Raw genomic sequence first — 70,552 nt, forward strand, 5'->3', positions numbered from 1 at the left:
CGGTTTAAAAAGCTCCTGCCCACCTGCAGCTCCTTCCAGCAGGATGCCAGGGAGACATTCCCGGGGGGGGGGCAGAGGAGCAGGAACCATCTGCCTTCAGCTCCTGAGCTCTGACACGACCCCCAGCTCCCAGCACAGAGCTTGGAGGAGCTGGGAGAGGAGCAGCAGACTGGGAACCCCCAGAGCAAAAGAGGCACGAAGGGAAGGGCAGCAGGGACAGGGAGAGCACTGAACAGATGGCTGGGGGAGAGATGGGGAAGAGGAGAGAAGCAGACAGATGGAGGACAGACAGGAGTGGGGTGAGTGACATAAGCAATTCTCTGCGCTTGTTCATATTTAATCAAGAATTTGCTGCTGCCGCTATTTGCATTTTGGCATTATTTGCTTTAGAGAGCAGCTAATCTCTGCCAGGGGCCGGGCCCTGGAGCTGGGCTGGTGCTCAGGGAGCTGGTCCTGCCCCCATGAGCCGTGCCCAGAGCCTGGAGCCTCTCACTGCTGGAGCTGGGCAAGGGGCAGAGGTGCTCTGGGTCCAGCATCTCACATCAGGCATGGGGGCGAGGAGAGGGAGCTCTGGTGGCCCCGACCCTGCTGGGGGCTGTGCTGGGGTGGGATGGGGCAGCTGGGAGGGATGGTCACCTCCTCCAGCCTTTCCAAGCCCTGGATCCACTTCTGAGAGTCTCCCTGGGCAGCTTTGTCCTCAGATGGGGAGGGAGCAGTAAAAACTGATTAAAGTCCCTGCGAGGTGTCCCTGCTCACACCAGGGTGTCACAAACCCATCTGAGAAGGGATCCCAGGAGCTGGGGTCGCTGCTCCTGCTGTTCAGGGAATGAGGCTAAAGCAGCAACACTCTCAGCAGAAAATGTGTGGTTTTCTGCCCAGCAAAGGACTCTGATTCTTAGACAGAAATTCCAGCTTTTTCAGAGTTCCACATAAGCCATGGTGTCTTGCCACTTTGACACATCCCCAGCTGATGATGCCTTAGACCAGTTCTAGGAGGAATAATAAGAGTAATCATTATTATTTGTCACATCTAATCCACCCTTATATCCTGTGGGATCTCAGAGCTTGTTAGCAGAGCACAGGGCTAATTCTGCTCATCTCTGCCACCTGCTCCCTGCTCCAAAGGCAGCTTTTCAGTGCTTGGGATGAGCCTGGAGCATTGTGGATAGAAATCCAAAAACAGCCTGAGCTCCTGGAGTGTGCTCCACTGCAAACGGGAAACTGAGGCACAATGATTTGCCTCTAGGGGAAATGGTGCTAGAATTAATTACTGCTCTAGTTTTGTATCTTGGAGCTAATGTTGCCTGGTACTTTATCAAAAGGAAGAAAAAAAAAAAATGGAAGGAGGAGGTGGTCTAAGGAAATAAAAAGGGAGGATGGATTTTCCAAAATGAAGCTTGGGCACAATGCTTTTTGCATAACTGAGATTGAATCCGCCCTCTCCTCTTGTTTTTAAAATATGTTTTAAAGCAATCCTTTAATTTCTGGGTGACAAAGACAAAAGCATCTGAAAACCTCTCCAGCTTTCTCTGGCTCAAATATTATTTTAATTGTAATTATGAAACTGTCCCATTATCATATTGTGATGTGGAGCCTTTCAAGTAATGAGAAATTCAAGTGAAGTCTTGATTACCTCCCTTGAGAACCAAATGTGATGGGGAGGACAGAGAAAGGGGGAAGGGAAGACAAGTTTTATAATAATAAAATAAAGAAAAAAAAATTAATCACGGATCCATTAGTGTTAATACAAATGCTTTATGACTCACCTCAATCATTTCACATTATTTAATAACAGAAAGTCATTATTTCCCAGGAGAATTGGGATAAAAAATTTGGGGGGGGGGGGGGAGGGGTGTGTGGTTTGGGGATTTTTTTATTTTTTTTTTAACAATAACTAAAAATTGAGCTTTAGGTGTAGCTAGAACAAGGCAAGGTGTGTGGCAGGGAGATGTTTTAACCCCTCACAGCCATCACCCTTGTTGAGCTTGTACCAGGGGTGGACTGTGAAGGTGATCCAGGAAAAAGGAGTGGAGGGCACGGGAGAACATCCCAAAGCCCTCCCTGGGCAGCTTTTTATATCATGAGCATCTTCCTGCTCCTGTGGGGTCCTGGGTGCTGTAAGTGCTCACATCAAAATTCAGCGTCTGCCTTGAAATGCTCACAGACAATAAAAAAAGGAGGAATTATTCCTTTCACCTCATTGTGAGGAGCAGAAGGACAGAGGGAAATTTTCTGGGGAGCTCAGCTTCTGCACCAGGGCCAGGGAAGGTGCTGACTCCTGTGTGTATTTGAAAGGAGGAAAAATCCCATCCTTTCTATCCAAGGAGACACCAGCTGCTTAATCCAGCCGTGGGGAACATGGCATGAGAGTGTTCAGAGAGGGCTGGGGAAGGATCCTGCAGGCTGAGGGCATCCTGAGGACACCCTGCCAGTGCCTGTTTGCCTGAGCACTGTAATTGCTCGAGCTGTTTGCTGCTCGAGGAGTTGAGAAAGTGTCAGAGGCAAACAGGACACCCAATTTCCAGTGGAAAGTTAACTTTTCCGATTGCCATTGAAAGCTTGGTTCTTTTGACCTAATTTCACACTCCAAGGGTTAACTGCTCTCTGTGGTACAGCAGCCCTCCAGTGAGTGCAGCCAGACAATGCCATTTAAGTGAATATTCCTAGCCTACAGAAGTCCTGGAGATAGCTCCATCTTGCTCACAGTAGGTGTTACATTAGCTGCTCAAACCATATTCCAGTAAATTAGAGCTGGGCTGATTTAGACAATCACTGGGTCATTCTTTGCTGCAATTCCCCATCTCACACAGAGATAACAGCAGCTGGGGGAGAGCAGGGCGGGTGGACGAGTGGCAGTTTGCCTGTTTATTAGGGGTTGGATGCAGGCTGGAGTCTGTGATTTGCAGTACACGACTGATACCAGCAACAAAAGCCTCCAAGTTAAATGATGTGGTATTTGTTTCAGGTCTCATCAAGACAGTTAAACAAGTGCCAGGCACTTTCTTCCTGGCAGTCAATGCATTAAAGTGCCTTTGTGAGGCAGGATGAATGGTGGTGAGCAGGAGTTTAGGGGTGAGGGTTGGCCAGTCCCCAGGGGGAAACGTGGCCAGAGCCCCAAACTGGAGGTCAGACCCTCCAAGTCCACGGTGTTTGTTGGGTGGCTCCAGATGTTTGCCTTCCCCTTCACGGCCTCCAGCTGTCAGAAAGCTTTTTGCTGTGGTTTTGTGCCTCACCCAGTGCCAGAGGAGCCTGATTTTTCACTTGGCCTCTGAATACAACAATAAACTGCTGCTATTGCAGTGATCTGACCTGCTTGTGTCAGGCAGTGAGTAAGCAAGAGAGCTTACAACCCTTCTGCAGCCCTTTTATGTGGTTTGCTTTTTTCTTCTTCAGTCAGAAGTGTCTACTATGTACTTTAGGAACTGGGTGAAGTGATATCAGAGAAGTGTTGTACCAAGGAGTTCTGTAGGTGTTCAGAGGCCTTTTTTTTGGCCCGGTTTCAACCTCCAGTCCAAGAAAATATTAAGCAAGTGCTTAAAGAGAGCTCTCCCTGAGTGGCTGTGATGGAATGGATTTCTTGGAGCTGGGCTGCCCTGGTGCCATAGAGAGGGGCTGATGCTGCTCCCCAAGCCAAGCCATGACCTCTTTTCTCACTTTGTAACGTCCCTGGCAATGTAAAAATGCAACACAAATGCTCTGAAAAGCAGTGACTGCAGGTGTGCAACAGCTTCAAGGGATTAAGAAGTGGGAGGAAGCAGCAGAAGACAGGAGCCAAGGTGAAGTACAAGTGCCTGTAATTTAAAGGGGAAAAGGATGGTTTTTTTAGCTCTGGAGGATTGGTTGCTGCTTACCTTGATTTTTTTTTTCAGCTGTGGTGTGGAATGCTGTATTTCAGAGGGTGTGTCCAAGGCAGGGAACTGCTCTAAGCTTCAGCATACAAATAGAAAGGGCACTACAGAGAGAATTATTTATCTCTCCTATTCCCATTGCTCTCTTTAAAACTCACTGTAATGATGTTGCTGTGACCCAGGCCTCTGTAATATGTGCCTCAGGTAACACAGATTGATATATAAATACCTGAGTTTATTACACTTGAAAGACCTTTTGAGAACTCGGGGGGAGAGAGAAATTGTGGGATCTAATCTACTGTCCCTGAGGGAGAAAATTAGTCCATGGGTAGTGCCAAACGATGGAGCAGCCTTTGGATGCTGCTTTGTGAACTGGGTCAGCTCTGTCCTGCAGAGAGCTCTGAGGCAAATGGGATTCAGCTCTGGAGCCCCATGCCAGCCTTGCCACCCTCCTGCAATGGCACAGACTCTCCTGAAGCCCTGGCTGTGTTTGGGTGGTCCAGGGATGAACATGGACATCTCCTCTGGGACCAGGTAATCAAAGAGCAGTGGGGACTGTGCATCAGCAGGTGCAGGATCAGATTTATTTAACTGGCAAAAATGTCAAAAAGCCTCCCCTCCCTACCTGCCTGTGCCCTGGGCATTTTCCAGTGCTGTCTTACAGGGTCCTGCAGCAAACACTGAGTGCAGGGAATGTGACAGTTCTCTGTTGCTGCCTGTTCTGCCTGGCTCTGCTGACCTCAGCTGGCCTGATCAATTTTTCTCACATTTTAAATCACGTTGCACCCGTGATTACAAAGCTTCCTGCTACTACCGAGTAAAGTTCTGAAGGCTGCATTATTATTTTTTTTTTTTTTGGAGCAATGTTTAAAAGTGACAAACACGATCCTGAGCTGCCCCAGGGGCTGGCTGGACTCTGAAATCTCCTGCTCTGTTACTCATCAGATCTCTTAGCACAAGTTGGAAGCACAGATGTAGCCAGAGCTGCATTAACTGATTTTAAAAGTGCTCTTTAACATGGGACACAATTGCCATGAAACTCATTGCCACAGGAAGCCACTGGGGCCAGGCACTTAACAAGAGTCACCAAAGGCACGAGCACTGCTACAAAATGGAAAAATAGATAAAAACACGATGATAAATTTTGCTGCAGGTTTATTAAACTACACATTTAGGCCAGCCTCTTCCTGGTAGGGTAAAGGATGGTGCTTAATGTGAGGAGGAGAAGGAGCAGACAGACGTTGGATCTGATGCAGTTTGGCAGCCCCTCCAAGGGGAATGTGTTTGACACAGACCTGATCTCCTTGTGCCCGTGGCTGGCTCGGTGTCACTGCCCCTCCACGCTGTGGCAAAGAAATTTTCATAGTTTGTGAACAATAAAAGCGGGAGCACAAAGTTGAAGCCAGTTTTCTTCCCCCTAAAGAGGAATACATTTCCCAGATCATTACATTTTTGGTTCATGCGCTGAGGCTTTCTCTCCCTGGGAAGTTTTTACAGTAGATTGAATCTGATCATTGAAAAACTCATCTGGAAAACAGGTTAGATGCAAGAATAAAATGCCTCCCTCCCTTCTTGCTTCTCTCTTCTTTCTTCTTTGTACACCCAGAGAGAAAAAAAAAATGATGGTAGATTTAGCAGGTTTTAATTATCATTTACTGCCTGGGTGAAATCTCAAGCCTCTCTTCCTGGGTTCCTCTCTAAAGAATGAGTCTTAACTTCTCATTACCTGCTTGAGGTGAGTGGGTGATTGAGGCACATATTTTCCCACAGCAGTTGTGAGTTCCTCTCATTCCTCCTGAGTTTCTACTTCAGTGTTGGAGGGTTGATGGACCTCCTTTTAACAGCTGGATTTTTTCTCTGGTTATGGATTGAGAACCTGAATTTATTCTTCCTTCTTCTGCGCTTATCTTTCAAGAGAGTAAAATATCCAAGAGTGGAATGATGTTCTGCAGCAGGAGTGCTGCTGGTGGGCTGGGAAGAGGAGCTCTCAGCCTTCAGCTCAGTGTTTGCAGCTGCACAAAATATCTCCTCGTGTGCAGGTGCTGCCAGCTCCAACAGGGACCCATTTCAGCCCCTGACCTGCCCTGGTTTATGGCACAGCAGGAGCCAAGTCCAGTGCCAGTGCTGCCAGGTTGGTTGCCCCCAGAGCAGGAGAAATGGGTGCTGCAGCTCGGTGGAGATATTGCTCATGCAAGGTGAATCTCAAGAATCCCATAGCGCTGCTCACTTTAAACCAGCAAAAGCGAATGTTACAGGTTAAAATGATTAAATGTGCACTTGCAGATACAAAGCAGGAGATTTCAGACACCTTCTCAGGGGCAGAGTGGCAGGCTGAGAGCCTGCAGTGGGGTGCAGGTGCCAGCTGCTCAAGCAGTGAAGCTTTGGCCATCAGCTCTGAGGACAGGTGAGTCCTGGGGGGAGGAAAAACCTCCTCACCTGGCTGAGCCCTCTGGGCCAGGTTCCTCAAGTGAAAATCAGTGGTGAAGCCCTGCAGGGGTCTGTGCAGGTGGGAGCTGGTCCCTGCCCTAAGGGAGCACAGGTGAGGCTTCAGTGGCCAGGGAGGAAGGTGAGCCAGGGCTTGCAGGCAGCTGCTGAAAATGCCTGGAACACAAAGGCAGGCCCAGCCTGCTCCAAAATGCTCGGAAAGAGTCCTGGAGGATGGGCAGAGCTGATGGGAAAGCTGCCCTGTCACTGCCTGCTTTTATTCCCTGCGCTGCACACACTTGTTCTGGTTATAAATGGGTCCATGAAGAATTTATTTCTTTTGCTGTTTCTGGGTTCTGTATTCCTCTGCTTACGTTTTTGAGCACAAGGGATATCACTCTTGCTTTGTGCTGTGCTGTCCATCTCCTTCCTGGGCACTTTTTCTTTCTCTCCTACAGCAGAGCCATTTAGGCATCCATAAAACTCCCATAAAATTTTCTCTCCCACAACTTTTGCAAGAGCAGAAAAATGTCCCCTTCACATCACAGACATTTTGATGTGGGGGGAACAGACTTTATGTTAAAAAAAAAAAAAAAATGAACAGTGAGTAAAATAACAAGCCCAGAGAAAAAGGGCAGCTTTGGCAGAGCTGACACACTCCCACCAGCTCACCCTCAGAGCCATTACCCCATGTAAATCTCCCTTTTTTTTAAAAAAAAAAGAGCCAAGGAGAGGGAGAGCCACCAGCAGTGACTTCAGTCAGGGGAAAATAGCCCTGTGTTAATAGGTATGGACACAGCCTGGCTGTGAGCCAGATGCCTGTGCATGGAAACATATTTAAACCATTGAACAAGCAGGGGATAAACAAGAATTTTCAAAGTTTGGTGGGTTTTGGTTTTTTTTTTTTTGCAACTCCAGGCAACACGAATTAGAGTCTACAGTTATTAAGTTCCCATCTGGTGGCTTCTTTATGAAGGGATGATATTTGCATGTTTCCAGCAGAGAAAAGCTGTTTTTAGTTCAGATAAAATGGAACATTTTGCGACAGTATGGGAAATAACAGACGATGCTGATTTTAGCAACTGGGGTTGTAGGTTTCACCAGCTGCCCTTTAAAAAAAAAAAGTATTTATCTTTAAGTAATGTTTTTCCAAGTGCTCTTAACAGCCATTGATTTGGAAGACTTTGGTCAGAGGAAATGTTGGCATCTTGCTGAGAAAGAAGACGTTCCCTTGGGTCATCTGCTGTAAGTGCTGCACCTCAGTGCACATTTTCCCCCTCTAATTTGGGCAATTTTTGGGGGTTGGTGTAGCCACAGGTTATCAAAACGCAAGAAGATCTGGTTATTTTCTTTCTTGCATGAGAGTGATGAGCAGGAAAGACTCGCAGCTGCTGCACTGCATTGCAGCTGTGGGGACTGTGAATATTCCCCAAAACACGAGGCAGGAACTGCATGGATTAACCCAGAAGGAAACCCCTGCATGGCTTGTTTTAAAATATCTCCTGTTCCACCACTGCAAACTGAGTGTGGTTCTGGAAGCAGACAGTTTCTAAAGCAGCCTGTTCAGGCAGACAGTGCCAGCTTCCAGCCTTGAAAACCATAAATACAGCTTGGCCAGCACCTGAGCCACACCAGTGCTCACACACGAGTGCTTTCCCACCCAAACAGCTGCTCCACTGTCACAGCCAAGAGCAAAAGGAAGAGAAAAGCCCCAGCAGAGCTCCAGCCCTGGAGCAGGAGGCTGTGCCAGGCTCAGAGCAGTGCCAGCATCACCCTGAGCTCAGGTAAGGAAACACAGAGGGGTTTGGGGGGAGAAGGGAAGGGGTTTTGTGTTTTGCACACGGGCAGAGGAGAATGGAATCTGCACGTGATGCAGCAGTGGAAGCACAGACTCGTTTGGTTGGAAAAGGTTTCCAAAATCCTCACAGCCACCTGCCTCCCCTGAGCCCCCTTTGCTCCAGGCTGAGCCCCCCGAGATTCCTCAGCTGCTCCTGGGGCTCCAGCCCCTTCCCAGCCCTGTTTCTGTTCCTGAGCACTCTCCAGCCCCTTCCCAGCCCTGTTCCTGTTCCTGAGCACTCTCCAGCCCCTTCCCAGCCCTGTTCCTGTTCCTGAGCACTCTCCAGCCCCTTCCCAGCCCTGTTCCTGTTCCTGAGCACTCTCCAGCCCCTTCCCAGCCCTGTTTCTGTTCCTGGGCACTCTCCAGCCCCTTCCCAGCCCTGTTTTTTTTCCTGGGCACTCTCCAGCCCCTTCCCAGCCCTGTTTTTTTTCCTGGGCACTCTCCAGCCCCTTCCCAGCCCTGTTTTTTTTCCTGGGCACTCTCCAGCCCCTTCCCATCCCTGTTCCTGTTCCTGGGCACTCTCCAGCCCCTCCACGTCTGGCTTGGTGTGAGGGGCCCAAAGTGAGCCCAGGTTTGGAGGTGCAGCCCCAGCACAGGGATCCTCCCCCAGGTCCTGCTGGCCCTGGCATTGCTGACACAATCAGCACAGGGCTCTGGATGTGTGTTTGCACCCCCTTTGGAAGCCTGTCAGCCTTGGTGTAACAGCACCAGCACTGCACTCCAGAACTCTGCAAGGGTGGAAATTTTTATAGCAATTTCAGCTATTTGCAGCCTTCTGATAGTGAAGTGTTTTAGAAGGCAGCAAGTCTGTCATTCCCAGAGCAATCTCTGGCCTGCCTCCAAGTCTTATAAGATCTTTGGGGTTTGCTAGGTTTGAACAGTGGCCTTTGGGGGAAGATTTGTCTTTGCCATGCTCCTGCTCTCCTCTTCTGGAGAAAGCTCGTGGTGTATTCAAGACTTTTGCCAGGGGTGGTAGCAGTGTCCAAGAGAGCCCTTGCTTGGGAATTCCCTCTGCTCTTTTCTCTTGCTCCTGTTCTAAAAATAATTTGTAATTCCTCCAGAACTGAAGAGGCTGGGGCTGGCTCTGTGTGCAGTGCTGTAGCCTCCACCTTTCTGGGCACAGGGTGGAGATTCACCCAGCTCCTGGGGCCAGGTCCTGGAATAAGAGTGGTGCTGCACTTCAGGGCTGCCAGTACACCTGAAAAAGTGCCTGCAGTGAACTGTTGAGGGCTGTTCAGGGGTAAACTTTGCTCCTTCTTGCCTCCTTCAAGGTTTTCTGCTCATGGAGAAACACAGGAAGCAGCAAGTCTGCAGTTGTGGGTGGCCAGGGATCTCTCCACAGGTATGAACCACCAGGCAGTGCCCAAAAGCTCAGCCAGGTGTGTGTGACCCTGGACCCTGCAGGTTGCCTCCTTCCAGGTCCTGGCAATGGAGAGTCCCGAGCCACTGAGCTTATTTCACTTTTAAGCACAGCCCAGCAGATCCCACACTTTGCTGGAGGCTGCCTGGGCTGCTCTGCAGATGATCCTGTGATGTTATGACAGTCCAGAGAGCCATTATCCCAAACTCTTGCCAATCACCAGACTGCTGCCAGTCTGTGTCAAATGAAGCATCCCGGGCCCTGTCACATTAAATCCAGCAGCTCTTTCATTCAGAGCAGAGCAGTTTGTTTATTTGTGTTCCCTCCCCTCCTTTTGGGATGCCACGCTCAATCATCTCTGCCTGTGCAAAGCCTGGGAAGCTCCTGAAGGGCCCCTCGTTCTCGGGCTGTGGTGGAATTTTGGGAAATGTGAGGGTGCAAAGGAGGGGGAAGCACAGAGTGGCTGAGAGCCTGGTTCCAGAGCAGTCCCTCAGGGGTTCAGGGTGTCTCAGCCTGGTGGATCATCCTCATCCTCAGATGCATCCATGGCTGCTGGGCTCTGCTGGCCCCAGCCCAGGCTGTGCAGCACCTCTGTGCCTCCCTTGCCTGTCCTGAGAACAGGAAGGGTGAGGGAGAGGGGCAGCCCGTTCTCTGGGAAAGGGAGGACCGAGAGCTGTGACCATCTGGAGGATTGGAAAGGGAATGCTGAGATTTCAGCTCCCTTTCCCCACCAGCATTGGGGTACAGAGCTGGATTTTTCCCGGGCAGGAGGGTCAGTGGGGCAGTGCCCCCGATGTTGATCCCGAGCAGCTCCTGCCCTCTGCAGCCTCTCCCTGCCACACCACCAAGCCGTGGGAAGGGGTTTTAACCCTTTAAGTGAGGCAGAAATAAGATGCACAGCTCCATGGGCGTCTGTCATGACAGGAAGAAAGAGCCAAGTTTATTCACAAACACACTTGGTTTTATAGCAGGACTGCAACTCCCAGAGCAGAGAAAAGGTGATTGGTTCAGAGAGAAGACACCCCATTGCCAGGGCCTGGGCACACACCACAACAGGGGTTTGATTTTGTTATTAATTCCTTTTTATTCTGACCAAATCATCACCCTGGGAGAAATTCTCCCTTAGCCTTGAGCTGGACCAGTTTATCAGTTGGGAACAGAGCTGAGAAGCTCCAGCCTGGAATATTTTTCAGGCTGTAATTTTCTTACTTTCTCAGTGTCCCACACCGAGCAGGACAGTGCTGCAGGACAGGGTGGAAGGGCTGGGAGGGCTCTTGGAGCAGGGATTTCTCTCAGGCAGAGATGATTCCCAGAGGAGAATTTCCCAGTTCATGCAGGGACTGCGAGTGGACTACAGAGAAAGGTCTGTACAAAATGGAAAGAAAAAGGGAAAATGATTGTGCACTGGCTGGAATTGTGATTATGGGGAGGAACCAGGGTCCTGCACCTTCATCAGCACAAATTCTCCTGTTCTTACAGGAAGCCTCTTGACTGAAGCTTCTCTGTGCAAAGGCTGTGAAGTCTGATCAGCTTCTCTTGACTTCTTAGCTTGGGAGAACAGGGAAAAAAAGAGATTATTTGGGTTTTTTTATTTATAACGCATCTGCAATAAGAGGTGGTTAATTTCTTATCATTGCTTGCTTTGGTGTCTAATTTGCCTCCTGTAGGATTTGAACTCAAATATTATGATGGGAGTTTTTTTCCCTTTACAAGAACTGAAAGCAAATGCACAGTTAAAAGACAGAATTCCAGGGCTTCCAATCGTTTGACAGAATGAAGTCTGTGAGCCAAATTAACTGAGCTTCCTCATTACTGGTGTCACTTTTTGTGCTGGCTGAATGCTCTTGAATTCAGCCCTGATCCATTACAAGAAATACTCTCCTTACCTTTCTTGCAAGGGGCCCTCAAGCTGATTAAAAGCAAAAGGGATTTCAACTGTAGTCTTTTTCCCTTGAAGAGTGGCTTTTATCTGTTGCTGCTTGTTTCACAAGAGAGTTTCTGGTTATTTCATGGTCATTGTGCAAATTCATGGGGAGAGCTTCCCTATGGATTGAATGGAGATCTTTTCAAGGAAGAAGGATGTCGACTGCTTTGAAGGAGTGTGATGCAACAAAACCTCACACAAATCCCCATTTGAGGTGTCACATCCACACCAGTGTCCCTTTAAGAAGGAGCAATGATAAATCCAGCTTCATTATCCAAGCATCAGCTGGGTGACATCCTTCCCTTTCAGGACACAGTGACTGACTCACCGGGTGACTCTGCTGCAGCTGAAGCCACATTCAGTCACTGGAAACCCAGGGAGACTCTGCAGTCTCCATGGAGACAGCACACTTACAACTTAATGTGATCAACAGATGCTGCAATAATCTTGAAAGATGGAGAAAACGTTTCAAACCGAGTGTTGTTTATGGTGGTTCAGTGGATGTTCAAATTTGCTCTGTTGTGACTGAGCTCCATGTAAACACACTCTCAGGAAAACACACAGACGTGTGTGTGTGTGGAGGGAGAAATCTCTCATGTGGGCAAAGCAAGAGGAAGGGGGCACCACTTTTGTGCTCTCAGCTGTGCCCTTGGGGAGGTCACCTTGCCGTTCTCTCCTGTCCCAGCTGCTCTGTGAAGCGGGGCAGTGCTGTCACCAGGTGATGGCCACGGCATCCTTTGTGCTCTGGGGTGGGTGGCTGTAATGAGATGAGCCTGGAATCTCAGTGAATTGAACAGGGATCTCCCTCTGTGCTGCATGACCTAATGCTGGAGCTGACGTCAAGATCTGCAGAGCAGATTTGCACTTCTGCTTGATTTTCCTGTGAAATCTCTAATGAGTGATCGTTTCCCACTGAATCTCACAAGCTGTAGGAAAGAAATGACCCTGTTTTCTGTCTTCCCCTGCTCTGATATTGCTGCAGCCCCCATTACTGTCACATCTGGGCCCTTGCACCAGCCCCAGAGGGAAGGAGATGCACTCCTCCAACAGGAGGAAGGGCATGCAGTTCCACATCAGAAAAATTCCTGGAGCATTTCTGCTAGAAAAGGATGTTCCAGACGCAGGAGTGGCTCAGCCTTCATTTCACTGACTTGCTGGTAGGTAAAAATTCATGCTGTACTCGTTTCTTATTCTTTCCCCAAGCATCCTCTGCTGGCCACTCCTGGAGATGGGCTGCCAGAACCACATCACCAGGCAAACTTTATTTATGAGCGTGCAAACCCTTGAATTAGTGGGCTGAAACATCAGGACCGAGGCCCCAAGGGCAATCCACGGGGACCACTTTGGCAAACATTTCACTGGCTCTGAAGGGAAAAGAGCTGAGCATGAGCTCCCTGTGGCAGAGCTCAGCAGGATGTGGGACAGCAGGGGACAAGTTGCTGCTGCTCTGGAGCTTTGCTGGGGATGGAGCAGATGTGCAGTGGTTGGGGGCTTCATCCACACATCTGCATGAAGGAGGAGGCATTTCTCAGTCCAAGCATCCAGGAGGATGCAGGGTTCAGGATTCAGTTCCTCCCCCAGCTGCTGCTTTTCCTCTCAGCCAGGGCTTTGCTCTCAAGGCTCTCTCCCAGCACTGGCTGTGCTCTTGTCCTTGATGAAAGGTGCTCAGCACTGGGGGCTCTCCTCTCCTCTCCTCTCCTCTCCTCTCCTCTCCTCTCCTCTCCTCTCCTCTCCTCTCCTCTCCTCTCCTCTCCTCTCCTCTCCTCTCCTCTCCTCTCCTCTCCTCTCCTCTCCTCTCCTCTCCTCTCCTCTCTCCTCTCCTCTCCTCTCCTCTCCTCTCCTCTCCTCTCCTCTCCTCTCCTCTCCTCTCCTCTCCTCTCCTCTCCTCTCCTCTCCTCTCCTCTCCTCTCCTCTCCTCTCCTCTCCTCTCCTCTCCTCTCCCCATGCACCCAGGGGTTCAGGATTGCCAGGGAGGGACCTCTGCTCACACCTTGGGGCCCCAGCCCTGCATCCCCATCCATGACTGCACAGGTACACACAGGAACTGTAGCCACAGAGCAGCCATAAATATCAGTGAGAATTATTGACCAGGGTCTGTCTCCAAATAACGACAGAAATGCATCTCCCCTCCAAACAGACAGGATACCTAATTCAGTGAAAGGAATTCCTTGTTGAAATCCCAGATAGGCCCATAAGATCAGCCTGATTATTTTTTGAAACCTTGGTTCCTCCAAATAAGACTGAAAATTGAATTAGCTCAGAGAGAGACAACCCTGGCCAATCACTCAGGGAAGCTGAAGGACAGCTTATTGATTTTCATGTTTCAGAAAAATTAAATGATATCCCTTTTTGTTATTTAAAATGCTGCTTAAGCAATTTAGTAATGTGATGTTGGAGGCTCAGTTCCAGGCTTTGAATCAGCTGAAGGAGGGGGAGGAATTTCCCTTGACAAGAGAGCTAGGTGGAGGAAAGATTTAGTATAATTGCCTTCCCTTCCAAATAATTGATGGCACCAAAAGAATGGCTATATTTTGCCTGCTTCCTTTCCTGCATACCATTTATTAAAATATAGTAATTAATTATGTAAATAGTTGATTTATAATCAGCATCACTGGTGGTTAATTGATTTTTGTGCCTGTGAATTTATATGACAGGGAAATACTGCTAAGGTGATTACACTGTCCTGCCAGGCCACGGCGTGTTTGGGGAGGAGCTGGCTCTGCTGAGCCTCACCAGATGGAATTTGGGTCCTTTCCTTGGGAATTTGGCTTCTCCAGGTGTTTGGGACCCTCTCTGTCCAGAACAGACCCCTCACTCCAAGGGTGTGTGGAAAGGGAGAGTTTTCCAGGAGCTGCTGAGGATGAGCTGTGCCAGCTCTTCTCGGGGGGCTGTGTGGGGAGTGCTGCCCCTTCCCAGCCCTCTGCACTGCTGCTGTGGTTAAACTGGGCTGCTGTGGTTAAACTGGGCTGCTGAGGTTAAACTGGTCTGCTGTGGTTAAACTGGGCTGCTGTGGTTAAACTGGGCTGCTGAGGTTAAACTGGGCTGCTGTGGTTAAACTGGGCTGCTGTGGTTAAACTGGGCTGCTGAGGTTAAACTGGGCTGCTGTGGTTAAACTGGGCTGAAAAGAGAGAGAAAGGACAGCAACACACACGGAGCTCTTTTGGGGAAAAAAGGCCAATTTATTGTACAGCCAGCCCGGATTTAAAGTGTGTCAGTGCAGCCAGGACAGGACAGGAGCTCATTGGACAATTGGGAAAAACATCCTTGGGACAGCACCTCAGGATGTGTCCCACGGGAAAGACACCAGGGGTTAATGTTGGTGATGAATTCCACTCTGTTTGTCACCGTGTTGTCACCCTGGGAGACTCCTCCCTAACTGAAGCTGCAGTCAGCTTGTCAGCCTGGGAATGGAGCTGAGAGTCAGGAGAAATCCAGGCCTGGAGAGAATTCCCAAGCTGTGATTCCCCAGCTCTGTCAATGTGTGTGTCCACATGATTTCTTTTCCCTGCTGCCCCACCCCTTCCCTTCATATTGTTTCAGGCCAATCTTCCAGAAATAGCTCTTAATCAAACGAATGTGTGGTTATAAATAAAAATATCTTCTCCTCCCCCTTCTCCCCTCCAACCTCAAATCGTGAACCTTTGCCTGAGCAGGAGAATGGGAATTAGCTCCAAATGCAAAGGTGGCTGTAAGATGATGCTGGTGCTGTTTCCAAGGCACTGAGCTGGCTGCTCGTGGTCCTTTGGCATGGAGGGAGGGAAGGTGGAGTCTCCTCAGGATTATCTGAATGCTCCTGCACCTGTTTTCCCCCAGTCCAGGTGGGTTTTGTGCCTTTGCTCTCTGTGTCTTTCTCCCTCTCCCCCTTTCCTACAATGCTGCTGGGTTTAGGATCAGCACCTTGAGCCCGTCCTAAAAGCTCCATCCACCTGGGCAGAGGCTGCTGCTTTGGGGCTGGCCCCTCCCTGTGTGCTGCAGGTGATTTGGAACCTGGGTGCTGTGTAAATCCATCCGGTGCTGCCTCGAGTTCCTTGACCTTCAACCAAGACCTGAGCTCCCTCTTTTCTGTGATGAGTCGACGCTATTAATTGGAAATCCAATTTTGGAGGCCAGCCAGGCTAATGCTGAGCCAGCATCACTTGGCTCTGCAGGCAGGATCCAGGACATGCCTTGCTCTATCTATAGCCAGGGAAAGTCAGCTTGTTCTGCCTTTTTGCAGGGGAAAGTGGGGTAAATAGGTCCCAGTGCCTCCCTCACCAGTCTGGCACCTCACATGGTTTTACTTTCTCCTATTTCCAGCTTGAAGCAATGGAAACTGTACAACAGAACTGCCAGGCGAAGATTTTTTTTTTTTTACTCAGACAGAAATCAGGATAAAATGACATCAGTCCTTTGAGTGGACAGATCCCACTGAGGTCCAGCATGGGTGAAGAGCAGCTGCTGAAGGTCCTTCCACCCCAAACCTGAGCTTGGGGCAAGTCCATTCCCCCTCAGAGGGGCTGGTCCTGCCCCCCTGGTGCTCCAGAGCTGCTGTGAACTGCTTGGAGTGATGGAAAATGAGCTGCACCCTGGAGTGCTGCTGCTCACACACGTGGCACACGAGATCACACTCCTGTGTCCCACGTGGGGGCTCTTCAGGGTCTCCTCAAAACACAGAGCAGTTTGGAGCTGCCTCTCAGAGGAGCCAGGGGTGAACAAGGCACGCAGACCCTGCTGAGCAGCTCCTCCAATCCCAAAGGCCACCCTTGGCAGAGACCTCAGAGCCAGAAATGTGGCTTTTCCTGACAGCCAAGTTATCCCAGAGCTCCAGGATTGGGTTGGGTTGGAAGGGACACCTGTGCTGGCCCAGGATGTCCCCTGGCCATCCCATGGTGTGGGTGGGTGTGGAGATGTGGACACACATTGACAGAGCTGGGGAATTCCAGCTTGGGAATTCTCTCCAGGCCTGGATTTCTCCTGACTCTCAGCTCCATTCCCAGGCTGACAAGCTGACTGCAGCTTCAGTTAGGGAGGAGTCTCCCAGGGTGACAACACGGTGACAAACAGAGTGGAATTCATCACCAACATTAACCCCTGGTGTCTTTCCCGTGGGACACATCCTGAGGTGCTGTCCCAAGGATGTTTTTCCCAATTGTCCAATGAGCTCCTGTCCTGTCCTGGCTGCACTGACACACTTTAAATCCGGGCTGGCTGTACAATAAATTGGCCTTTTTCCCCAAAAGAGTGTGTGCTGCTGTCCTTTCTCTCTCTTTTCAGCCACATGGAGATGCTGCAGTGGTCCAAGGGGCAGGGGGGTCACAGCTGCACTGCTCAGTCCTGGGCTCACACACAGCTCTGCCTGGTAGCCCAGAGCTGGCAATGAGCACTGAGGTGTGACAGTGGCTGTGCTGAGCCAGAGCTGATCAAACTCAATCTGATTAATACTAACTGCTTATAAAGTGTGTCAGGCCCAAACATGTATCCAATTTTAATTAATCCACTGAACTGCCCTGGGAAGTGGGGAGGAAGTGAAATTCGTGTCTATTTTTAAAGAAGGAAACAGGAGTTTTTAATTAGGTGGTGCTTGGAACTTTTGGGTTATTTCTGCTTCTCCATTTGTCTGGAGGAGGTTTGGTGGGCAGGGCCCACCTTTAAAAGCAGCACAGGGGAGAGAAGTGGCTGCACATCTGGAACCAGGTGGTTCCTGAGCTGTGGTTTCCCTGGCCCAGTGCTTGCTTGGTTCTTTCTAGCACGGATGGGCCAGAGTTGCCCTGCTCATTTCTCCTGGGGATGGGGCAGAGCTGGGCAGGGTCAGGGACATCTCAGTGCCTGGGGACCAGAACTCTGTGGCAGGTCCCAAACCGGCCCCAGCTGATTCCTGACATCCCCTCCAGACCCTGGCAGCCTCTTGGCATCTGCCAGGCAAAGCTTGTGGGGTTTTTTCCTCTTCTCCTGTCATTCTGCCTTCCATGTATGCACAGATGGCTGATACAGAGCTGTTGTAAAGGGTTATTAAAGATTGAGGGGTTTTTTTTTTTTGCTCTCCCTTTGATTGATGCATGAACAGACCTATACAGATGTGATAAGGTCAAATGTAAATTTAATCAGTTTTTGGTTGTTTTTTTTTTTAATTCCTGTGTGATGCATAAACAGATCAGAGTGTGGGGAAGAAGCTGGCAGTGGGGGAGCCTTTGATAACTTTCAGCTTCTGTCCAAATAATTTTAATGACAGACTGCTGAACTGTGGGGTTCCAGAGCTTTGCAGGAAATCCTGGGCACGAGAGCTTTTAGACCCAGGAATTCCTAGAAAGCACCAGAAAATTCTTACAAATTTTCCACAGCACAACATCAGATCCAGCCCTAAAATAGGTCTGAAAAGGACACATTGTCAAAGGTTTGTGCATCCTGCCCTCAGCTCTGCCTTGTGCTCCCAAATTTCTCTTTTGGGAGGTGAAGGTGGGGTGATTCAAAAAGGGGCTTTGCAGAAATGCAGGTGCCTGATGTTGGCAACCACTCCCAGAAGAATTAGCCCCGATTTCTCTGTTCTCCTGCTCAGCAAAGCCAGGCTGCAGCGTGCGAGGCTGATGGGATTTTTTGGCCGCTGAGTCATTTGGTCCCAGGGACACCTTTGGGGTTCAGGAGCAGTGGGGTGGGCAGGACTTGCAGGCACCCTGGAGGTGAAATGGAGATGTCCTGGGCACGGAGCTGCTGCCTCACCTGGCTCTCACCTGCACAGAGCCTGGTGATGGCAGGAGCAGCTCTAGGGTCGAGACCAGCCTTGGCTCCCGTGTGAGTCAGAGCAGAAACCTCCTGGGGGAAGGAGAGCAGACCCTCAGCTGTGCTTCCCTCACACCTGTGCAGGTCCAGCTGCCCCTGCTCTCAGCAGATGGGCCCGAGCAGAGGAGCCTCAGGTGAGTGAGGCTGGGAGGCAGAGACTCAGGTGTGAGGAGTTACATCCTTGCACTGTCAAAACACTGGCGTGTCTGCTTGAGGCTGAGCAGGAGGGAAGAGTTCCTGTGGGACAGCAGCTGGCTCCGTGTGAGCTGGGCACACACACAGGTGAGTGAGAGCTGGGCACACACAGGGATGGGTGAGTGAGAGCTGGGCACACACACAGGTGAGTGAGAGCTGGGCACACACACAGGTGAGTGAGAGCTGGGCACACACACAGGTGAGAGTGAGCTGGGTACACACACAGGTGAGTGTGAGCTGGGTACACACACAGGTGAGTGTGAGCTGGGCACACACAGGGATGGGTGAATGAGTGAGATCTTGGCACACAGGGATGGGTGAGTGAGAGCTGGGCACACACACAGGTGAGTGTGAGCTGGGCACACACACAGGTGAGTGAGAGCTGGGCACACACACAGGTGAGTGAGTGAGAGCTGGGCACACACACAGGTGAGTGAGTGAGAGCTGGGCACACACACAGGTGAGTGAGAGCTGGGCACACACACAGGTGGGTGAGTGAGAGCTGGGTACACACACAGGTGAGTGAGAGTGAGCTGGGTACACACACAGGTGAGTGTGAGCTGGGTACACACAGGTGAGTGAGAGCTGGGCACACACAGGGATGGGTGAATGAGTGAGATCTTGGCACACACAGGTGAGTGAGAGCTGGGCACACACAGGGATGGGTGAATGAGTGAGATCTTGGCACACACAGGTGGGTGAGTGAGTGTGAGCTGCAGGTGCCCCGGGGGCCCTGCAAACAACAACAGGAACATTTAAATGCCATAAAGCTCCTTTTATCAGCGAGATGGTTTGTGCTGAAAGAGGTTGTTGTGCAGGGTTCCTTTGATGGGTCTCGACAGATAGCACCAATTATAAAATTATTAACAAACGAATGTGCTCCTTTGCTCCAATTAAATGATAAGAGCCAAAGCAAAGGGGCAGATTTTTATCATTATCAGATTACAGGCCCATATTGTGCTGATAATAAAGCAGGCACTTTCTAATGTGTTGCCTCCAATATGGCTCCTTGGATCATTGTTTGGCTGTAGAAGAAATGAAAAGAACTTTGCAAAAGCAATAATAATGTGGAAGTGTCTTTATCACAGGCCATTCCAGGCAGTGTAACAAAAAAGGGCCCACGATGACTCAGGCCAGTGACAATGAGGATAATAAGAACATCAGGAGTGGGGAGGGTGCCCACACAGCAGAGCACTGGGCCAGAACAGCTCCAGTCTGTTAGGAGATAAAGCCTTAAGAGGGAGTTCACTTCAATTGGGGAGGCAGCTCGCTGCAGCCTCTGGAAAAGTGAAAAGAGCCACAGGAGGAGGAAGAAAGGAATATTAAAAGCTTTTCAGGGGGTGGAAGGAGTGTTTCTCTCCTAGTCTTTTTCCCATGTAAAGTCGGGTAGGATTCTGGATGCAGCTACAAATAAAGGGCCCCTCTTTCACTGCCTGCAATCTGATGTTCCAGAGGTGATAAAATGTAATTAGGCAGTGTAGTACTAATTCACTTGCCATGTGATATGTTGAAGGAGGAGAATACCAACTGCATGGGAGGAGAGACAAAATGAGTTTCCCCTTCCTGACCCTGAAGCAATCATACCTAGAAGCCTGAAAGCTGATTTTATTTTCCTCTCTGCAGGTGAGAGACAGCAGTTTGAAAGAGTCCTACTCTGACTCTGCCTTGCTATGTGTTAGGTTGTTAGGCTGGTAAAATATGTAGGGGACGTGATTCCCTTCCTGTACTGACATAAATCAGAAGTCACTCTGGCTGTGCTGATTTACACAAGCTGAGGGTTTGCCTTAACAAAATTATAACAGGATAAAGCCTGTGAGGAGGAAAGGTCAAGCCTGACATATCTGTCTCAAAGCTTGGTGATATCAGCCATGAAGCTGTGATCGTGACTGATCAGGGAACCTCGTCATTAAATGATTAATTATTATTAATTATTATTTATTACTCTAGCAGCAGGGAGCCCTTGTCACATCTATGTTAAGTTCCTTTGAACCTGGATCCCCTCCAAGTTTTCTGAAGTCCTTGAGCTTGCAAAGCAAAGCTGCTGATGTTGTAAGAACGGGTCTTGGAGTTTAATACTCACAGGATCTACATTCCTCAAAGGAAATGTGCCACGATGTGTGAGCTGCCTGGAGTGACAGGAGAGGGGTCCTGGAAGGAGCACAGCAAAGTCAAACTGGGGAATAATAACGTTGTGGGAATGGTGAGCTAAGGTTAGAGCTCTGCTTAACTCGGGGATAGTTCTTGGAGTGGGGCTGGGGAGGCTGCAGGCTTCTCCTGATCCCTCCCTCACGATCAGATCAAACCAGCACTGGTTCCAATGGATCTCACTCTCATTTTCACCAGTGTAAGTCACCTCTCTCCTGCCAGCGAGCTGGGCTGGATTTACACCCAGTGGTTGGAAACCCTCTGCTCTGAACTCCTGCCAGTTCTTTTCTGAGTCTCCCAGCAGAGATATTTGCCTTCCTGGGCATCAGAGGGGCTTGAAAGGCAAATTAATATCATCTCTGAGCCAGATCAAGGAGGTAAAGGACTGTTTTCTTGTCCTGCTGCAGCACCAACATGTGCAGTTTTACAGCCCCAGCCTGCTGGCTGCTGATTCTGCTTTCACTACCTGTTATTTACAGCCCTGCACACAACAAGGTCTATTTTATTTATTTGTATGTTTTTGCTTCCCGGGAAGATCTCCAGCCAGGAGCTGAGTCAGCAGCATCTCCAGTCAAATAGGGAGCCTCTGTCCCTGCGAGGCATTGAAACCCTCTGATGTTTTGCCTGACAGGGAGAACTCTTTCCTTTCTGTGTGCCACATCACTGTGTTTTGTTTCCCATCTTTCCCTGCAAGCAGGAAGCAGCCCTCTTGAATATAATTCCTATTGAAAGCAAACGGTGTTTATGTCTGATTAGTTCTGGCTCGGGGCTGTATCAACAAGCTCGCTGTTGGTCCTGCATTTGCAGCCTGGAATATTTTAGGGCACTGGAGTTGGACAGATTCGTGTTTATTACATTAAACCATTCTATCACTGACTTGCCAAAGTGTTATTTTCCCAGATGTCAAGAGGCAGTGGGGGAAAAAAACAAAAAAAAAAAACCACAAAGCACCACATGACTGGTGGCAAAGAGGGCAAATCCTGCAGCCTTCACTTAGAGCATCAGAGGGTCAGAGCCTGATCCTGCCTGTGCTGCAGGAAATGCCAGAGCTGTGGCAGAAGGGCCAGGCTCCCCACTCTGATGATGCTGATCAGGAGAAACCCCTCTGAGACCCGTGGGATTAGGCTGAGCCACAGTGCCCAGGCAGGTTCTGCTGTGCTGTGCAGACCAGGGATTCTGTCCCCATAAAAGCCAGAGCAGAGCCCTTGCTCCCTTCCAGGAGCTACATTTCACATCAGCACAAATCCTCTGTCAGCAAATAAGACTTGCAAGACAAAGATGGAGCTCTGAGGGGAAGTGTCTTTGCTTTTATTTTATTCTTTCCTGAGTGGTTTCTGTCACTGCAACTGAACAAACAGAATAAACCACCAGAGCCCAGGGGCTCAAGCCAGGGCAGGATTCTGTTCATATTTCCTCTCTGGGGACAGGGTTTCCATCACACTCCTCTGCCTCACTCTGGCAGCCTATAAAGGTCCTGAAAGGATTGGAAATATCCCCTGCCAGCTCCCCTTGCCCAGGAGAGCTCCTGGCTCACACAGGGCTGGCAGAGGCTTTGGGCTCTGTGGGAAGCCCCAAGGGGGAAATATCGACTCCTTCAAAACAAAGGTGTAAATTTCAAAACATCCCATGGAAAGGAAAAGAGCAGCCCCAACCAGAAAAAAAAATATTTAGAAGCTATCAGGCTGTTTGATTTCAAACCAGGCAGACTCTGGCAGCCTCCTCCATGATTTTTCTTTCTTGTTTAACATTCAGAAGCCTCCAAGGAATTTGCTGGTACATTTGCTGTGCTTCACCACAGAGCAACTGTAACAGGCAATGTGTGGCCTGACTTTATCACTCAGCCCGTCCTGTCATTCTGATAGAATAATCAGAATAATCCTTAATATTTCCCAGCAGTAACTTGTGTCTGGGGCTCCTGCAGGTGTTTCACCTGTGCTGTTGGCAGCTGCACCAAGCAGGAAACACGAGGAGCCCAAGGAATGGCAGGTGCTGAAGGCAGTCAGAAGCGAGCTGGAAGTTAAGAATTTTAACTTAAAATACTTGTTGAGGTTTTCCTTGTCAGCAAAGGCGAGAAATACAAATTCCCTGAGTGCAGATTTTGTGGAGGTGAGTAGTTTGGGGACCTGAGAGCAAGTGGATTCCTGGACTTGATCAGGGCAGAAGGTTGGTGCTGCTTTCCCCAGGTGATGTGGTGGGTGGGGTTCCTGAACCTCCACCCTCATTTTCTGGATAGAAGACAAGCAGAGCAGTGACAGGCAGTAGATTTGGGAGTGGAACATCTCCACTGCATTCCTGGATCCCAGGGCTGTTCCTTGCCCATCAGACAGCTCAGCTCTCCTTGCTCCATGCAGATTGTCCAAATTCAGTCCGAGGCTCCGCTCACAGTCCAAGCCATTTGCAAATTTAAAGAAGAGACATTAAATTAGATGAAAGCCAATCAGAAACTAAGCAAAGTCCATTAAGATCCTCCTTGGTAACTCTCCATTTAGCCAGTTCTTTAAGGAAACTGGCTGAACATCTGAGATGTGCTTTCTCTGTAGACAGATAACTCTGAAAGTAGAACCCCAGTCTCCAAAGAGCTTTAAGCTTTCTTAAAAGGAAGCAAACGACTCTGTGTCGTGCCACATAAGACATTAATCATTAAATGTTATACAGATGAGTGGGGAAAGGGGCCATTTGTTACAGGAGGGAAAAGAGAGAAAGTAGGGAATTTTTTTGGCCGTGCTGCCGGGAGAGCCAATTCCCATCTGCGGGTTTGATGCATTGTTTCATAAGTAACAGTGTTGGTTTTGCACAGTAGCAGCTCTCAGAAACCATAACGTTTAATGCAGAATGGAATGTATTCGAGGAGAGAGGGGTTTTTTTTCTGGGCTATTTTTGCTCTGGGTGGAGAAGGATGTGTCTCACAAAGTTGCTTTCCCCAACGCCCTCTGCTCCTGCAGCAAAGACAGCAGCTCGGCTGTGGTCCCTGTATCAAATGTTGCTCTCTGTACCATAGAACCATCTCTGGGATATTTTTGTCTTCAAAAACTGTTGCCATTGCAGAAAGTGAGCCAGGAAATACACACGTTGTGTTGTCCTGGCCAAGAGATGTTATTTTTTTTTTTTGTTCTTTCTTCTTTGGTATGCATCTTTGTGAAAGCAAAAGCAATTTGGGCTAATGGAACTTGCTGTCTGTGGGCAGGGAAGAGTGCACTGGAGCATTGGAAAACGCAGCTGTGCTGGGGATCCTGCATTGATGCTGGGGTAGAGCAACAAGTTCTGGATGTAGAGCAGTCCCCAAAGGGGTTCCCAAGGCAGAGAGCCACGCTGTGAAACCAACCCTCCACAAAAAGACTCGGGGCATGTCCCAGGGTGGGCACTTCTGCTTTTTGCTGCTCGGTGTTCTGGCTTTTTGGCTACAGTAGGGAAAGTGCAGACTGAGTTGGAGATGTTGTAGACTGCTCCTGTTAGGGGAAAGCTGATGCTGAAGTTTCCCTACGTGGATGTACAAAGGTCTGGATTTTAGATCAGGGGAGAAACCCCACAGCCTAAAGCAACAGCTCCAAACTTTTCCTACATAAACACAACTGAGAAAGACGTTCTGTGTGTCTGCCTCCCCACAAGACACACATGGTTGTGTTTGGCTTTCCTCTGCTGCTCCTTTTATCTCTCCCTCTCCAAATTAAACCAGGGATTCTCCTCAAAGTGTTCTGCTCAGAGCAGCTCTGCATTTCCTTCCTATTTTCAGTGAGTGCATGTGCTCAACTGCAGCTCTTCCCAGTGTCAGTGTGGTTTATCCCAGTCTGGAGTCAAAGCCTGACCTTCCCTTTAGAGTTGGTTCTGCTTTGAATGCAGGAAATATTCCCAGAATGCTGCCTTACCCCCTGGCACATTTCTCTCTCCATGGGCATAATCAAAGCTCCAGCTATTGCTGCTCTGCCATCGAGCACAGCTCCTCCTAATGATAATATTTTTCTCATCTTAAAACAACTCGAACAACCATGACTAAGTACCCAGCAGGTCAGTTGAGAATAATCAGGTTTCTGCCTTTGTCTCTGACACGGAGCAGTGCCTGTGAGGCATCTCGGGGTCTCTGCTCACACAGCAGGCTTTGGGGGAATTGCCTTCGTGGCTGGGAACTGTCTTGGCTTTTCTCTTAATCTCTTATCACAAGATTAGCTAATGCCTGTGAAGCCCAGGAGGATTGGGTAATGATAAGGGATCATCAGGAGAGATGGAAAGATAAGTATTGTTCTCTAAGAAGCTGTTGGGGTTTATTCGGAAATAATTCTCTCCTGCTCTCTGCAAGGCTCTTCTCACACAGGCCCCCACCCCAGGGCCCCTGGAGCTCCCCTGAGTCCTCTCCCACCTGTGATGGGGCACAACAGAGCAGCACAGGGCAGGTGGTGTCCCCAGCCCGTGCAGGTGGAGCTGGGTGTGAGTGTGAGCATCACAAACCCCTCCTGCTCAGCCTGGGCCATGGACAGAGGATCCCAAACATCACAAATCCCTCCTGCTCAGCCTGGGCCATGGACAGAGGATCCCAAACATCACAAACCCCTCCTGCTCAGCCTGGGCCATGGACAGAGGATCCCAAGCATCACAAATCCCTCCTGCTCAGCCACCGAGGCTCCCAGAGCCCCTGCAGCCTCTGCCCCCAGGGTCCCAAGCACCATGTGGGGCTGGACATCATCCTCCTTGTGTGGGGCATCACCAGCCCCTCTGGCAGAGGGGGATTTTGGACTCCCCTTTTCCTTTTCCCTGCTCCACAGAGAAGAGCAGAGCTGCAGTCCTGCTGGGTGTCTGTGTCTGGGCACACGGAGCAGTTTGAGACATTCCCTTCTATCAGCTGCTCATAACCTGTCTCATCTGAGACAGTCACCCACAGTGTGTGCACATTCCCAGCTGTTCCACTGGAAAATGAGACTGATTCCCCTCATCTGCCTCTCCCCACGAGCACAGCTCAGGGCTCCCTGGGGCAATTATTTCTTCAGAGCTGGTGCTTTGGAGAGCAATCGTTCATAGCCTGCAAAGCAAGTGTCAGGTCTCCAGCAGAGCAGGAAGGGCAGGAGCAGCCATCCCAAAACAGCTGCTGCTGTGGAACCGAGGGATTGGAGATGGCTTCAAGGCTTCCTTCACATTCTGGTGGTTGGAAAAGCACTGACTCCCAAACCACAGCATCTTCAGGGGGGCTGCAGCACAGGGAGGTGAGGCCAGTCCTGCTCTTCTTGCTCTTAGGGGCAGGGTTACCTTGGATTCACTCTTTGGAGGCTTTGTCTGTGCTGCTGACTACCCAGTTCATTATCTGCTTGTAATTGTTTTGTCTTCTCTGATCTTTTGTTCACCTGTGATGTGTGTACAATCAGATTTGCTCTGCTCTGACATGAGTTACAGGCCTTTTGAACCCTGACTGATTAAAGTTTCTTCCTTCTTCAAGTAAATTGGTTCCCATAGAGCTGTCCACTGGTGTGACTCCCTTCACTATCTGAATCACATCTTCCCAGCTGACAGATGGATTGCTCGAGGGGTTGTGGTCATTGTGCCAGCCTCAGAACTTTGGGGGTGATTGTGTCCCCAACCTGGTCGACTTGCTTTTGTTATTTTCTGGCATGGTTCTTTTTCCACTCTGTATATTAATGACTGATATCCAGCATTCAGCCCGACCCTTCCCATCCTGCTGGAGCCCCCAGCTCTGAGGGAATGTCACCCATGGGTGAGTTGCTCTTTTGAGGTCCCTTCCTGGCTGATATGAGTGTGAGGAGCTGCCCCAGCCTGCACTGCAGTTCGGTGAGGAATGAATTCCTGAATAGGAGCTGAAACCTGCAAGGCACTGCACCATTGCACCTGCCCGTTTTTATTTCTGTACATAAACGTACAGGGAATGTGCAACCCAAAGGGAATTTGAAGGATTGTGCTTGGGAGGCTGTGCTGAGGGGAGAACCCAGAGCTCTACCTGTGCCCTGGAATCCCTGCCTGGCACCCCCTGCAAGGGCTGGGATCACCCTTCATATCCTCACGGCTCAACAAGGGGGGATTAAACTCGGCTTCATTATTTTCAGAGGCTTCTGCAGCTCTTGCCTGGCTAGCAAGAATGCTTGGGAATTTGGCCAGTAACTGTGTTAATTGGCTAGTGTGTGAGGTATTTATTTAAATGTCAATTTGAACAGAAATCAATTAAAAAAAATAAATCTTAGTATGAAACTGAATAATAAAGCAGCAGTAGAATCAGACATTTTTAGCAGAAAGAAATGCTTTTTTATTACTTAAAACAAGCTTAAATTAACAACTGCAGATAATGGTTCCCTGGAGCTAGATAAGGGGTTAAGGATCATTGCTCTCAGTGATGACAGGCTACTCACTAAATTTGGTGAGTTATGTTTCGAGTTGAGGTTTTATAGCTCAGATATATTGTCTCCAAGTGAGTGAGACTTGGTTGACTGGCAAGCCAAATGACTCACGAGCTGACCTGAAGAATTGCTTTCCCCCCTCAGCCCCCGTTGGGTAAATGATGTTTGGAAACCACCAGCTATGTGACAAATTACAAGAATCATATTATTTGAAGACGTGGAAAAGATGAGTGTAATGTGGAGACAAAGGATCTCGTGTCCCAGGGTTTTTGGCAGAGGAGCTGAGTGCTGATGTCATTTCAGAGGCTGCTGGTGCTCGTGGTGGTTTTGGGAGGGGAGGACAGTGACACCTGCTTTGGAAAGACAGGTCTGGATGGTGTGGGACCCTGACCAGAACTCACTGAGGGTGTCCCAGCTCCCTCTCAGCCCCAGCCTGCAGTGCTGTGACACAGCTCTGTGTGTGTGACCTGTGGAACCCAGCTGGCTGAACATCAAACCAGCAAAAAAAAAAAAAAAAAAAAAAAACCAAAAGAGTTTGTTTTTCTTCTCATCTGATCCACTTTCCCAGCCTGTCCACACACCTGGATGGGTGAGCACAGTGCAGGATAACGAGAGGACAGGGATGAAGAGAAGAGCCTGGATGCAATTGGCTGAATTTGCCACTCAAGGCTGCATCAACCAAAGCCACAGCTCAATTCTCCTGTTGCCCGAATATGCATTAGTGAAAAGTGATGCTACCCACTGCTTTCCAGAGGGCTCAGTGTCAATGGATCAGACAGGCACTTAGATTAAATGGGGGATTTCAGTGGAGTTTTGCCTCAATAGCAGCTTTGTGAGACAAGATGAGAGTCAGTTTGTGATGAAAAGCTGAAAATATCAACTCTGGCAGAATGAGGGTGACCAGCTACAGCAAACCTTCATGGAGACATTTGTCCCAGCACAGGGTGCTTGTGGCCAGCCCAAAACAGGTGCCAGAGTCCAGCTGCAGGGCACCAGAAAATCCTAGAATCATTTAGAATCGGTCACATTTTCATCCAAACGTCGCAGAGGGGAAGTTTCTTTCATGTTTCTGGCATATTTTAATGGTGTCCGAGCTTAAAATAAACCTCCTAAAAGGCTGAGCTTCACCTTGGGTTGCAGCTGCTCTGGAATCATTGGCATTGCTGAGAGTGGTGTCATCCATTCACTTCCCATTTTTGCCCAGCCACAGCAGCAGGGGAACCGTGGCCTCTTTTCTCACCAGAAACTCTGATGTTTCCAGCTCCGAGTGTAATTGGACACTGTTGCAGGGTTTTGTGAGTATTGTTTGCCTCTGCTAAGGAGAACAAAAAGTAACTCTTAGCTGAAGTGAAACTAGCAGTGAAAGCAGAACAATTGGCATTGAAACTTCCATTTCCCAGAGGTGGCTCCAGCTGCTTGGTTTGCTGTGCACCGGGGCTGGGGCACCCCCAAGCACATCTGTGTGCACAGCCAGGATCGAGCTGGGCCAGGGGAGCACCCAGCAGGGATTGCTGGGACTCCCAGGGCTGCAATTATTTGTTACCTGGCCTTATCCCTGCTAGTATTTACTGGAGTCTGGCCCACTGTAAACATCCCCTGTGGATGCTGTGAGATATAAAAACCAACCTGGGTAAATCCAGTGCAGATACACCAGAGAAGCACAGACTAAAGCCTGTCAGGTTTATTCTTATTTATGTCGGTTTCTACACACATAAAGCAGCACTGCAAGACTTTGAAGGAGCCAGGGAGATTCATGTTGTATCCCCCCATACCCTCAGGAGCTGCATGCAAAGCTACACTCTGGGTTTTGACAGCAAGGATTGAGCCCACAGCCTCAGGTTAAAGCTAAATTATTTGAGCAGGAGAAACAATCTCCAGACTGTGAAAAACAGCTTAAAGCCACTGGTATCTGAAATATAGAAAGCTTACAGAAGCCAGTGGGTGAGAGTTAGTGAAGCAGAGGGTTTGGCTGCCAGGACAGGAGCAGGTCCCTCCTCTGAGCTCTGCAGGTACCCGGGGAAAAGGGGCTAAGACCCATCTGTGCTTACATGTCCAAAGCAGAGCTCTCACCCCATTGCATTTCGAGGAGCAAACCATCCTCATCCTCCTTCCTCCCCTGCTTCAGCACAGGACAGGAGCTCACAGCTCACATCCCCAGTCTTGTTTTCGTGTGCACAAGCAATTCCATTTCAGTGAAAGGCTGCTGGAGTTGTTCCCCGTCCATCAGCCTGATAGTGGTGATTTATTGGTGAGATACAGAACTATTTCTGTCTTATCAGCTTGGAGCAAAAGGCTCAGGAGCTGCTGCTCCTCAGCCAGCTCCAGGTGGATTGGTAGCTGAGGAGCTGTGGCCTCTCCTGCAGTCTGGGCTGCTCTGCTGTCCCCATGGGCTCCATCTGCAGCTCGTGCTGCTTTTTCCAGACCTAGGACTGCAAACATTTCACGTGTTGGGGCAAGAATAAAGATTGCCTTTCTCGGCAAATATAGCCCTGCATTATCTACTGTGCCTCTGACTCAAAATGTCCCCCTTTTTAATTTCAGAGTCACCAGCAGAGCAGCAGTGGGTCCTGGGCTCTGAGCAGCCCCTGGTGAAGCTGAGCTGTGGCTCGGGATGCCCTGGCAGCTCCAGAGCCCCCGTGCAGGAGGTGGGAGCTGCCTGAGCACCCACAGCTCCAGGTGAGTGCTGGGGGCACAAGCACCAAGTCTCTGCTCCCTGGCTGGCACCCACACTGCCTCTCCCTCGAATCCCATGGCTGATGCTTCCTTAATTTGCTCATGGGTAAAGTCCTTGACATCACTCCACTGAATTATGGTTCAATTGTGTGAGCTTCCCTGTGGTCACTGTGCTGCAAAGAGGGGGAAAGGACAGCAACACACACGGGGCTCTTTGGGGGAAAAAAGCCAATTTATTTTACATTTAAAGTGTGTTAGTGCAGCCAGGACAGGACAGGAGCTCATGGGACAATTGGGAAAAACATCCTTGGGACAGCACCTCAGGATGTGTCCCACGGGAAAGACACCAGGGGTTAATGTTGGTGATGAATTCCACTCTGTTTGTCACCGTGTTGTCACCCTGGGAGACTCCTCCCTAACTGAAGCTGCAGTCAGCTTGTCAGCCTGGGAATGGAGCTGAGAGTCAGGAGAAATCCAGGCCTGGAAAGAATTCCCAAGCTGGAATTCCCCAGCTCTGTCAATGTGTGTGTCCACACTTCCCTGATCATGAGGCTTAGTATAAAATGTTGATTTCTTGCTTTCCTGTAATTGTGGTAGTGATGCTCTGCAGCCCGGTGACAGTGACTGTGAGTTTGGGCAGTTTTTGGCACTTCAGATCCTGAGTGAACAGAAACAGGCAGTGCTCCTGGCAGTGATGAAGGTGGGGAAACTGAGGCACGGGACAGCTAAAGCTGAGTCTCTGTTAGCAGAGTGGAGGAGAAGAGGAAAACATAGAACATTCTCCTCAAAAAGTCACTGGGACTTTTAAATTGCTTTTTCAAAGAAATAATTTCTTGATTTTCTTTGCAAAAAATTCCAATGAAAGGACAAGTATTTAATTTCAGCAACATTTGATTTTAGGATCTTTCTGAAATCCCCAAACAAAATTCGAGTGGTTTGGACACAACTTTTCAATACTTTAAAATGAATGACTAATATTAAGCATTATAGCCACTGATTATTTGGGAAGAGAGATTAAATTCCTGGATCCCACAGCATCCCCACCCCTGCAGGTGCTCAGGGCCAGGTTGGACTTGGCTGTCCCTGCCCATGGCAAGGGGAGGAACAGGAAGAAATTTCCAGTCCCTTCCACCCAGGCTGTCCCAGGGCTCTGTGAGCTGAGCCCCACACTGTGCCAGGATTGGAAATCCTGGGGACACGTGGGGAGTGACACTGGGGAATGTTTTGGGGTAAAAATCTGCACCAAAACCCCTGTTCTGAGCATTTTCCTGGCCAGCCCCTGCAGCTCTGTGTGTGTTGGGGACTGCACTGGGGTGACCCCAAGGTGCTGGGTGTGTTTGGAACTTCACTGACAGCCCAGGGATTTCCACTTTGCTGCTCCTTCCAGGTCCCCCTGCTTGAGTGAGGACTCTGGAGGTTAAAATCTGTCAGGTCTGAATCAAGGTCAGGGGGTCTGCTTTTGATTCTAAAGATTTTTAATTAACTTTGCACCACATGGAACCTGGGCATGCTTGAAAAGAAATATAGATAAATTTTACATTTAAATATTTGAATAGTGTCTATATATTATGGTGGAGGTAAAAAGCCCTGTTCAGGCAGGCTGCAGGAAGAGAAGAGATTTGCATAGCAGAATAATTGGTTTTGCAAATAAATCTGGTTCTTAAAATTTGTAGATTAGCAATAATATGTCTCCAGATGAGAAGGAAAGGTCATGGATGAATAAAGCAACAATTAAACTTTCAGGAGATTATAAAACTAAACACAAACCTGGCTAAATGCATATGAGAGAATGTCAATAGAGGACAGGAGTGGCCTGTCAGGACTTGTGAGCCTCCAGGATATTAATGGTACCTGGAGATCTTCTCTTCCCATGCAGCTGCTCTTCTTGAAGTAACAGCCTTCACAGATTCCTCCCTAATCTGGACAATCCATTAAATAACCCAGTTAATTTAAGCCATTTAAATCCAATAAGGCTGGTGTGTAATGCTATAAAACTCTAAACAAAATCCTTGGAGAATTACCACGTTCACTGCTGCCCTGGGGCTTCACCCATGCCTGGTGTTGGCCAGAAGGTGCCTCAGCACAGGAGAGGAAATATTGGAGTTATAGAAAGGTGGGGTTTGTTCTGAGTCTGAAAGAAAGAACAACAAAACTAAAAAGCAGTGCTTTCCAAATGGACCATGAAATAAATCTTTTATGACAAGGGGAACGAAGGATGGTGGGAATTCTCATTTTAAAGTATTGAAAAGTAGTGCCCAGACCACCCTCTCAGCTTTTGTTTGAAGCTTTCAGGAGGATCCTAGAATCAAACGTTCCTGAAATTAAAAACTTGTCCTTTCATGGTACTTTTTTTGCAAAGAAAAGAGAGAAATTATTTCTTTGGAAAAACGATTTAAAAGTCCCAGGGTTTTTGGTGTTTTTTTGAGGAGAATGTTCCACGTTTTCCTTTTCTCCTGCCTGTGGGAGGCACAGGTCTGACCACGCTCCAGACACCTCCATTGCTCTGAGTGTCCTGCACAGCTGGATTGAAGAAAACAGATGTGTGAGGTGCAGGGAGGGGGGCCCTGCCCTCCTCTCCTGCCTTGGAGTTCACAGAATCCCTGTGAGCAGCAGGAACGAGAGGTGGAACCTCCAGCGGGCTGTGACTCCTGGGATGCTCCCTGTCCTCCCCTGCCACCAGCACAAAGAGGGCACTGGCAGCAGAGGAAAGGAAAAATTCCCGTGGTTTTTAATTCCCCCCCTCTCTCCCAGATCTCAGGAGGGGGAAGGAGTGGGAAAATAAAGGTCCCAGTGGATTTTACTGGACCAAGGCTCAGCCCTGACCAAGCTTTCCCAAGCCTGGTACCCTTGGGGTTGGAAAACCTCCTCTCCCAAGCATCTTTTGCCTCTCGATGTCAGGTCAGGATGACCCCACGCTGGAAATGGCTGCCTGTTGCCTGGTTTCCGAGCAGCTTCTCTCCCTCCCTCCCCTTGCACAGACAGACACTGTAGGTGGCTAAAAAAAAAAAAAAACCAACACAGGCAGGGAGCCCCTCTCCTAGGAACAGAGCCCGGACTTGAAACGCCCTGCCAAGACAAAACACAGCACCGAGTGCCTCATCTTCCCTTTTGGGGGTCTCAGAGGAGCTGCAGATGCCAGGTGTGAGTCCCTGCTGGGTGCAGGTCCGGGAGATGCTCAGACATTCAGCGAGGAGGGCAGGGCAAGGCTCAGCTGGAGCAATAAGTCTCTGTGATGCACTGCTCCTCTTTGTGAGCTCCCAGACCAAGGCAGTGTCAGGATCCTTGTTTTAAGAAGGGCACTGGGAGGAAGAATAAATTCTCCAGGGGCAGAGCAAGGGTGAGAGCTGGGGTGCCCCAGCTCCTGGCAGCAGCCCCAAGAACAAACTGCAAACACACAGGGTTCAGCCTGCAACACCCAGGGCTTCTCCTCTTTAATTACATTCTCTGCACATCACGGGAAATGCCTGTCCCTGCTCCTCAGGACAGGAGCAAGGCCACGGACAGGCTCGTTCAGGGCATTTTGTCCCTTGGAACGATTCATTTGGATGTAAAATTCTATTACCCTGTATTGGCTGTGTCCACAGACGCTCCCAGCACAGAGATCTGAACCTCGAAGTGCCATCAGTGTTGGGTTATGTGCTCTGCCCCTCTGTCTGAGGTGTTTTGTGGCTGGTGACCTTCAGCAGAGCATTTCTGGTTTTCTCCTTCCCCAGGAGCCCCAGCAGGAGAACAGGGGGTTCAAGGCACCTCCACTGCTCTGACAGCTGAGCACTGAGCTGCTTTTCCCTGTGCAGGAAATAATCGAGTCCTGGCACAGGGGAGGGCCAGGAGAATTCCTGCTGAATTCCTGCTGAATTCCAGAGCTGAGGTTGAGGCAGTTGTGTCTGGCACAGGGGGGCTGCTCTGCCCATAGGGCCAGAGGTGGTGATGAGGTGAGGCTGAGAGCAGCAGAAACTCAGTTCTACTGCAGATCTGTGATCTGGGGCTCAGGTATTAATAGAAGTCGATCCAAATTTATGTGTGTTGATAAAAGGGCACGTTCATGTTAGGAGGCACCGAATCTTCGAAGGAGACAGTCACAAAATCTGTGTTTCTCTCAAGGTTAAAGATGCCTTTTTGGGACTGGGGGGGCCACAATCACCTCACCTGATGAGCAGTTTTCCCTGGCAGCTCTGGAGACATCTGGGTGCTGGGAAAGAAGCAGCTTGGGAGGGAAATCCAAAGGAGAACTTGAAGCATTCTGTGCAGCCGAGGCTCAGGGAAAAGCTGCTGCAAGGATCTCTCTGGCTCAGTCCCTCCTGGGGAGGTGTGCACTAAGGTTTGAGATGGCATTTAGATTTTTCCCTTCATTACAGTGTCTGCCAATCCTGATCAAATATGTATTTTTGCCATTTCTCTTGGGATGTGGCCTTTTTGAGACCTCTGCCTCTGTCACATTAGAGCTGAGTTGGCCAGTGAGTTCAAAATTACAGGGAATAGGGGAAAAGGGAAGGGATATAAATGCACACGCGAGTGTGCACACACACAGATCACTTAAACTTGGTTTGATGGGAGACCAGGCTGAAATTAAATCTATTTGGCAATTCGTTGGCTCTGTTGAGAGCAGGTGATGAGCTGGAAACTTGCTGTTCTAAGACGGGGGGAGGCTGCATTGTTGCTGCTCACGTCAAACCACATCACACTCCCTCCTTCTCTGGAGGAGACCAGCCCAGGACACCGTGGGGCTGTGCTGTCTGCAGACATGTCCTGCTCCTCATCCCTGCCCTCCTCCATCAGGTCTTTGTGCCCTGACTCAGGTTTCCTGCGTCACACGGAACCTTTGCAGATGCCAGAGCTGTGGCACTGTTCACAGAGAGGAGCACGCTGTCCGCCCCAATCAATTCAAGCAGCTCTCCCTTGTGCTCAGGCAGGATTGATCTTCACAGGGGGGTACCACGGGAAGCAGAAATAGATGCTGGAGTCTCTCCCATTTGCACCGGAGGAAAGCACAAGCCACACTCAGGAATCAGTGGTGCTACATCAAGCTGACATTGCCATGGCCAGGAAGTGCCTCTGTTACAGACAATTCTGAAGGAGAGGCTGCAGGGGACTGCCCTGTGCCAGGGGGAAAGGTGTCCCTGATAAATTACTGCCTGAGTGGATGCAGGGGCACAAATCTCCACCCTGCCTGAGCAGCTCCTGGAGGAGCAATCCTGCGAATCAAAAATGTCTTTGTTACCCTTTTTCTCTAAACTACAGCAGAGCTGGATTCCTTCAGCTCTTCTATCACTTGCCACTTTCTGCCAGGCTTCAGAAGTTGAAGACAAAAAGGGATTTTATTTTCCTTCCCTCACTCTTTGGGTGAGAGCCATCAGAAAGCAAACGAGGCAGAGCTGGTGACGCAGGAGTTGTCAACACTTGCTTGGTGAGCTCGTTGAAGCTTGGCCAGGTGTGAAGCAGGGTTTGGAGGTGAAGGTGTTCCGTTCTCAGACCCTGGAGAGCCCCTGAGGTCACAGGCACGGGAGGGAATTGTCCCACTCTGCTCTGCACTGTGGTGGCCACACAAGACCAGAAGGATCCAAAGGTGCTGGAGAGTGTCCAAAGGAGGGACACGGAGCTGGGGAAGCTCTGAGGAGCAGCTGAGGGCACTTGGCTCGTTCAGCTGGAGCAGAGGAGACTGAGGGGAGACTCCTCGGGGGCTGAGGGTCTGCAGAGGGGCAGGGGCTGAGCTCTGCTCTGGTCCAGGGCTCAGGGAATGCTGGAGCTGTGCCAGGGCTTGGCATGGAGCTCAGGGAAAGAAAGATTCTTCTTCTTCCCTGCCCAGGCTCCCCAGGGAATGGCACATTCCCCACCCTGCTGGAGCTCCAGCAGCTCTCAGGGATGCTCAGGGTGGGGTTTTTGGGGTGTCTGTGCAGGGTCTGGGGCTGGACTCCCTGATCCTGTGGGTCCCTCCCAGCTCAGGGCATTCCATGACCCACACACAGTCCCCAAAAATCAGAGGCTGCTTTTAGAAATGTTCATGTGTGACTCGGGGCCTCTTACTGCGTGTTACTTTTGCATCAGCTGGGAAACCATAAGGAGGTTTTCATAACCATCATTAGGAATTTGCTTTAGGAAAAATACACTGAGAGTCAGTGTGGCTTGTTAGATAGCCAGACTGTGAGACAGCTGGGCTGAGGGCAGCTTGGAAATTGCTCTTCTGGCTAAAGACTGCAGCTGAGTGAGAAATCTCTAATTTGTTTCATGGCTTTAACTGGAGGAAACTGGAGAGTGATGGGTATGGGGGGAGGCCACCTAAAACAAAGTTTTTCTTTTATCCCTTGCCCAAGTTGAAGGAATTGGCCTCAAAGAATTGTGTTTGTTCCTCATCAAAATGAAAGATTCTGTTGCTTTCCTGGATGCATTTACCCTGTTATTGCAGTTCCAAACAAAATGCCCTTTTTCCAAATCAAAGTATTGAGAAGGTTTTGTTCTGGTTGCTTCAAAAAATGAATTTTCCGACACTTTTAGGCCATTTTGACCTAAGTGCATGAGCAGCTCTTGCTGACTTGCAACCCAAAGTGATTTTTTTTTTTCAGTAAGTGGGGAAAAAACCCACTCAGGCAGTGTCTGAGGGATTAAAGGTTTGGCCAAGACTAAATACCCATCAAAACATCGGGTGAGAGATGCTGTCAGAGAACTTCCCGTTTTTTGGCTGCAGATCTTCCCTTCTGTATTTTGTTTTCTTCTTTGTGCCTGGCTGTGGAAGCAGTGCCAGACTCAGCAGTGTCAGGGTGTTTCATGCAGGTCAGGAGCAAACTGTCCCATGTCCCTGCATCCCTCCCCTGGCCTCTTTGGGGCACTCACACATTGCCCTGGTCCGAGGCTGCAGGGCTGCCACCAAAGAGATGCTTTTGGGGCTGCTTTCAGTGAATTTGTTACTTCTGGGGCAGACTTTCCTTGCCATGGCAGGTGGAAATCCATCAGTGCTCATTGCTGGGCTCCTCCTTACCTTTCTGCTTCTTTCTTTCTTTTGCAAACCCAGAGTCAGAGCCCCCCTGTGTGAGCCCAGGGGCTTTTCCTGGGTGCTGGTGGCAGCAGCAGGGTTGGAGCACACTTTTGTTTCTGCTTGAGCTGGCAGAGTGGCAGCGAGAGAAGAGGCTTTGAAAAGCCTGAGAGCCTTCAGGGGAACACAAACCAGGGATCACTGCTGCTCTTTGAGGTGCTGCACACGGGCAGGGAACTTGTGGGCAAGCCCAGGGGCCCGTGGCTGTGCCACCAAGGAGAGCTCCGAGCCAAGGATCATCATCTAATTAGCCCATGCAACGCTTAGCGAGGTTTATTTTTATCTCAAGCCCTTCAGAACATACATAATCATTCCACCTTAAGTCTTTCAAAACTTGGTCTCTATGGAAACCCTGATGTAAACGAGTGCTCCTTTCCTTGCAGAAGGTCTGAGCTGTGTTGCAGCCTCCCCACCCTGATCTGCTCCCCTTCCCTCTGGCCTCCCTCTCCACCCTCCTGCTAATAGTGCTTGGGGTTTATCTCTTCCTAGCACAACGTATTTAGATCTGCAAACCTCTGAGGAATCTTTGTTTCCGAAGAGAGGGAGGTGGGAGTGAGAGGGAAGGTCGAAATCTTCGTGATGCTCCAGTTGATGTTCAGCTCACTCCTGTGGGATTTGGGCAGAAACCTCCAGGATGCTGCTCGTGGCTCCCTGGAGCCATCTAAATGGAGTTTAAGGTGTGGAAAAGCCACTTTCCTAATAATCCCCTCACATCCGTGAGCAGTTGTTAGTGATTTCTTTATATTTCGCCTGCGAACACAAGAGGGCCACGTTTGGTGGAGAAAAGAGGCTGCCAGCAGCTTTGGGGAGGGAAAGAGAGGGAAACTGGAAGGAACATTGAGCTGGAGTGCTCTGTGGCTCCGGGATGGTGGGGCCGGGGGAGGATGCAGTGCCTGACTGAGGATTAGAGGCACAACAGCATCAGTCCCTGCTTGCCTTCTGCTGCCCTGCCCTGTCAGTCCCACCACTGAGGCAGGTGAGTGCAGTCTGGATTTAACAAACCCGTGTCATTTCCTTTATGTGCAAAGGGAAACTGAAGCATGGGCAGGTTGCAGGTTTGAACCACTACAGGACTAAAAATCAGCCTTAGAGCAGAGATCTTCCTGGAGCAGAGAGGAAAAATCTCCGGATTACTCATGAGAGCTGAGCAACTCGGTGCTGCTGCTTAAAACCAATATTCTTTGTGGGACGTGGCTGGCACATGCAGAGGTGGGGAGCAGGCTGGGAAGGGGCAGACGGGCTCTGCAAGCAGGGCCAGCTGCAGCCACCCTGCAGGCAACTGTGCAGCCACTGCTGCAGCTGGAGAATAACTGCAGAGCAGAGCAGAGCCAGGGAGCCCAGCCAGCCTCTCCTGTGCCCTTGGTAACTCTGTCTGCTGCTCTCTGCTCCCTCCACAGAGCCCACGGAATACTGAATGGCTTCTGTGGTTAAATCTGCTGCCAGGTGCCTTCTGGAGAACACCCTGCTTCCCTGGACGTGCTGGTAGGAAAGGGCATCACGGGGGGCAGGGGAGATTCCCCCTGTAGCTGCTCAGCTCCTGTGTTCGTGTGAGATGTCTCTGCCTGCACCACGCGGTGCTGCTGAGCAGGAGTGAGGCTGAGAGCAAGAGAAAACCCTCTGAGAATAAACCAGAGTTCTCCAGGGACTGTCTTTTTTCCTAAGAACTCCTCTTCTAAGCCTTCAGCTAATTCCCTGCTTCTCCCCTGTCCTTCCACCCTCCCAGGCCAGCTGATGGCTGCAGGACACCCAGGGAGATGCTGGCTCCCTCACCATCCTCCCTGTTGCAGTCTCCTCTTTGGGAAAGTTTCACTTTCCAGCAATTTTAGCTCTGCCCTCATTTCAGTGTCCCATTTGCTGCCACGTCCATAAGGACCTGACTGCCACCACCCCCAGGAGCTGGCAGGGAGGAGTGTGGCCCCCTCCTGCAGCCAGGGGAGGCTGGCTCACATGCTCAGTGTAAAAGGCAATTTCATTAGTTTGCAGCCCTGGCTGGCAACCAGAGCTGGCACCAGAGATTGTTTTTATGAATAACACCCTGGCAAAATAGAACTGGTAGCAGCTTGGGTGGGATTTATGTTTGCTCTGTCCCCTCTCATTCTTGGATTGGCAAACTGGCAGGGGCACAGTGGTTGCCTGCTGCTGGCTGTGGGTCACCAGGGTGCCTGGCACAGGGCTGGGCTGTGGGCTCATGCTCTGCATGCCCAAGGAGCCACCAGCTGGCACAGAGACAGGGCTCAGGGGCTTTGCATCACACTCCATGTGGACTGCTGGCACGGTCATTAAGTTGGAAAAGACCCCCAAGATCGCCAAGTCCGAGCTTTGAGCTGATCTCACCCCCCACTCTCGATATCACAAAGTGCTACGGGTGCTCTTGAATTGCCTTGCTGACTCGGGTGTAGTGAGAAAACCTGAAAATGAGGGGTTTTGAAGGAACAGGTAAAACCGGATCACCTTCAAATTGCCTTCCCTTGGTGCACGGGGCTGTTTGTTCTCTGCAGATCCTTTTGGGAACAGGCAGTGGCTGCTCTTTAGACAATTAACAAGAAACTGGAATAGCAACACCAAAGACTTCGTAGAGACATTCAACATCGCAGCATAAACTCCCAGCCTGTGAGGAAATCCCGTTTTGTGCCTGTCTCAGGGGTATCTGGGCAGAAATCACTGCTGACACTTTTGTGTTCTGAGCACAAATGTCACTTGTTGCTGCAGCACAGAAGCACAGCAGAGGTTAAACTTCAGGGTTTGAGCATCGAGTCCTTTCCTTGGCTTCTGCTGCTGCAGCAGGCTCAGTTTCTCAGGCTGAATGAGCTTTTCCAAGCTGCCAGAGTTATTTAGGAGCTCACAGGTTAAGTTCATAGAGCGCAGCAAGCTGTGCACTCTCTCTCCTTCGTGCTGCAAGGCAAGGGCAAAAGCTGAAGTTTAAACCAGGGGCAGCTTCCAAGCTGCCAGATCAGGGCTAAGATTTTTCTGGTCTAGAAAAGGGGGCACCCAGCATGACCCTTTGCTCTGGCTCCATAAACCCTAATCCCACAGAAGCCCTGACAACCCCAGCAGGATTTTCCATGCTGGTCTCCAGTGGGGTGAATGCTCTCACTGGATCTGGGTGGAAGGTTTTTCTTCCAAGGACCTCGTTGTGAGTGTGAAAAATGCCACGTGCTGTTCTCCAAGGCAAGATTTCTTAATTTGATTTTAATTAGAAGAGGGAGAAATTAAGGTAAGAAATGGGGGAAAACTCTGGCAAAAGAGAAGAGAAATTTCAGTGATAGGCAGCAGGGCTGGGCCCCACAGCCTTGGGGGTTTGTGGAGCAGAGCCTTTCCCTGTTCACAGGGATGAAACTCTTTCCAAGGTGACTCATTCACCTTGAATTGGAGGCAGCTCTCCTCACTGCTGTGCTGGAGAAATGTGCAAAGACCAGTGGCCTCCTCTTAACTGTTGAGATGATATCACTCGCCAGAAACAGCATCCAATTTCCTGATCCTTTGTTTGAACAACAAACAAATAAGATATGAGCACTGGAGCTACAGGCACATCTTCTTCATAAATATTGGGAGGCACGAGGCTCTGGCATTAAATACCCAACTCTAAATAATGCCTCGAGGCAGAGTTGTTACCTGCTACCTTGAATACAGCCCCACTCCATCAGCAGGTTACAATAATAACAAATAAAACACGGAATTATAGCCGTGCAATACTTGAAAATGAGCCTGTCACTTTGTGTCTGGGCTGGAAATCAATCACCAAGTCTTCGAATCAGCTTCTGCTATTAAGGGCTGGAAGCAGGAGAGATTAAAGACATGTCCATGAAAGTCTCTTTCCTCAGGTACGCTGATCTTCCAAAATTCTGAATGGATTTTTTTTTTTTTTCTTTCCTTGGCTGTGATTTCTGTCATTGTGGTCTGAGTGGAATCCTTTGGGGCTGTTATTATTAACCAGTACATGTTAAAAGGATGTGTCCCCTAGATGGGCAGGGAAGGGGGAGATTAAATTGATTTGATTTTACAGGCACATACAAGACTCCTGTTCTCTTCACAGCAGCAAAATGGAGGAGTTGATGGAACCCCGAAGTTTGCAACACCTGCAATCCCACCCAGCTCTGCCAAAAGGTTTCTGGAAGCAGGGAGCCAGAGCAGGGATGTGTGGAGGGTACCAAGGTACATTGGCACTCTGAGATCCTCACCCCAAACCTTGGATTTCTGCAGCAATGCCATCAGTGCATCCATCCCTGTAAATGACATTTTGTTGCCTGCCATGGGAAACCAGGCCCAGGGAAGGAGTGAAATATCTCTGTGCAGGAACTAAATTCCTGCAGGAGCTTTGTGCAGGGATCCAACACCTCTTCAAGCCTCCTCTTACTTTCTCCTTCTGGTTATTTAAAAGAGGCTCCTTCCCTCCACTGCCATCATGCCATGGTGACTGGGGCAGAGGAAGGGGCTGCTCTGGAGGGAGCAGGAGCCCCACGAGGGCTTTCAAACAGAGCTGGTCTTCTGGCCTTTATTAAGGAATCAGCTCTTTATTGTGGGTGGGGCTCCTGCTTCACAACACCAACAATTAACAGCATTAACGCGATTAACAATTTATCAATTAACAAACAGTAACTTTTGGTGGAACTGGGCTAACTTGTAAATTTATTTACAACAGAAGGGGCTGCCATGCCCTGAGTGACAGCAATCGCTGCTCGCTGGGTCAAGCACAGGCAGGGCTCAGCACGACTCAACAGGTTTCTGTGTTTAAATATCTTTTAAACTTACAAAACAAAGTGCTTTTTTGCCTTTGCTCTTCCCTCCCTCTGCTTCCTCGTTGAGTGCTTTGGAAGAGCTTTGTTTTAACTAAACAGCATTTTACATTTCATGCAGAACCATCGTGTTCTGCGCGTTTGTTTTCCCTCCGCCGTGACAGGCTCTGACATTATTTTGATGAGAAGATTCTTCAGCGTTTTGAAATGATGTTCAGTCTTCCCTTGCATGGGGTTGCTTTTAAACTCTCTGAGCTTCATCAACCCTGTAGCAGCTCCTGAGGGAATCTGCTGAAATTTGGGAGCTCCGGTGACCAATTCCCTTTTCCTCTTCGCTTAGCAGTCTGCAAATGGCCTACAAGATTTTGTCCACCCAGGGAAAGGAAATTCCCTCATGTGGATGTGCTGGATGGATTATTCTGCTGTAGATATGTGGGATTAGTGGCCTGTAGAGCTGAATTTTGATTGGAATAATAAATCCTTGCCATACAGGCAAATCCTCATGGAGAAACACTTCCTGACCACAGCAGATAGGAAGAAAGCTGCTTTGCCAAATACAAGGCAAACCTTCCCTACCTTGGCAAAAGGACACAATATAAATGACTCCTTCATTGCAGGGGAAAAGGTGTGTGGGGCAGGCAGGGTGCTGGGCAAGGTGTGTGTGGGTGTGAGGTCATGTTTTCTCAGGTGTGATCCTCATGAGGATCCCAGCAAAGGTGGCTTGAGAGTGTCTGTGCAGGGACAATTTGGAACAATTTTCAGCCTGATTGTAGCCTGATGTCATAGCCAGATGCCTGATTCTGTAGAGTTTCCTCTGCAGCAGTTTCCCCAGTAGCTGAGGCTGTCTGGCAGAGCTGGGGGAATGGGGATGACTCCAGGGCACACCTTTGAGCTGCTGACACCTGGGCTCGGTGCTCCTGCTCCCTTCTGCCAACACCTGACTTGTGTCACTCTCTTGTTTATTCCAGCAGGGTCCTGAAACTGGTCCCAGTGGACCCAAACCCCAGTCATGGCTTTTCCTGCTTCATCAAAATGTTGTCTGTCCTAAAGACCTGTTTGGGAATTCAGGAAGGGTGCCCTGCCCTGAGCTTTGGGAAGGTGAATGTCCTCCCAGCATTGCCCTGGTGCATGAATTCAATTCCCTTTGCTTTCATTAATATTGGGGATTTAACCCTGTCCTCCTGTGGGGTGGGCAAAAAATAGGGGAGGAAGAAAGGGAAGACAAGGAAGGTGCTTAAAGACAGCAGCTGCATTTTGTGCTGGAAAATGGAAGCCTCTCAAAGCCTTGCAAAGGAGCTTAGAGGAGTCTGCAGGTAGGACATGCTTTTACATTTCCTGGCATCTCTTAATCATTAGCTGCATCCAAGGGGAATTAAAGAATGTCAATCAACATAAGTTATTCTTCAAGGGAGCATCAGCAGGGTGGGCAGTTTTTATTGTAACTTAAGCAGGAAATTGAAATATCAGCATCAGAGTGTGAAATACGTCATTGCAGAGAACTCTTCCTCATAATGCAGGAGGAGGAATGGAAAGAAGATTATACACTGTTAGTCCCACTAGAATTTTGTTCTTAATCTGCCTTAAATTGAAAAATTGTTTGGAAGTGTTAACAGTTGTCTTGTGGCATTAAAAGGTGTGTGGGGGGAAGTATCAAGGCATGTGGCACCCAAAGTTTTGAGACCTGAGGGGTGTCAGCACCACAGAACAGCTGAGGTTCCCATTCCCCAGGGGTTCACCTGCTCACCTGCCCTGTGCATTTGATTAACACTCAGGAAAAGAAAATTCCAAGACAACATCTTCCTGGCCCTAGTGGATTGTTTTGTTTCAATTGTGCATAATCATTTCACCCAATAACGTTGAAAGATTTCATTTGGGCTTTTATTGTATTAAAATATTAACTGCAGAATATAAAATTATAATAAAACCTTAGCATTAATATTTTAATACAATCCAAAGATTTAAACAAAACATTAAAACTACGGAGGAAGAGTAGGGTGGGGAAGCCAGAGTCCAGACAAGGGAGATTTATTCACATCATCAGCCAGGTCTGTGTCCTCTGCATCCCAATTATCCTGACGTGCCCACTGTACCTGGGCAGGTCTGCTGCTGCCTCAGCATGGGGGAAGCTCCTTCTTCCTTTAGATTTAGGAACAGACTCAGGCAAGAAGAAAAAAAAAAAAAAAAGTGTCCTGACTATTTTTGTAAATGGATGACTGCTGATCTCTAGGTTCACACCAAGGAGACAGATGCACGGAGAGGCCCTGTGCTCCAGGGCACCGTGAAGAATGTCACTGAGCTTGGAATGCATGGAAGAAGAAATTCCCTTGCAGGGAGAGAGAGTTTATATCCACAGTATGTCAAGAGGAAAAGGAAAGAGAAAGAAAAGTCTCGGAGGGGTAATTTTTATAGCATGCATTGAGAGAAGAGACAAAGTTTGCAGGCTCCCAACAGCTGACGATCTGTTATTGCTGCACAATTCCTGTTACCTTTCTGCTTGGAAGAGTATGAATGGTTCAGAGCAAATGAAGGAATAATGCTATTTACCAGCCCTGGCCTTATTAGGGACATTCATTCTCTTGCTCACAACCTGCCCTTTTATTTTGAAGGGAGTAAGGACGTGGACAGATGTGTGGTGGGATTATTTACTCTGCCTCAGGTGCTCCCAGCCCACTGGGGATTTGGGGATCTGCTCTTGGTGCACAGGGCTGGTGGCTGCACACACAGGCAGAAAATGGGAAATCAAAGCTGTGATTCAGATGCTGACAGGAATATTGATTTCAGTGGGAGCCAGGGCAAGGAAGGGCTCACACATGGGCTCACGTTCTTTAGGTGTGCCCTAAAGACACAATTAGTAGCTGACCCCACTGGGCATTGGGCAGTAAATATCCACTGGGGCTGGAAACTAGGCAGACTATTTGAACCAATAAGCCCTGAATTTCCCCCTTAAGGTGTCCACTGCTAACAGCATTAAGTCTTATATTACTGGGCAGAAGATTAATGGGTTGGAGAAACCTCAAGAAATCTGCCTTGTCTCTTTCTCTCAGACACGGAATTTGTGCTCATGGATTTTCTGATCTTTGCTATCTGCTGTCCTTATGCCAGGCTTCTTGGTGTGGGGCAGAACCTGCTACTTTTCCTTAATTTTCCAGCCAAATCCTGGGAGTTTTGTCCTCTGGTTCTCTCAGAGGTGAGCACCAGCCATGGAAACAGAGCTTTGGAGGCATCATGCTTCCAGTGGAGTTTGATGCTGTATTTAACTCCTGCTGAGGAGAAGACTTTGAACAGGGAACTTCTTTTGACCTTTGGTTATACCTCTGAAGCTTTGTTCTCCAGACAGTGACTGATGAGTGAATGGAAGTCCTGGAAAGTGGCCAAAGCCTCAAAGAAAGCCAGGAGCTTTAACCCAGAGCCACAGCAGGCTTTCAGGAAAGTGCAGAGGACAGACAGGAGGGAGGGAGGGACACCTGAGGCACTGCCTGGAGCAGGTGATGCTGTGTGTCCCCTGGCCACAGCACTCAGTCCAGACTGGGGCAGTGCTCTGCTCCCCCAGCCAGCCCAGGGTGTCTGGTCACTGCATCCCCTCCCCTGCATCCCCACCCCTGCATCCCCATCCCTGAATCTCCATCCCTGCATCCCCACCACTGCATCACCACCCCTGAATCACCCTCCCCTGCATCCCCACCCCTGCATCCCCACCCCTACATCCCCATCCCTGCATCCCCATCCCTGCATCCCCACCCCTGCATCCCCAGCCCTAAATCCCCACCCCTGCATCCCCATCCCTGCATCCCCATCCCTGCATCCCCACCTCTGCATCCCCACCCCTGCATCCCCATCCCTTCATCCCCACCCCTGAATCCCGACCCCTGCATCCCCATCCCTTCATCCCCAACCCTTGAATCCCGACCCCTGCATCCCCATCCCTGCATCCCCACCCCTGCATCCCCATCCCTGCATCCCCATCCCTTCATCCCCAACCCTTGAATCCCCATCCCTGCATCCCCACTCCTGCATCCCCCACCCCTGAATCCTCACCCCTGCATCCCCACCCCTGCATCCCCCACCCCTGCATCCCCACCCCTGCATCCCCACCCCTGCATCCCCACCCCTGCATCCCCACCCTTGAATCCCCACCCCTTCATCCCCACCCCTGCATCTCCATCCCTGAATCTCCACCCCCGCAGCCCTCAGCCCTCTTCTTCTTCTTCAGCCTCCCACCTGGCCTGGGCCAGGGCAGGGTGTGCAGGGCTCTGATGTTTGTGTGGCTCTGGCAGAGGCTCAGAGACCTCGCAGACAGAGTGGATTAGCCGGGGCTGGCTCAGGGCCTCCCAAACCCCCCGAGCTCACCCACTGCCAGCCTGAAAAATCCACTTTGCACTGCTCTCCCTTAGAGACTCTTGAGCAGCAGCTGCTGGGACTGTGTTGGAATCAGCTGAGGAGCAGGGAGGAGCCACATTAATTCTTCTGCTGGAAACCATGAGAGGGAAAGGCACAAGAGATGAAGGAAGTGGTGCTGATTAGAAGAGGCTCTGCCTTTGAACCATTATCACCTATTTTCTGCCTTTCCTTGGATATCACCCGTGCCTCACTGCTGGATATGTGGCAGTAGATCCCTGTAGCTGTCTCACATGGGGAGTGAAGCACACACCCTCTGTGCTTTGGGGGTCACTTTTTTTTTTGGGGGGGGGGGGGGGGGGGGGTCGTGCTGGACCTTGCAGAGCTTCCAAGGAGCAGGACTGAGTCCCCAGCCAACCCATCTCATAGGGAGCCAGGCGGTTTGGACCCATCTGTTGCTCTCCTCTGGTGCCTCAGGAACTTGGGAGGAGCAGATCAGTCACAGATAACTGGGATCTCCAGCACATTTGTGCCAGAAATCTGCCAGCTTATAATTAGCCTCTATGAATAATTCATGGAAGACTCTGCGTCCATCAGACCTGACAGCCGTAATCGTTTTGCCAGCAAAATATGGGGTTTGTCTTATTTGTGAAAATGATTCAAGCAGCATTTTTTTTTTTATTGTTTTTTTAATAGAAAATGGAAGGGTATGTGTGTCCATGCCTGTATAAAAATATATATATATATTATGTATAAATATATAAAAACAGATCTATCCCCCAGGCACACACATATGTATATGCTCTGCATGCTCACTCTGTAATAGAATCTCTGTTTGGATGTCATGGATCAAACCTATCAGTGATGTAATTGATTAAGCCAATGGGATTGCAGCAGGAATGAAGACATATTTATATCTGCTCTCTTTTACAGTCTAAAAATACACCATAATTCTGAACGGATGCATTTTTAGCCAGATGGATGAGTTTTTAGGGAGCTGCATTTAGAAATACCTCTAGTCTGATATTTTGTTGTTGTTTTTGCAAAGCAGGGAAGGAGGTCTGAACCTTGGGGTCCTGTCAGGAGCCTTCAAATATCGTGGTTCTTTAATGCTCCATCACACTCTCTGCTTTCATTCTTAAATACGGGATGTGTCCAGGATTTATTAATTTATAACAATAGCTGATGGTGCTGGGGAATGAACAGGGCTAGGAAATATCTGACATGGCAATTAGGAGTGCTATCACAGTGAGGCCTGATTTCTGCTGGAAGGCAATTTGCCAAAACCACCAAGGTTAATTAATTGCAAGGGGGGGGGGGAGGAGGAAGGGGAAAAAAAAAAAAAAAAAAAACCACAAATGATTTGGGCACCAATTCTGTTCCTGCCGTGGTGTAAACCTGGAGCAGATCCCCTGGTGTTTGCAGGGTTATTTGCTGGACATGGCAAAGCCCTTTCAGGCACACTGAGGATGGTATTGGAGGCAAAGGTGTGCATGGCAGAGCAGCAGCTTCCTCCAAACTCAGCCTCAATTAATTGCTGCACACTCTAATTCCAGAGGCACATCCCAGTGGTGTTTCTGTCCATGGGGAGGGAGGTGGTGCAGCCCAAGAGGAGCTGGGCTGGGTGCAGGTGTCACAGGATTTCAGTCCAGTCCTGTCAGGACAATGAAAAATCACCTCCATGTTTCCTCCTCTTGTTTTTTGACATTTTGCTTTTTCTCCCCTCTCCTCTGAGTTGTGCTGAGCACAGACCCCCCTCCACAAACACATTTTGGGCAAGGTGCAGCCCTGGCACAGCATCCCCAGGCTGCTGGAGCCCGGGAAGGGTCAGACCTGCAGGTGCCAGAGCAGGGGGGTGGATGGCACTCCATCCCAGCTCACCTTGGCCCCCCAGCAGCTTTCAAACAAGGCACTGGAGGGTGACTTCAGAAAGGCTCTGCAGTGACAAACTGCAGCAGGAGAGGCGCTGGCAGAAGGTCACTCCTTGTTTCCAGCTCCTTTCCCCATCTCTGCTCACTGATCCCAGGCAGAGGTGTGACACCACCTGCTAACACACTGCTCAAGATGACTGATCCGAGTAGAAGTGACAGCTCTTGGCAGCACATCACGAGCCTGAAAATTCAACCCAGGTCCTCCAAAACGTTCGGCTGATTGTAAGAAAGGTGAATCCTCACTGCTGGCCCCCCTCTCCTCATCCACAGCACAGTGGTGGAGGAGGACAGACCACAGGTCTGTGTGTCACAGCAGGCTCTGGAGGCAGCTTAGGGCTGTTCCTCTGAAAGAGCCTCTGTCACAGCCTGGATGTGATGCATAAAGGCACCACACCACCTCTTCCCCAGGTAACCACAGCCACTGGGTTCGCTGAGATGGGAAACAGGTACATTTTAGGGTGTGTGTTTATCTGTACATCCCCCCCCAGCCCAGCAGGCTGTGCTGTGAGTGAGGTTACAGGGATGTGGAGAAGGATGGGATGTGCCAGTGAGGGTGGGGGGATGTCCCTGGCCCTGCACCAGGAGCCACAACACGTGTGGGAGGTGTGATGTGGAGAGGAAACAGGTGAGTGGAGGGCCAGGTGACTGTGGGAGTGCTGTGTCTGCACAAGGGCTCCCAGTGGCCCCATTATAAAGAACACAGAGCACTGGAACCCCAGTTGCTTTTTTTTCCCTCTCAGCCAGCATTTAAATGCCCACACACCAACAAACATGATGCATTATTTAAAAGTCACTGTGCTTGACCCTACAAGGAGCTTTTCAACTGCCTGAATGTCAAGGAGAAAGAAGCTGCTGTTTCACTGATGACTGGTGTGTCAACTCTCTTCTCATTTACAATGAGACCCAGGTGAGAGGCAAAGAGCTGCTGAGTGTGGGCGTGGGGGCATGAGGGGACAGGCAGGAAACCATCACAGTCACCCCAGTGGAGCAGCCCATGGAGCTGATGCTGGCGATGGGGAGAGGTAGGTGAGGAGAAGACCAGTCCTCAGGGAAGGAATAGAAGTCTGGGAGCAGTAGCTCTTAGGAGACGTTGAGAGGTGTGGAGGTGGATCTGTCCTTGGGGGTGGGTGGTGCTGCCAGGCTGTGTCCCCATCCCTCAGAGCTGGGATGCAATCCCAGGGTGGTCAGAGCTCTCGGGTCACTCAGTCCTCACTGTCTGGAGCTGCTCCCCAGCAATATTTCACCTGCTGCCCCTCTCCCTTCTCTTGGGACAGCTCTGCCTTTGGGTTTTACACTGCTCGTTTACCACGCTGTGAACCCTTCTCACTTTCACTCTCTCAGCTCTTACCAGGCAGCATGTTCTCATTCCCTGGGCATGGGGAAAGGAGATGGTAGGAGAAAAATGCAGAATTTCCTGGGTGATGGCTCACATTACCAAGGCAAATGTGTGCTGTGGGGCAGCAGCATGAACAGCCGTGGCAGGTCCTCACTGCAAATGTCACAGGGATTTCCAGATGAGAATTAATGGACTTTCCTTGGCTAGCGTAGGAGAAAATGTTCTACGTGTGGTTGTTTATTATTTCTGTTACAGTCCCTGTTCTTGCTTATTGCTTCCATCTGTTGGCATCCAACTGTTGGCTCCTGTCTTATCACAGGGATGTAAACCCTTCATGGCAGGGAGCGTGGTGAGAGGCAGAACAAAGGCACCAGAGAAATGGAGGTGGTTCAAGACCACTTAGAATCACTTGCAGAGAGGAACCCAGGTACTTCATACATCATTTGGGAGGAAATACATGTGATGGCCTGAAATATTAAATGTATAAATTGTTACCTTTTAAATCTTGTGAGGTTGTTTGCTCCAGACCATGGTGCCTTGGGACATCATTGCCTTTGTTGCTCAGGGTTCTCAGGGAATCAATCAACCCACACCAACTCCTCTTAAAGACCACTTGAACTCCTGGTTGGGCAAAAGTTGTTCTCCTTAATTCTTCCTTGCTGTCCTTAGTGCTGCCAGATCACACAGGACAGGACCAAGCAGGTCAACTGGGAGATGCAGAATCTTGTGGAAAATAAAGTCACTCTCCAGGTCGTGTCTGCATCCAGTCAAAGAAACGAGGGCTGATTTGGAGGGACCCACTGGTGGCTTTGAAACTCCACAAACAAAATTCTGTCCATGCATGGACAGAATTTTGTTTGTGGAGTTTCAAAGCCACCAGTGGGTCCCTCCCCTGCTCAAGGGATCTTCTGGATAATCCCATGCAGGTGGGCACAAGCACTGCCATTTATCCACCTGGCCAACCTGGCACGAATGGGAGATGCTGCACTAGCCTGTGTGCTGTTTTACAAATTTTAATCCTCACTTTGAATTTTCCAGCAGAATGGGTTTGTTCTGCCTCTGGGCTGGAGGGGAAACTTGGTTACCCTGGAAACATGAAGATGACAGATCCATCGTTCATTGGCAAGAGGGAGAGGATGGGAGAAGTACATGACAAAGAAGTGTGAGAGGGAGGACCAAGGGAGGAAAAAAGAGCTTTCAGAGGTGCCATCTTGACCTGCTGCTTCAAGGCTGGGAGCAGGGCGAGTGCTGAAGCTCCCACCAGTGCTCAGGATTTCCCAGCACTCGTTTGGCTCTCCCAGAGCAGCTGACTCACTGGAGTGATTTTGCTCAACTTTGACAATAAAGCAATGGGTGATGGATTCATGTTAATATCTGCTTGCTCCCTTCCCAGCTCGGGCAGCCTGGAGTCAGCTCGTGCTTTATATCTTTGACCTCATTTAAACCCGGGGTGCTGTGCATGCAGAGCACACCCAAAGGTCAAAGAGCTGCTGGACACCAGCTCGTGTGCTGGTACTGGAGAAAGGAACAGGAGGAACCCAGACGTGCCCACTTGGAAGCCACTTGCCCTCCAGGCAGCCCCTGAGGACGTGGAGGCAATCCACCTGGATTACATCTCGTGAGGAAGGCAGTGGGATATTCTTGTCCAAGCAGCCACAGGAGAAACTCTAAGAGCCAGTGTGGAAAACTGCCCATGGACACAAGACACAGGAGGATGGGGAAGGGATTGGGCTCCGTTTCTCTGTGCTGCTCCTGCAGACAGAAATTCCAGCAGTGAAATGTGCCTTTGGCTCCAGGTGAAGTTTTTGGGTGCTGTGTCCTTGGTGGCAGCTTCAGAACAAACTGGAGAAGTTTTCTAGTCTGGATTCTGGAGTCTGGCACAAGCAGCTGGGGGAGACCTGCAGTTTTCCAGGAGCTGTATCCCTGGGTGTGTGCAAGGTTTGAACTTAGGGCAGGGATCTGCACCCAGCTCTTGAGTTACTCAGTGTCATCACTTGTCCTGGAGGGAACAGGGCAAGGAAATCCACAGTGCCACAGGGTCCCTTTTTTTTTGCTGTGAACTGGGAGCTCTGGAGAAGATGAACTGCTCTTTAGTGTCTTGGTGAGCTTATTAAATTACTCAAATACAAGAATGTAGATTTCTGCTCCTCCCACTGAACTTGCAGGAGTTAGGCTCAGGAATATTCTTTTTGTCCCGATGGAGATTTGAGTGAAGAGCAGGTGGGAAGGATACTGCAATGCCACATCCAGCTGCTTAACACCAGGATATGCAGTTCCTGCCCCACCGAGTTCCCTGTGCTCACCTCCTGGTTCCATGCCTTGATGATAGAAGTCCCCTTCCTGCACTTTGTCTCCCTTCTGCCCTCCAAAGCACCAGCTCATATTCATCTTCTCTCTCCTTGCTAAGTTACAAAGTGCTTAAAGGCAAGGACTCCGTTTTCTTGCTCTTCTGAAGTCCCCCGTGCTTTCATGGCCCCGTGCAAATAAATACAAGGTAATGACAGGTGCCTCTCATCCACACTACTCCCCGGGACAGGGAACCTGGGGTTCACCCCAGAGCTTGCAGGAGTGCCATGGGAAAGATGCAGAATCACAGAACAGTTTGGTTTGGCGGGATCTTAAAGCAGTCCCACGCCCTGCCATGGGCAGGGACACTTTCCCCTAAACCAGGGTGTTCCCAGCCCTGTCCAGCCTGGCCTTGGGCATTTCCAGATGTGGAGCAGCCACAGCTGCTCTGAGAAACCTGTGCCAAAATGTTCCCCTTTCCCTGCTAGGCAGTTTTGTTCTCCCCTCTCTACCTCACACTGCTCCTCCCTGCTCCTGCAGTTTGGCCTTTATGTCCACAATTTTCCCCTTGTCACAGTCCTGGGTCACTCTCTTCCATTGCCACCCTGCTTCTGCCAGCCCGACTCTGAGAATGGCCTCGGCTCCTCTGCACTCCAGGGAGCCAGAGAAAACAGAAAGGAAACCTTTCCCTTGGAGGCCCGTGATATCAGCGTGGGCCAGGTAAAAGTTGTTTTGTTTTGGGGGCACCGGAGGAGCTGCATGTGCTGAGATGCGAGGCTGCAGCCCAGCCCAGCTCTGAGCTGAGCTGGATTTTAACCTGCCACTGCCATCTGCGGGGCTCTCGGTGCCAGCAGCAGAGCTCGGCAGCCTTGGGAGGATACTGAGCCCCGCTGTGGTTGTTTTCCTCTTCCTCGAGGAAGTTTGCAGTCCCTTTTCCCTCCCTTGCCCTGTTGCTGGAGCAGTGTCAGTGCAGCTGCCAGGCAGGAGACAAGTGCAGCAAATGCCGTTTGACAGCGTGGCTGGAATACATTTCAGGTGAAAACACAAAAAAAAAAAACAAAAACCCGAGCCTGTCTGATCCTGGATGTACCTGCCTTCCATATTCATGTTCGTGCCTCTCCGTGTCATGAGGGGATTAAAGCCTCATTAGCACACAATGAAAGCCTTTGATAACACTCTGCCCTGTGCTCCTCCTTGTCTTTCCCTTTTGCATTTCTCCTGCCCCATCTTCTTCTTCTTTTTTCCCTTTTTCCTTTTTTTTTTTTTTTAATTAATCTAGTCTTTTTCTACCTTCCTTAATTTTTCTTCCCAGTCATTTAATGGATGATCTGGAGTAACACCTCACCAAGACAGCTACAATACAGGGGAAAGGGCTGATTCTGACTGTTCTTAAACCAGTGTGACAAACTGGAGCATCCCCCATTGCCAATCCGTGCAGCTGTGTCCCAGTCCACTGCAGCTGAGTTGGTGCAAAGAGGGTGGGGAACACAAGCAGGTCCCCTGCACAGGGTTCTGCTGTAAATCCAGGAATTATTCCACTGCCTTTGGGAAAGCTGCTTCAGATTTACGCCAGGAAAGCAGTGATCAATACGTGGTGTTCAACATCCACTTTGCAACTGAAAGCTGCAGCGTTTGGAGCAGCTGCTGCAGGATGCCAGGAGTATTTTTAATAAGGGTGCTGAGCCCAATCTACTCCTGTATGGCAAACGTGACAGCAATTTAGATTGAAAGCCTGTGTTTTCCAGACAGACACTCAGCCAGTTAGTGCAAACAAAAAGGCACTTGTAACTGCAGTCCTTTAATCTTACTCTTTGCTTGGTGATAGATAAGGCGTCTTGACATCAAATTGCACTAATGTGGTCCTCTGAAGATTAGCACTGAGGACAATGCTCGTCGTCTGGCTTTCCCTGATACGGTTTCTGAGTGTGGCAAGGTCTAGTGGTCAGAGCAGGGATGCTGGTATGGAAAATGGGCTGTTCTCACACTCCTGCCTCTAACTTCCAGCCTGCCGGTGGCTGACCTTGCCTCTTGGTTTTTGCAGTTGTAAAATGGGCATAAAAGATACTAATTGCCAAGTGGGGAGCTCGTTAGGGGACGGCTAGTGATTATTGGCTTGAAAATTACAGAGAAGAATGGGAAAGAAACAGAAGGAAGGTTTTGCAATGAGTGTGGGATGCTTCTCTAAAGATCCCAGAGCTGTTTCCTGCACATGGTCTCATTCCTCTCATTTGAACTAAGCGGCAAAAAAAAATGTAAGAAGGTCAAGTGATTTGCTCAAGGTCATGTGAGAAATGTGGAACGAAGCCAAGGGGCTGCAGGTGCTGGGTTGTACTGGGCTGTGCTGGGCTGTGCTGGGCTGTGCTGGGTTGTGCTGGGCTGTGCTGGGCTGTGCTGGGTTGTGCTGGGTTGTGCTGGGCTGTGCTGGGCTGTGCTGGGTTGTTCACAGCCAGGCTGTAAAAGCTGTCACGACACACTGGGCAGAGCTGGGGCCACCGAGCACATCCCGAGCAGCTCTGCAAGGGGACAAAGCTCAGCACGGCTGCTCTGATTCTGCACATCCCAGGTAAGGACAGGGAATGTGGAGCCCGGCTTCAATTCTGCTCTCGGTTTCCTTCCATTGAAACTCAAAGCAGCCTCTGGGAGATGGCTGCAGACTTGCTGGGGTGGGTAAAGGCAAATGACACGAGCTTGGAGCTGCTGTGCAACTTCTCAGGCTCCCTCCACCTTCCTAAGGACTCTCTCAAAAAGCCCAGGTGTAAAAGGCAGCCTGAAGCCCACCTGGATCTGCCAGGAGTCTGTGGATGAGACACTGCCAAGCCCAGAGCCCTGAGCTCTGCTGTTGTGGTGGCTCAGATCACCAGGATGGGCTCTGGGCTCAGTCCTGGCCCAGGACGGGGCTGTCCAGGTGTCCTCAGGTGTGTCTCCCATCCCATGGCCACCCTCAGGTGAGTGTCCCCTCCCATGGCACACATCCACCCTTCAGAGAAGTTTCCCTGCTCCCACTGCTGTGGGCCTGTCCTAGCACCTCAGTGCTGGTCTGTGAGCTCGGCTTTGGCAGGCAGAGCTGTCCTGACAAAGCTGGGCTGTGCCCCTGCCGTGCCAGAGCTCTGTGCCACACCTGCACTGGCCACACCTGGCAGGTGTGGGATGGAGGGACCAGGAGTGCTCTGACAGCTCTGGCCACTGAGGGGACGCAGCCTCATCAAACTGAAGCTGGGAAACTTTCCAAAACCTTGTCTTCATGAAGCGACAGCGTGCAGGTTTGCATAAATATCTCTAAAATTCATCAGACGGCTCAAATGAAATACACTAAGGAAGGAACCACTTCTGCATTAAAATCTGCACACAGTTGCTCCCCTGTCTTTGAAATCCAGCAATGCCCACCCCTCCATCAGCCCAGGAGCAAGGTATATTCCAGATGGTTCCCCCATCCTAAAAAACTGCTCTGCACAGCCGATTAAATTCTGCTTGTTGTAATTAAGCTCGACACAATTAGCTGTCAAGCAGGGCACTCATCTGTTTTATGTTGCAATCTCTTCAACAGGCAAGGCTGCTAGACAAGATTGTCACTTTTCGAAAAGATTTTCATTAGTTACCCTGGGCTCTGTGTCAGACACTGAAATATAAAAATGTGTTCTGTAGCCAAGTCAGGGAAATTCTCATTTAATGTTCCACACAGTATTATGAAAGTAATGTACTCTGAAAATGAATGCATTTTGGAACATTTTGGAAGAAATGCAATTTGTCTCCTAAGTAATAACTGCATGTTCATGAATTTACTGATTTTTTTTTTCAATATGCCTTTCATACAGTTGGGAAGACTTTTTCTGACTTAAATGAGAGGAAGAGAAACTGTTGATTTTAGTGTTAGTCTCCTTCCCTCCCTCTTTCCTTCATTCCTTCTTTCTTTCCCATCACTTCTGTGCCCTCTCAGTAAAAGCACCAGGCATTGTCCAATGGATGTGGGAGCTTGGCATGGAAGAAATACGTAGCTCAGAAGTGGAAAAAAAATGAAATAATTGTGATTGATGAGCAACAAGGGAGCTCCATCTTTCCAATACTTTAAGAACAGAGAGCAAGAAATCCCCTGTTGCTCCTCACAGTGCCCCAGCCAGGAGACACAATTACGATTTTCCCAAGTTTGGTGGGACAGTGAATTTTCTGCATTGCTAATGGCAGAGGGTAAGTAGGGGGTCAAACACACAGCCCTGGATGCATCTCACCACCAAAACTCAGATTTGCAGCCAGAGAAAATAAGTAAGCATTCCAAGATTGTGGAGTCTTCTCCTTTCCCTTATAAAGAGATGCTGGATTCTAGGACAAGCTCTTGAGCTCCCTGCAGTCAGGGCACTGCCTCCCTCTGCTCCAGTTTGGGTGAAATTGTACCTGCAGCTCCAGTGGTGAAGCATCCATGGCTGCATCCACATCCAGAGACCTAAACTGGGTGTCTTGCACAGGCAGCAGGAGTTTGGTGTGGACACACACATTGACAGAGCTGGGGAATTCCAGCTTGGGAATTCTCTCCAGGCCTGGATTTCTCCTGACTCTCAGCTCCATTCCCAGGCTGACAAGCTGACTGCAGCTTCAGTTAGGGAGGAGTCTCCCAGGGTGACAACAGGGTGACAAACAGAGTGGAATTCATCACCAACATTAACCCCTGGTGTCTTTCCCGTGGGACACATCCTGAGGTGCTGTCCCAAGGATGTTTTTCCCAATTGTCCAATGAGCTCCTGTCCTGTCCTGGCTGCACTAACACACTTTAAATCCGGGCTGTCTGTACAATAAATTGGCCTTTTTTCCCCAAAAAGAGCTCCGTGTGTGTTGCTGTCCTTTCTCTCTCTTTTCAGCACAGTAACCACAGTTTGGTAGAGGAGAAAATGAAAAACCAGATTAATGGCAACAAGTTGGAAAATAAGAAGAAAACGGACGGGGAATTACAGTGATAATTGAGGCAGTAGTCACTAACTGGCATGAGTGATCTCAGCAAACTTCTGCAGAGCTGCAGGATGAGGTGTCCCAGAGCTGGGTGAGCAGCAGGGCTGAGGTGAGGGGGTCACTGCATCCCTCCAAGGGGAGGAATTCACCTCTGATCTGGCATTGCCCCTCACTCGTGTGCTCAGGGCTCTGTGTGCCCTTGAACAGGAGCGAGCAGGAGGGCACACACCACTGCCTTGCCTTGCCTGTACAAAGTGGGGCAGCCCATTGATATATTGAGATGAAATACAGTTCTCAGGTCATAAGAAGTTACGTGCTGGAGTTCGAACCCTGCTGTGACAAGCATTACCCGGCTTTGTTTTCTGCTTGTTATTGGCCATTAACTCCCCAGGCAGACTCTCAGATTCAGAATTCGAGTGCCTTTAATCAGGCTGCACTTACCTTCCTCGGGAAGGAGTAAAGTTCATTCCAATTAACACCACTTTATCTCCGAAGAGGAGCACCCCCACATGAAGTTCCGTGGGTGTTTTAAAGCCTCGCTTTTCATGGCACCCCTTTTCCTCACTCCATTTCCTTTCCAGTGAGACCTTTCCTTGAAAAGAACTCACATTTCCCCGGGGCAGTTGTGAAAGTTGTGCTGCACAGGGCCAGGAGCTCGGAGCTGGAGTGGAGCCCAGTGCATTGAGCAGAAGGAAGGGCAGGGAAAACTCCACAGGAGCAAGAGACAGGGAAAAGAAGAGCAGAGAAGTGAGCAGGAAAACACTCTGAGCTGGGCTGGGGGAGAGGATGGTGGGGCACAGCACAGCAAAACTCACTGACACGAACCCCTGACACACTGAGAGCCACCCTGGCTCTCTCTGGAACCCCAGAGAGGTTTTTGTCACAGTGACCTGCCTCCTACAACATCACAATCCCCAAACCATCACCCCCGTCCTCCAAAATGAACCCGAGGAGATGGATGAGCAGCTCCCTCTTGTCTTTCAGGTGAGCAAATTTAAATATGTAAGTCTGCCTGACAGTTTCAATTATTATTTTTTAAGGGTGTTACAAGAGAGGGGGGGGAAAAAAGAGATTTATCAGAAAAGATTACTTTGAGGAAGGGAGGGGGAAGGACGAGGGAACACTAGAATGTTTTATTTATGGGAAAACTGCAAATTACCTTAATAAATTCCTTTACTAAGCTGTGTCAGCTACTAAAACATTGTTCTTTGTGGGTGAATAACTTTTAATTTGAGTGTTCTAGTATTCAGCAGAGTGAGGTAATGGATTAGCAATTGCCTGTATTGTAAATGTCATCTTGGCATAATTAGGGTGATTATTGTTAACCAGTGGAGTTTAGTATTTATCTGTCACTGGGTGAGGGAATATAACAAAGCCCCAATTAGTTATAAATGGTGGTGGGTGGTGGGGATGGAACCGCCTTGGAAATGTTATTTTTGTTTTAAATTTATTTCGGTGTTTATTTGGTTTTAACATTGGCATGAATGAGATCTCCCCTGACTGGAGGGATGGAGAACACGTGCACAGGTAGATGGGACCTGTGTGTCAGGGCAGGAATTACAGCAGAGGAGGTGCCAAAAGTGGGATCAGCTCTTCAATTCAAGCTGCTGCTTGTGTAAACTGTCCTCCACTGTGCCCAGCTGGGAATACCTGTAATCCCTGAATCCAGCCAGCACTGCAGGCTCAAGAAGGATAAAATTGTGTAAAGAAACCTTTTTCAACCGACCCCATCCTGATGTGTCCTTTGCTGATCCACTCACCTTTGCCCCTTTGTCCTAATGGCTTTAAAGTGCCAGAGGGCAGGGTTAGGTCAGATATTGGGAAGAAATTCTTGGCAGTGAGGGTGGGCAGGCCCTGGCTCAGGCTCCCAGAGCAGCTGTGGCTGCCCCTGGATCCCTGGAAGTGCCCAAGGCTGGGATGGATGGGGCTGGGAGCAGCCTGGGACAGTGGGAGGTGTCCCTGCCATGGCAGGGGGGGTGGAATGAGATGAGATTTAAGATCCAACCCAAACCATTCTGTGATTCTTTGCTTTTGAAGTCATATTTGCTCTTCCAATGGCCAAATGAGCATTTGATCCGTGTAACAATCACTCCCTGAGAAGTGGGAGCAGAAGTTTCCATCAGTAAAAAGGGAAGATCTGAAACCTTACCCCAGGTAAGAGCCAGCTGTGGTTGCCACAGGCTGTGGGTTCAGGTGCCCGTGCAAACCCAGCCCCAGAGCTGTCCTTGGCTGCCTCACTGGGCTGTACCCCTGCTCATCTGATGGGCACCAGCACTCCCAGGCTCTGTGCCAGCCACAGCTTTTAAGTCTGAATTCCCATTTGGGTTCCATTCACTTCTCCCAGCACCTTGCACCTGATGGTCAAACGGATTCTCCAAGAGGAAGTGGTGTGAGCTCAGCTCTGCAAACTCCAAAATCTTATTCCAGCAGCTGTGGAGCAGTTTTCCCCTTTGGAAACCTCCTCTCCTTTCCCCCCAGGGCAGGCAGCAGCTGGCTCAAGGCTCCAGGGTTAATGTCCTTTGTGAATACTTATCTGGCCTAATAGAACTGGGGATATTGCTATCACTCACAGATATTTCAAATCCTTCCCCTTAATCCTGACAAGCTCTTGCCCTTAATAACTTCAGTGGGACTTTTGCCAGAGCAAAGACTGTCAAGTCAGATTCTCAAATTAAATGAAAAGCAAAGCAGGAAGGGAAGTTCAAGGTGAGGGTTTTTTTTTTTCCTTCGTGCTTTTAATGGATGTTCATAGCTGGAAATTGGGTTTTTTTTTCCTTGTGAGTATCTAAATGATGGATGAGTCAAATGTCCTGAGAAATGTTTCTAGATCCAGACACAAATGACAGAGGATGAACTGAGCAAAGCCATCAGAGGCTGAGAAAAGACAGAGAAAGAAGACTTAGAGAGCTGATAGGGAAATAAAAGACTCAGTGGAAAGAAGGAGGTTTCAGAGGAAAGCAGGGATCATGTGCTTTGTGAAGCTTACACACAGAAAGAGTTTTTACATTTTTAATTAGTGGTCATTAAAGTGCATTTTAATAATCAGTTTGTTTAGGCTATGTCAGACAACAGGTTGCTGTATCTTGGCTGGGAGCTCTTTAAATTCTTGGGAAATTCTTTAGCAGTGCTCTGTCTCCTGTGCACAGATTATCTCAGTTTCCTTTAAAAATGACAGGAATATTTTTGCACTCTGTCCATGGCACAAAACCTGGAAAATATGAAGATGAGAGCCAACAAGCAAATAAAGACCTGGTTGTTATTTTAAGATATTCTGTGACTGCTCCTGTGCTAGAGAGGGGAGAGGTCTGATCGATGGCCACAGGGTTTGGAGCAAGCCCTGCTGATAATCCTGTCAGGATTTGAGCTGCAGGAGACAAAGAGCAGCAAGAACAGCAGATCTGAGCTGCTCTCAGGAAGAATTACCATTCTCCTGCACCTTTTTGTGAGTGCTTGAGTGGCCACGGGATCCCTCTGGGCAGAAACAGGAAGGTTTTTTCTCTGCCCAGCCCAGCACCAGGTGATGTTTGGAAGTGAATAACCCCTGGGAGCTCATGCCCCCTCTAAATCCAATCTAACCCTGAACTATTTTTTTTTTTTTTTCCCAGAAATTCAGCTTTTCACCCAAGGAAGGAACTGATGTCAGCACTGGAAAATGTGTGACATCTCTGGGTGGATCTGTGAGCCCGTGGCACTCTGCAGCAATCAGAGTCTTGCCAATAAAAACAGGAGTTGAGCTGGGCTCAGAGTGGCTGTGACCTGGATTTACTCCCAGAAAGATTGCACAGGTACTGCTTCCATTGGAAACTACATAAAATTTGTAAATATTCAGTAAGTCTAACTTAGATTCCAGTTATACCTGAAGCCCATAAATCCGGTGTTTGGGGGTTTTTTTGCCAATGCAGCCAAAGTTCTGCTATTACTTATTTAGATTCATCTGGGATTCTACCGATTTGCAGTGATTTACCAGCACAAATATTTTTCAAAGAAAAGGGTTTCCCCCTTTCTCTGTAAATATTCTGCATCTGGACTTTGTGAGAAAAAAAAAAGTTTCAGCCAAAGTAGGAAAAAAATAAAAATCTATAAGCATTTTATAGAAGTCATCAAATACAATTTTAGTTTAGTTTTACAGAGAATCAGGACTTTCTATTCTCTTCAGTGTCTATGGGAAGGTCAATATTACTCCTGTGAAATCTTTCAGCAGCAAAGCTTTTTCCTTGGCCATGTCCACTTTCCATGGAAAGTCAATAGAGACACTCAGAGCAATTCCTGAACAGAACAGGCGAGATCGAAAGGGAATTTTTTAAAGGTTGAGCTATGAACTGAAACACAATCTAATTCCCTAAAAGGTTTGATCCAGCCCCTGTTGGGAAATAGGGAATTGCTCCACTAGAAGCAGGAGCTGACCAGGATGAGGAGGAGCCCCAGGTGCTGCACACAGACCCAGGCACAGCAGCTGCCACCTCCCAGCCTGCTGCACTCCCCAGAGAAAACAGAGATTCCCCATGTTAGAAATGAGACACAAAAGTCTCCACATGCAACAAAATTCAGATTGTTTTACTTGATATAGAAAGAGCAAGCAGGGCTGGGGAAGGTGAGGGGTCACCTCGGTTTGCAGCCTCTTCTTAGACTGTGGGTTCTCGTGGTAATCAATAATTTTGGGGGTTTTTTTGTTGTTGTTGTAAGCAGTGGTGGTTGAATAAACATCCACCAGAGAAGTTCTGGGAGTCTGGTTTTTGGGATAGGCAGCATTGATCAGACAAAGGCAGGAAAGGATTTTTGGGAAGTCTGATTTTGCAAGCTGGGAGCCAATACAACTTATTTAGAAAACATAACATATTCTAATGTAACATAATGCAACATAATATACCATAACAAGGTGATTTTAAACGAAATTATATGCTAAAAATCATTCTGTTTCTCTAGTGTCCATGCTTCACTTCAGAGCTCAGTATTCTGGTTTATACAAACCCCAATGCTTTTGTGATTAACACCAATCTTTTATCAATTGTCACACTCCCCGTCAGTGGAGTGGGAGGTTTGGCTCAGCAGCACCACTTAACGCCTGCTAAAGCCTCATCCCAATTTTTGTGCGGGTTATCAGGAATCCCTGGAAGCAGAGCTGGCACCTCCCAGCACTTCCCTCTCCTGTCCCATCTCCCTGCCATGGAAACATCTCCACGCTGGGGCCAGGAGGGATGATTTGCATCAGGTGTGGAGGGAAAGAAACCCCCGACCCTGTCTGCAACTGTCAATGCCAACAATCCTCCTGTAGTAAGGGCAAAAATCCAATTCGGGCACAAAGGGGCAGAGGGAAGTGGCTGAACTGAGTGTGGGACACACATTGAGAAAGTAAGAAAATTACAGCCTGAAAAATATTCCAGGCTGGAGCTTCTCAGCTCTGTTCCCAGCCCATGAGCTGGTCCAGATCAAGGCTAAGGGAGAATTTCTCCCAGGGTGATAATTTGGTCAAAATAAAAAGGAATTAATAACAAAATCAAACCCCTGTTGTGGTGTGTGCCCAGGCCCTGGCAATGGGGTGTCTTCTCTCTGAACCAATCACCTTTTCTCTACTCTGGGAGTTGCAGTCCTGCTATAAAACCAAGTGTGTTTGTGAATAAACTTGGCTCTTTCTTCCTGTCATGAAAGAGAACCATGTAACTGTGCATCTTATTTCTGCCTCACTTAAAGGGTTAAAACCCCTTCCCACGGCTACAGCTGAGCTGCTCACATCTGAAGGCACCAGAGCAAGAGTTGCTGCCTTCCCCCAGCCCTTCCATTTCAGAGCTGCCACTTGGCTCAGATAATTCACTTTTAATAGCCTGCTTATAAATGAGATTGTGAAGGAAGCACGTGGCTGAGAACAGGGATTTCTGAGCCACATTCTCATTTCCCCCTCATGCCTCCTAGGCCTTTGATAAACTACAAAGAGACATCAAGAAAACGCCAAGAACTCTTTATCAGCTGAGGTCTGGAACAACAAGCAGGCAATAATGCACTGCATGCATTGGCAATGCATCCCTGAGGCAGGGGCTGAGCAAGGGGGACAGGAGCTCAGTGCTCAGGACACAGCAGGAGGATGCAGAGGATGGAGCCAAAGCCTGAGCCCGGGTGAACGTGGCTGCCCAGCCCTTCTGGAAGCTTCCAAGCCATGGGGATCAAGCCTCATTCCCTGGGAAACCCAAGGGGAATTAAGGAGATGTCGTTGGTGCTTTGTGACATCTCCCACGTCACCCCCAGCACGTCCCTGTGGCACTGGGGCCAGGTGAAATCCCTGCAGGGAAAGGGGATGAGAAAAGGGGCCACATCCTAGCTCTTATTTATTTTATTTTTCCCTCTTTTCTTCATGTAGGTCAGAAGTCTTCCTGAGGGGGTTTCTCTTAACTTCCCTCTTAGGCTCAACACAGATTAACAACAACAACAGATAATAGAACAGTTAGAGCCAAAGAACCTCAGAGGAAAACACAGTGCACTTAGACCAGAACAAATAGGAAGGGTTCAGGAGAAGGAAAATCAATGTGGCTGATATTTATTACACTCTTTATGGAGGGAGATGGGACTCAACCAGAGCCCTTTTAGAGTTCTGTTCCACTTGGATTTTGCCATAAACAAAAGTAATGAGTCCAGCTCTTCATTACACTTTTGTGACCTGCACATTTTAATTAGGGTTAAGAAAATACACAGGGAAAGGGGGGAAAAAAAGACAAGAAAAAGTAAGGACAAAGAAAAGAAGTGATAAAAATCTCCAGCTAATTCATAATTTACTATCAATTCTGCTCAGGCTTCAGTTGGATTTTCCAAAAGCAACATTCCCTTTCATTTGGATTGAGCAGTTTCTCTTCAAACAGCCTCTTTATGCCACACATGAAGAGAAAATAAACCACCATGAGCAGAGAGGAGAAAGAGGAATAAAGAAGGCAAACAATGCAATATGTATGGAATCTAACACAAGACAGAATCCCACATGGAAGCAGGAACTGACCATGGTGGCTGTAATTCAGCACTAGTGGGAACAGCACAGAAAAAGAAAGGGCAGAGGAAAAGCACATTGTGAAAAATCAAATGTTCTTTGCTTTCACCCCCAGGTGTGCCCAGGCACTGCCCCAGGACTGCACAGGATCCTCTGTGTGTGTTCATGGCACTCCCAGGGATGTCACTCGTGTCCCTGCCGTGGGCACAGGACCGTGTGCTGTGCTGGAGCAGGTTCTCACTCACTCACTCTTCCCCATGCTGACTAGAACATCGAAATCAAATGTGTTGTGCATGCAAGTGTCTGCAGTCACCCACAAAATGTGTTCTCCCTGCTTGCTCTGTCCAATTTCATGACTGAGTGTGGCTGGACTCGGTGGAGATGGAGAGTGCTGGGATCAGACTGTGGTCAAGGAATTGGAAATCTGATTTGAGGTGAGTCCTGAGTTCAAGTATAGCTCAAATTCAAATTATTTCAGTTGTGACAGAGAGGGGGAAGAGAAACAGAGTAGGTGAAATAATAGCTACTGCTAGCCAAGATAAGCCAGGCAAGACAAAATATTAATTCTGATTCTGTTAGCACACCAAACAGAGAGAGATGTAATTCCATCCACCTGTCCACATCACAGAACATTACTGTCACCCATGGTGCATAATTCAGGGGTGATAAATCATTAAAACCAGGTAGAAATGGTAACATTGTGCTATTAGATGCCATTGATAGGAAGCCTGTCTGAGAAAGACAGATCCTCACTTAGTGGCTCCCATTTCTCTGCAGGTGGAGGTGTGGGCTGGCTCTGAAGCTCTCAAGGCTCACAAGCCTCAGCTGATAGTGGAGAACATTTCCAGCCACCTGTACAAGCCCAGAGCAGGCTGAGTGTGACCCATGTCCATGTCCATGTCCATGTCCACCCACTCCTCCAAAGGGCCCCAGGCCCGGGGGGAGATGAGCTCTGCCCTGCTGTGCTCTGCCCGTGACTTGTTGTGGCATCCTGGGCAATCCCCATGGCTGGACACGGCCCCTTCCTATCAGATGGCTCACACAGGTGTCCTCATTAACCTCATCAGCTAATGAGCCAAAGCCATGAGTCTGCAGATGAGACTCACCTGGAGTCTTGGAACACAAGTGTTGCTTCACCAGCCCTCAATGTTCCATCCAACACCATCAAACGTCTCTTCCTAAGGATTGCCAGCACAGTAGGGGTGAAAGGAAATTGGGCTGGACTCACTGCCTGGAAAACAGAGATTTTGCAGGTGAAACATGAGGAGTTCAAATCAGGACTGAGAAGAAACTGTTCCCTACTCTATGAAATTAGTGCATTTCAGAAAAAGGGCACAGCCAGCTTATGGAGCATCCTCAGCTTGTCATTTTCCCTGCTGCTCCAATCACTTTGGGCTACCCTGGAGAAGTATAATCACCACCAAACACAAAACAAAGCCAAGAAAAAAAAAATCTCCTGGTTTAGGGAAGTAGGGAAGCCTGGGACTCAAGCTGTGTCTTTGCAGGAGCTGGAGAAATCTGCAGCTTTCTACAGCCACCTGGAGCTTAACCACCACTTAAAGGAATTATCTTCTGCCTTTATCCCTAAGAAAAAAAAAAACAAACTATTTATAAGGAGACAGGGAAGCACATTGGAAATGGCTTTGTAGACCAGCTTCATCTCCTTTCCCCTTGTCCAAAGCGACAGAAAATAGAAACGATCATTCAGTCAACAGCAAGAGGAAGAAGAAGTGCTGGCAAGAGCAGCTGGAATAGGAAAGGTATCCTGGCATCCTCCTGCTCCTCGTGTTCCTTCCTGCAGCACCTGCAGGTGTTCCATGGCCTGGCCCCACACCTCACCCAGGGCACCTTTCCTGCATCATCTCTCCTTGTAGCTTGTGCTGCTTTTGGCATTCCCACTGTTAATGCTTCTAGGGAATTCTCCCAGCATTTGATAGTCCTGTGGCTTCGTGGGATTCTGTCAGGAGGAGTATTTCTTCTCTCCTTTTAAGAGGAAAAAGCAGCTCTGTCCTCTTTCATACACACGAAATGAGCTCCTGGCTGCGGGAGAAAGGCACTGCAGTGACAACTGCAAACTGACAACCCACTATTAAACTACAGAAACGTCTCCTCCCCACTGATGGTGCTGGCTTGGCAGCAGGAGACTCCTCTCTTCCAGCATCCTTTTATTCTACTAAAAGCTTCGGAGCAAGTTGTAAGCAGCCAGAACTGAGCAGATCTAGCCAAGTGTACCCAGAGCTTCAACCCTGGATTGTGATTTTCCTACGGCCTCGTGGCTTTGGGAGTCCCTCTGAACACCTCTCTGAGCACTTGCTAATGAGCTCAGGGCTCATTAAGGCTTCCTTAACTCATTTTTCCTTTTCTTCTCCTTGTATTCCTTGCATTCCCCATGTTGGTGTCTCTTTAGTCCATGGGTTGTTCTCCTTACCCCACATCTGCCTTGTGTCCCTGTCTGTCCTTGATCCGAGCACATCTGTACACATCAATCCAAAAACATTTTCTGTTGCATTCTCAGCATTTGGCTTTTGAGCATTTGCTCTTAGAAGCACTAAAATAATCTAAAATAATCCAGACTCTTCCATAGCACCTCATTCTCCAATTTGCTATCAGCAAAGACTTTATATTTAAATTTTTTTTGCTTTTTTTCACAGTGCAATATTTAAATTCAAACCACTCAGTGTTTCCTGCACACGCCCTTGGAGGCAGAGCAGGAAAGCAGTGGGAATGGCCTCAAATTAACAGCATAAAAAGTGATTGATGGGAGAATGGCACTGGGTCAGGAAGACTTGTTCTAGGCATTCATATACCAAAGAATAAGCTTGCAATTTTAGAAAAATCAATTTTTTTTTTTTTTTTTTTTTTTAGTAACTAGCATGTTTCCTGCAGGAATTACTCCCCTGGTCAAAAAGCTTAATTCCTAGTAGTTTCTTTCTTTCATGTCCTTGATCCTCAGCTCAGGTGTATCAGAATCTTTTTACAGAAGTCAATATAGATGCATCTGCTTATGTGAACTAAAGATCTGGCCCAAACCTCAGTCTGTATTACAAACAACTTTCAAAGATATTCTTGGCAAATGAAGAAGGGAAAATAAAAGTTCTTTTTGTACTGTGAAATTTCCCAGGAATAAAACGAATGCAAAGTCAAAACTATTCAAATGACATTTCAGGAGATCAGTCACAGAATCCATTAATGCATTTCTTTTTATCAAATGGAGTTTGCAAATTTACTCTGGGTTTACAGGCTAACCTGTTCTATTGCCATCATGGGCAAACCTGATTCCTGCCATGAGACCCAGCTCAGTGTTCACAGGGTCTCTGTGAGGAAATGGACAGAATTCTTTGCAATATAATAGGGTTTAATTAGAAGAATAACTTAAATAAGAATCTTATCAAAGTTGTATCAGCTCTTGAAGGCACCTTATATGCATATGCAAGTAAGTCAGGCATATACCCACCAAAAATCACTCATTTTTTCAGAATATAAGATCAGAATCAAGTGTAGGGTCTCACAGCCATACTGGAATAAAACAGTGCCATTCCCTGGGAAAAGCAGTTCTGAAATGAATGTGACTCAGTAAATCTCTGTACAGCACAATCAGTCCACAGCATTTATAGCTAAAGCTTGTAGCTGCAAGCTTGGGCCTGATTCCCCACTGCATGGTGTGAACAGTAAATGATAATTATTCCCACTTTTAAGGTCCTTGCCTAAAGAGTTTTACTCCTATAAATGCAAAAAAATCTTCTTGTAATGCTGGAGCAGAAAATGTCTCTGCAATTGTGATTCTCTCCTGACTCTGTTTGGTGGCCCCACTACACCCACCTCAATATCAGCTTTATTCTCCTGTGCACTTGGATCATTTACAGGCACTGAGTAAAGAGCAGTGATGCAGCTGAGACTCTCCAAGGAGGTTGGAAAATTGACTTGAGCTGGTTTCCTGGGATGAGGGATTATTTGCAGTCCAGTTCAAGGGGCACAGGAGACTGAGGGGAATCTCTTGGGGGCTGAGCTGTGTCTGTGTATCAACAACTGCTGCTGCATCCTGGCTGTGGGTATTTATTCCAGGTGATGCTGTCGAGGACAGAAAGAAGAAACAAGCAAAGCCATTGCATTGCACACAGGGTCTGCAGTTGTAAGGAAGCTCTCAGTAAAAAGGCAGAGCTCACACCTGCAGGAATCACAGAATCACAGAATGGTTTGGGTTTGAAGGGGCTTTAAAGATCATTGAGTTCCAAGCACCTGCCATGGGCAGGAATGCCACTCACCAAACCAGGCTGCTCAGGGTCCCAGGCTTAGGAACAAAAGTAATCCATAACAATCACAGGTCTTTCAAAAGCCTCTGTTTCATTAGAGAGCCTTTAACAGCTTTATAAAAGCAGGAAAGTATTTATTTTATCAATTTACAGATGGGAACATAAGGACTCTGGGAGGGAGTGGCTGGCACATTGAGATCCCTGCAGCAAAGGGTGATCAGTACATCCCAAATATCTGCACCTCAGAGCAACCACAGACAGGGGCCACTTGTGAAAACCTTACCCACTTAAATTCCTGAGGATCACACAGAAAATCAGCGACAGAGAAACAGAAAAACAAAGACTGCTGACCACACACACTTCTCCCCCTGACACTGGCTTCAGGGCACTCAGACACCAGGCTCTAGAAAGTCTCTTTTTTCAGAAAAAGGCAAACAGTTACCCAACTTTCAGAAAACTCTTTGTCTTTGATACACTCTCCACAATTTATTATCATGTTTGCCTCAAGATTTGTATTTGAATACTGGCTGTGCCCCTCCCTGGATCCCATTGACTCAGGGCTTTCGTTTGTTTGCGTGTCATCTTCTTCTCCTCTTGTTTTAATTAAGATGCATTTTACTAATTATCTGAAGAGAAACATGAGCACAGATTAAAAACTGAATTAAGTAAGAAGCTGAGGTATACAAGAATCAAGGGAAGGGCTGATGTGGCTATGCTCTTGCTCAGATATTGTGTTTTTCCAGTGATTTTCACTCAGGGAGTCAGATTTGTTGCTCAGGCATTAATTAACCCTCTTGCTTTCCCATGAAAAGTCCCCACAGGTTCCCATATTCCCCTGCATAGGAACTTGCCTGTGGAAACAGAGTGTGACACAATTCCCTAATAAATTCATTAGATTCCCTATTAGTTCCACTAGGGAGGGTTTTGGCTCCATTCTGACCACCTGCCTGAAGACAGCAAGAGTGAAAGAATGCCAATATTTTGCAGATCTACCGAAGGGTAAATCCTGTGCATCCCAGGAAACTGCTGGCCCTTCCCAGTGCTGGTGAGAGGGCAATGAATTTACCTTTGGGATTTCCCCTCCTTTGGGGAAATCAGAGTGGTTTTGTCAAGATCTGTCCCCCTCTGAGCTCAATCCTTGCTGCTCTAAAGTATGAACACAGAAGAGCAGGAGCAAGTTTAAGTGACTCTAAACCCAAGCTCAGTACTTCATATTCATCATTTGGATTCTGCAATGCTAGTGAGAGCAAGGCTTATTTGTTGATGCCTGTTTGCAGGGGTTTCTTTGTTTGAAAAGGCTAATCAGCCATCAGGATGCAGAGGCAACTGTTTAAATGTAAAGGAAAAGGGAGAAAATGTTCAAAGCTATTCAGATGAGGTGGCATGGTTTGAGTTTTGATGTCGGTGTGCTGCCAGCTGACAAATGCTGAACCACAGTCTGGTGTAAATCCAGATGAATTCCACTAGAATCAACAGACTTCCTTCCAATTTATTCTGATGTAATAGAGAGCATGATATTTCCATTCAGATTTACATTAGATTTGTTTCCTGTTTTCCATAATTCAGGCAGTTTCCATTGTGTACAAAAGCAGCCTGTGCCAGATCTTGATCTTATTTGCATCGGATGAAAACAGTTGTTTCAAACAGAGCCACATTGAATTTATAATTGCATAAATAAGAGCAGAATCTGATCTATTCCAGGAGAGAATTTCCCAGGGCGTTGCTGTGTGAGAACACTCCTGCTGTGCTTATCAGGTGCTTTGCCATTGATTTCAATGGAGAAATTTCATCTAAATCCTGGACTAAGCTCGAGCTGCTTTGTACATCCCAGGTTTAGAAGTCCCTCTTTTCTCAGAAGATTAGCCAATAAGCCAGCACCTCCCTCACCTCATGACCTGACACACAAACATCATGGATGGCTTTAGGAAAGCATCAGGATGGAAGGAGCTCAGCCTTGCCTGGCAGAAATCCTCCTCAAAAGATAGATTAGGCCCCATAGATTTCATTTGTCACACACGTTATTTATAACCAAAGTGCTCCGTGCTGACTTTGCTTCCTACTGAGTTTCCTCCCTTGAGGCCCCTCCTGACTCCCCTTGTTCCATTGTAATTGGAAATTTAGGAGCAGCACAGTTTTTCCCTGGCAGATAAGGCTGCCTGTTTCAGCAGCCACGCTACCAGTAACAGATTGGGTTATTAGTAATAACCAATAAGAGTGTTATTCCCAGCAACATGTGTAATCAAGTGGATTTACTCCTCCCCATTGAAGCTGCTTATTTCACTGCTAGCAGAAAAATAAGGCCATTTACAGTCATTTATGGTCGTTGCAAAGGCTTTTCTGAGTAGATACACAAGTTATGTTGCCATAGCTCCTAGGAAGGCTTTGAACTCGGCTCATCCATCTGGCTTCAGCACCTCTCACACTTGTTCCTTTGCTGTCCTCTGGAAGCCACCGTTTCCGTGCCAGGTAGAGACACGGAGATGTGGACAGGCATTGTTCTCTCACTTTGCATCTCACAGGTAGGGCACGAGCTCAGGTAACCCTTCCCGTGCTGACCTCCAGCTCTGACACTTTGTGAGCACAGATATCCCACCTCGCTTCTCAAGGGTGACAAAACGTTCAGCTTCATTCTTTGTTGGCCTGGGGAGATGCAAAGCAGATCTGCAGTAAAAGCAGCTGTATCAACAAAATATCTCTTTACATTGCTATGGCTTGCCATTTGAAATGAAAACATACCTCTTCCATTTGACTTTTCAGGCTCCTGTGTGTTTAATTCCACAGTAAATTTAGATTCTTTTACAAACGTAAATATTTCTCTTCATTTACAATATTTAGCACCAAACATAGGAAAACAGTGACAAGAAACAACTGCAATGACACCAGTGACAACATCACAATTACAAGGCCATCAGGATTAGGAGCACATTATGTGGCAGATTGAAATTTCAGCATCTCTCTGCTTGTCTCTCATCACGTCATCTCAGCCCCTGTGCAGAGAATGGCAATTACCCCGTGGGTTTGGCCTGTAGTATATAAAACAGAGCCTTGAAAAAAAAACAAGGCAATCATCAAATTTCCAGTGTGGGCGGAATCTGCCTGTTAGGTTTGCACACACACACACACACACACTCACTATCAGGGCTGGCAGTGCCTAAAGGCAGCCTCACATCGAGCTGTGCCTATAAAACACAAAAGCACAACAGATTCTCTGCTCCTGATCCTTCACAGAGCAGGAGCAGAGTTGAAGCCATTATAACAAAGGCTGAC

The 70,552-nt window shown here is 48.7% G+C and overlaps 1 protein-coding gene and 2 long non-coding RNA genes across 7 annotated transcripts in view; 2 read left to right on the forward strand and 1 right to left on the reverse strand.

Moving 5' to 3' along the window:
• The first annotated feature begins 3,281 nt into the window (after nucleotides 1–3,281).
• LOC148221190 (uncharacterized) lies at nucleotides 3,282–29,439 on the forward strand. 2 transcript variants are annotated; one of them, XR_015808466.1, is made up of 4 exons: nucleotides 3,282–8,056; nucleotides 9,381–9,451; nucleotides 12,376–12,550; nucleotides 29,357–29,439. It is a non-coding gene; the product is annotated as an uncharacterized LOC148221190 (long non-coding RNA). The 2 variants fall into 2 exon arrangements; XR_015808467.1 differs by lacking the exon at nucleotides 29,357–29,439 and adding an exon at nucleotides 15,690–16,575.
• Nucleotides 29,440–37,113: 7,674 nt separating this feature from the next.
• Nucleotides 37,114–41,748, forward strand: LOC148221191 (uncharacterized). Its single transcript, XR_015808465.1, has 3 exons — nucleotides 37,114–37,488; nucleotides 37,910–37,994; nucleotides 40,546–41,748. It is a non-coding gene; the product is annotated as an uncharacterized LOC148221191 (long non-coding RNA).
• A 28,281-nt stretch (nucleotides 41,749–70,029) lies between these two features.
• Nucleotides 70,030–70,552, reverse strand: part of TINCR (TINCR ubiquitin domain containing) — a 14,485-nt gene continuing 13,962 nt past the window's right edge. For all 4 annotated transcript variants that reach the window (XR_015808463.1, XR_015808464.1, XR_001403602.2 and 1 more), the window contains one exon: nucleotides 70,030–70,552. This exon is cut by the window's right edge and continues 1,345 nt beyond it. The gene's annotated coding sequence lies outside the window, so the exon portion shown is untranslated.

This window comes from Sturnus vulgaris, chromosome 26 (genome assembly GCF_052056855.1).
Source record: "Sturnus vulgaris isolate bStuVul1 chromosome 26, bStuVul1.hap1, whole genome shotgun sequence".
Classification (NCBI taxonomy): domain Eukaryota; kingdom Metazoa; phylum Chordata; class Aves; order Passeriformes; family Sturnidae; genus Sturnus; species Sturnus vulgaris.